This window comes from Pyrus communis, chromosome 5, assembly GCF_041283825.1.
Source record: "Pyrus communis isolate YQ-2024b chromosome 5, ASM4128382v1, whole genome shotgun sequence".
In the NCBI taxonomy this organism is placed as follows: Eukaryota; Viridiplantae; Streptophyta; class Magnoliopsida; order Rosales; family Rosaceae; genus Pyrus; species Pyrus communis.
Genome location: NC_142569.1, coordinates 20476715 through 20537662, shown reverse-complemented (window position 1 = coordinate 20537662; position 60948 = coordinate 20476715). Strand labels below are relative to the sequence as shown.

The window sequence follows — 60948 nt, the reverse complement described above, 5'->3', positions numbered from 1 at the left end:
AGCCTTCTCATTAAACAATCTGGACTGTACAAATTAAATCCAACGGTTTCTATTAATTTATTTTACTGGCCCACCACACACAACCGACGACCCTGATTTGACCTGCACACCAATCAGCGGCCCAAATTGCTTGATGAGAAAGCTCTGAACACTAATGTTTGGAACGGATCCTCTTCCATAATTATGTACTTAAAATTCTCCTTACATATATATTTGTTTTTTCTAAATAACATGTTATTCAATATTTATCTATATATTATATAGTAAATTGAATTAAATTATATGGTTTACAATAAATTTACTCAAATCCGTTTAGTTCACCTAGACTCCTGCTTAAGCTCCGTTTAGGCGCTAGGCCCCAGTTCATCGTCCGATTTGCACCTAACATCTTTTAGAACCTTGCACATGTGTTGGCAAGCTCTACCTCTATTCAAGAGATGACACAAATAACGATACTACTAAATGGTAAGTTTAGCACTATTCCATTTAAAAATATGATATTCTAGATGTAAGTTTGCAATAGGTGCGGAACTCCAGCTTCTTGTCTACCCGGTCCCCCGAAAAACTTCTCTATTTCTACACTTCGCTTCTATAATGTCAATCGGCCCTAAAAGCTAGTGGTCAGTGCATAATTCAGTCTTTTGTTAGCAGCTGGGCACGGGCATATCAAAACCTCCCTCCATTCTCTCTCTCTCTCTCTCTCTCTCTCTCTCTCTCATGGGTTCGTCGGCAGCTGACTCCTCCGAATTCAACGAGCCTCTAACCCCATTAGGTCGGTTCTTCCTCCAACCTGAAATGAACCAAATAATCCACTGCGCCATGGGCTTCACAAACCCTATAAACATAGATGCCGTCAAGTCCCACCTCAAAACCTCTCTCCTCCTCTCCCACCCACGTTTCTCAAGCCTCTTGCTTCGCCACTCCAACGGCCCCCAGCACTGGCATAAGACCACCCCCAGCGTCGACCTCGACCGCCACATTGTCGTCATCAACAATCCTGTCCTCACCACATCACCATCCATTGACCACGAGACTGCTGTCAATGCCTACTTGGCCGACCTTTCCACCACCTGTGCTGGAATACTAGGCACCGACATCGACAAACCCCTCTGGGAACTTCACCTTCTCATGGCCCATAACTGCGGCGTCTTCCGAATCCACCATGCATTGGGAGATGGGATGTCGCTCATGTCACTGTTCTTGGCGAGTTTCAGGGAAGTTGACCAAAAAGATGACGAAGAAAAGGGTTTAGGTGGTGGGTTTGAGAAGGAGGTGAAATTGGTGAATGGTGAAGAAAAGAATATTAACATACCAACTTTGCCTTCTGCTGGTGGGAAGAGATCAAAGAGACTAGTAGGTTTCACTGGTGGGAAGAGGTCGTGGGTTTGGTTTCTAGAGTTTGTGGAGATGCTGTGGTTTAACATGGTATTTGTGGTGGAGTTTCTGATGAGGTGCTTGTGGCTTTCTGACCGGAAAACTGAGATAAGTGGTGGCAGTGGAGTTGAGCTGTGGCCAAGGAAGTTGGCCACGGCTAGGTTTGGCCTTCACGACATGAAGCTCGTCAAGAAAACTGTTCCAAATGCGGTAAGTGATTTCATTCGATAAGCAAACGAAACAAGTCGAGTACATAGAGTATGGTAAAAGCTGTGGCCTTGAAAAAACCTTCTTTCCGGGTAAATCACTTGAAAAAAACTCCCGAAGTAAAAAGGGCCACTCATGCTAAAAAAACAATAGAAAATTAAATTTTAATCATTAAATAAGACGAAAGTGTAAAATATATTTTACACAAATTGGATAAAAATATTGTATATAAATTGGATAAATTGATTTTAGCTTCTAGACTCTATTGTATAGGAGTAAAACAAAATTAATGAATTAAAATGTGTGTAATAATAAAATTAAAATTTAAGTAGAGACATTAAATAAGATATCCATTAAATATTTAAACAAAAGTATAATATAAGTTTGAATTAAGTACGTAGAAAAATAACTAAAATTATTATGTAATTTAACAACAAGTTTTTATTAAATTTTAATTTTCTTTAAAGATTAAAGTTTAAAATCTCTAGAAACAATTACTTACAAAATCTTCAAACAAACAACTCATTAATCAAGGTGGACTAATATCATCTAAAAAGACACACCACGATGACGAAAAACTGGAAGCGAGTCGCCCTATGCGCCACCATGTTTGCTTACATTAAACAAACAAGAAAAAAATGAAAACAAATATAAGTTTGTGGTTTGTATATGTAAAAATACATTGCTGTAGTTAGACATTAGGCACATTCAAACATTAATTATTATTTTTTCATAACCAACCTACCTTGGTTCAGTCATGCATAGGGATGAACATTCAAACCGTTAAACTCAATAACCGTGCACAAATAATCAAACGAATGGGCGGATTTGAAGATATGTGGAAAAAATGTCGATAATATTCGGTTACGATTTCAAATATGATTATAGGGGTCCTCGATCCGTATCTATCACCAAATCTACCCCGAATAATATATATTATACATACAATATAACATAATATATTTTATTATTTATATATATATGTATATTCATAAGTATTGAAATTATTTGATAATTTGTTTCGTCTTTCTCTTGTAGTGGCTATTAAGAATATTTGCCTTCATCATCCCTTTTCTTTTTCATGGGACCAATTTACCTTAATTTATTATCATAAATACTTCCAGAAAGTATTGTTATAATTTTTATATATGGATATTTAATGATCGAAACTATATCTATTAATTTATAACGTGTAACGAATAATTTTTTGCATTGATGAAGATGGATATAACTATTAACTAATGAGGAATCCGTTACCCAATGATTATGATTATGGATAAAAAAAATTATGGATTTTTCACATATAAAATGTTGGCAACTTAACACTATAGAGAAAATTGTTATGAGCGCCATGATTTAGAAAAATAAAAAGTAAATATATCCAAAAACAAACAATTGGTCACGGTGTTTTTACTCATGTAATTACAGAAAATATGACTTTAACCCTTAAAATTTAATTTTCTCTACATAAAATCCGTCATAAGTTTTTTACTTAAATAAAACTCATTAACTAGATTCCACATCAACAAATGCATTAATTATATTTGACTTTACACATTTAAAATTTTCGATGCCCAAAACACCCCTATTTGAATGTTTGATGTACACAATTAGTTCCATACAGATTGTAAGGAAGAATTAATGGTTTTACGAAAATAAAAAAATAATAAATTTATTGCCTAATATATAATAACAACAAAACATGCCTAATATATGTAATAATACATGCTTAGTTAAGTCAACAAATTATATGTTACATATAAATGTAGGTAAATTATTTCACACACATATATAACAGAAAAAAAAAACATGGCTGATATACGTAAAAATTCATGCAAAATAATTTACCTAGAGAAAATGTTATTTGATTCAGTGCACCTACTATTCGAATTTTAAAATGTTTGATTGCTTAAAAAAAAGCAAAATAATTTACCTACATAATAAAGCAAACCCAATGTATGCAAAATAATGCACCTACATAAAAAAAAATTTGTTATTTTATTCAATACCATTTTACCCATTATTTTGTACATATAATAATAAAATGTGCCCAATATTTATGATGATGCAAACAAAATAAAATACCTACAAAATATACGTTATTTGCTCATCATAAATTTACATATAGGTAGATTAATTAGTATAATATGTTTGATCATATATGTAGTACTGTGCATGCATACATACATACATACATATATATATATATGTTTTTTTTTAAGGTATAGTAGTACTATATATATATATATATATATAGGTAAACTATATATATATTGAGCTTATAGTAGTACTATATACATTTGAACGTATATATGTGTATATATGTGTGTGTTAGGGGTAATAATATGCAATAAATTATTTGTTCATTGTAATTAAGGTGAGCAATAATATTTATTAATTTATTTTGAATATTGTGGTACAAGTTGTAAATATTTTGTATTAATAGGTCAATTACTTTCCTACATGGCAATCACTTTTAAATTTGGGTTTTATTTGGATGTTTATAATTAGGTAGGTTTTTATATAGGAAATAAAAGTTGCAAGGGTCTATATCTAAATACCCTTTTTTTTATGCCACCATGCAGACCATAAATGATGTTCTTGTTGCGGTTGTTTCATCTGGGCTATCAATATACCTAAGTCACCAAACACCAAAAGGTATAATAATTTAAAGGCAATCCATTTTTGCAGTCCTTAATTTTCTTGTACAACACCGAAAGGGATCAGAATTTAAAGGCAACCCATATTTTCGGTCCTCAATTTTCTTGAACGTCTCATTTGAATTATATCAGTTCAATGGCATTCGATCACGTATCTTAATCTAAACCCAATTGTTCTTCTCGTCAGTTTTGTCGGAGGGACTTCGAATTACTGGGCTGGCCATGGTAAATTTAAGACAGCAGCCTGGAATGGAGGTTTGGAACTTTATATATTTTATATTTATTTTTAGAGTAACATTACACATACCACCTATTTATACCATCTTTCTAAATACAAGTAAGTCACGCTAAGGTCTCAAATCTATCAGATAGATGGTACAAATAAGTGATAAGAGTAGCATTTATGTTATTTTTTTATAATTAATTACATAGGTCTAGGTCGGTTGGCAATCCGTGTTAAAGTTATTGTGCCACCAGTCGGCCATATATACACAATTTTAGAAAACCACATACTGCCAGCCAATTGTTACCATACAGTTGTCGAAAATCGGTTCAGTCAAAACCGTTGGCCGGGTTCGATTGGTAAAGGACACAACTTGCAAGTAGCAACTGATATAATATAATAGTTCACTAACTGATATAATATAATAGTTCACAAACTTGGCTTATTAATTGAAATGCCTCCTGAAACTACCATTTAACTCTCAATTTACCCTTTGAAACTAGTTTTCTCACTTTGCCTTTTGAACCAGACATTTTCAACTGTCTTGGTCTCACTTCACCCATTATGTTAAAGGGCTGTTAAACACAAGGGTATTTAGACATTTTATTTTTTACACATTTGTTTACCTCTAACTTACACACTAAACCAATCTCAATTCCATTTTCTACAACTCTAATTAAGCCTTTTTAAATAAATTATTCAATCAATAGAAAATTTTCGAGCAACAAAATCATTATAACAATCAAAATAAGGGTTACATTTTTGTTCTTAGGGTCACTTCACTTGGAAGGCATCCAAGTATTGGCTCAAAACTTTGCACTTGAAAAATACTCATTACAATAGAAAGAAAACATGATCAGCCTATTTAAAGATCTTTATAATCGAAATTGGCCTAATCATAAGTTTTACCCATTAAAAAAATGATTTCAGATTAGTTGCACAAAATATAATCTTAAAAACACCTTTAAGCTATCATGTCCAAATACTCCCCAAACCAAAAAAAAAATCATCTAAAGCAAATGTGCTCAGTTTGCAACCGAAAGTTTTACATTGTTGCTCCGAATTTTTGTATTGATTGAATAATTATTTTTAAAATGGCCCTCACTTACGAGGTTTGAATTAACGTTGTCAAAAATGGAATTGGATTGAATTTGAACAAAAATCATTTGCTGAATTTGGCTGTACAGTTATACAGTTAAAAAGCTTGAACATGTGATCAGGTATCCGATATGATGAAATCTTCTGGGTCAAGTTGGGGTAACAAATTCGGCATGTTTCACCTACCTATTCATTGCCATAAGAGCAGCGGCACTGATCCTCTTGAGTGTCTGAAGAGAAATAAGGTGATGCTTGACAGGAAGAAAAAATCTGTGGAGGCTCATTTCTCAAACAAAATTGCATGCTTTGTTATGACCTACTTTGGACAAAAGGTGAGGATAACAAAAAGAGAAATGTTAAGAAAACTTTTTCAAAATCAAGATTCTCTCTCATTTTATATTTTTTGCACAATTCTCGCGCCAACAATATAAAATATTGTGCCAAAAATATGAGGTGGCGGACAGTTCATAGCGAGTCTCACTTTGAGACCTACTCCAACCTGTGGAGTAAAACTTAAATTTTAGGTTCAAAATCTACCTCAACCTACTCCAACCCTAAGGTCAAATATGAGTTTTAACCCAAAACTCATTTATGGGGCAAATTTAACCTAGAATTCCCCTGAGTTTTTTTTTTTAGTTTTATATTTATAGATTTGTTGAATCAAACGGCTAAGATATAATATGATCAAATTCAACAATAAGAAGAAAAAAAATTTAATGGTCCAAATTTAAATACACCTGCTAAAATAATTAAAAAATATATATTTCATGTGTTTCATATTCTTTCATAGTGTTCCACGATTTTAATTGTGTCAGTTTAGTAATTTTTCAATATTTATCAGAATCTAAATATTTTTATATTAAAATGTTCATAAAATTAAATTATGATAGTTTATATAATTATTATTTTTTAAAGTTAATTTAAAGAAAAAAATTATCCTAAATTCATTTTTTTAATAATCTCAATCTTAAAATTTAATCCAAAAAAGTTGGAGCAAAAAAACTATTTATAAGTTAAAAATTTTAGATTTTAACTCAAGAGTAGGAGATGGTCTTATAATTTCTCTTAACAAATTGCACTTTTTATCCTTTTGAAACAATTAATTAAATATTCGAGAATACCAAACAAAATTGGGTGTGTTAATTTTTTTTTTAATATTATTAATATCCATTCTACTGCAGATTGCCACCTGGTTTCTTTACAGGCTTGTGTGCAATGCTAGCTTTACTATCTCAAATATAGTTGGCCCGCAAGAAGAACTTGCACTTGGAGGCAACCCTGTAACTTACCTAAGAATTAATGCATCCAGCCTGCCCCAGGTATGTGTGTGTGTGTGTGTGTAATCCCAAAGATTAACTTAAATATATGCAATGTGAATATATATGTGATAGAACATGAATGATTTTTCTGGCTGGTAATGTAGGCGCTTGTAATGCACTTGGTGAGCTATGTTGAAAGAGCAGACTTGCAAATTTTGGTGACCAAAGATATCATCCCTGACCCTGCATTTCTCGCCAGGTGCTTTGAAGAGGCCTTGCTTGATATGAAGGAAGCAGCTGCAGCCATCGGTAGAACCTAACAAGCACGACGTAACGTCTCTACGTTTAATGGAATGTTATATTGTTGTATGAGGTTGAACACAGTGATGGATAAGGGATACAGCTTTACATCCCGTTAGCATGGACAAATTTTTCTATATTAACGTTTATTTGTGAACGTTTCCACTGGAAAACGCGGATTAATTGGTCGGCTAATGCTATTGGTGGAAAGAGGTTGAGCCATGCATGACGATGTGGGTTTGAACCAGTCAGTGGCTAATCTAACATTTAATCTAACACAATCCATCGTTTGACCAAAAACAAAATATGGAATTACAGATGGGTTTACTCAGATTATAATTATAATGCATCTTTAGGATTAGATTGAATTCATAACTGAAGAATAGGGGTAGATTAGTGATAATCTTACAGGCTTTCACACTTACAAAGACATACACATCAACTATACTTACAATGTCATAGTTCTCTCTCACTCTCTCACTAACCCTACACAAGAAAAAAAACCAAATCTCTCGGGAACCCGCTAAGCGTTGTCAAACAACCGAAAAGCATACGTAAAGTCACATATTTGCCTCAGTAGGCATGATGGCTCTTGAGCAATCATACTTTCGCCAAGGATTGGGGTTTCTTGGTACTTCCTTTCTTTCTTCGCAGCAGTAGCCTCCTTAGCAAACCAAAACCTCCTTGTTTCTTACTCGGCACAATAGCCAGACTCCCAACTGCGCTGTTACCACCTTTACCCCTTGAACCTAGATTCCCTTCCGGCATATGTACCAGAGCGATAGGAGTGGACAAGGCATTGTGACTATCAGACTGAAAAAGGGATGGTTTCTGCAGATCTGCATCCGTTGTCTCATTATCTTTTGGAGACTTGGGATTGTCCTCAGCTAGCATTTGATCAAGCAGGGAAGAGCGCCTGTTCACGTTACTGTTGGTGGCGTTGGCTGCAGTGCTGGTTGTGGAGAACACCTTGTCAAAACGTTGTGCTTCCCTTGGTGTAGTCAGTGCCTTGATCTGTTTTCCTAGGTTTAGGATGGTTTCTTGACACTCTGCCAGCTTCACCGAAGCTGTTGTGATTTCCCATCCCTGCAAAATATAACATGTCACATTGCTGTGCCTAGTTAAAAGATAGTTTACAAATGTGTTCGGTTACTTATTTTCATATAATGATAGTGATGATTTCTACATTCCCGTGGACTTACGGATGGGGATTGTTTTTCGTCTTGGTTTATGCCATGCGTTAGAGTCTCCTTCTCAGCACTGAGTTCAACATTTCACAAATCAGAGTTGTCTCATCAATCAAATCAACACAAGCTTTACATAGTTTCGGCAGAAAGAAAAATCAGGAGACCGGAACTTACCTTTGTAGCTGGAGCTGAAGCTCAAGACATGTTGCTTCTAAATCTTCACAACAGTTATGTTTATCCTCCAATTCAACTTCTAAAGAAGAAAACTTCTGGAAGACTTGTTTCAACTTTGCTTTGGCAACAGTCAGTTGAGTATCAAGATCTTCATTAATCGACTTCTGATTTTCGATCTGGTCTACCATCACCCCCTCTGATTCTTTCAGACTCTCCACTTCTGTCATTAAGCTTTCAATTCTTTGTTGTGATTCCTGAAGTTGTATGACCAACGCTTTATTCTTTTCGGTTGCTGACTGCAGGTTAGCTTCCATATTCTTTAGTTCATCTTTCAATCTGCTGTTTTCTTCTTGCAGTTTATCCTGCACCATATTCAATTGAAGTGGAACATTTGTTTCATTTGAAGAAGCAACTAAAGGCAGACACAACAACTGCTCCGCAGATGCACCCTTCACTCCATTATCTCGTCGGTCTTCAGGCCAACCAAATTGCTTATTGATTTTATTCCTCATGCTTGAAGCATCTTGACAACGTTGGCTGCCACTATCTTCCACTGAAGTGTCAATACTCAAAGCTCCACCAAAAGAATCTACAGGATCAGATTCTGCATTAGGCCTTGAGACTGCACTTCTACGAGGTCCATTGTCGGTTGGTGGATTTATGTAACCCAAGGCAATTTTGATGTCCTCAAATAGCTCATCTAAACTTCGTTTCGAAACATTCTTTTGCTCCAACATTGCTTTTAAAACGACCTGAAGCCAGTCAAAAGAATTCTCTGACCTTGAATCTTTTGACGCACCGTGCTTTCTCTTGTCACTGTTGGAATTGACTTCAACCGGTACAAGCTCCCTACCGGTAAAACAATGTTGATGCCCATTGTTGGGAGCTTTACCAGCAGAAACTATTGCCAATTTCTCCATCTCAACAAAATCATCCATTAAGCTAATGTCTGAACATTCCTGTGGACTTTTAAGTCTCTCGTTTTTAAAATGTTCCAACTCTGAAATTAGAGCACTAGCCCAAGATTCGGACGAGCTATCATCGCTGCCAATGTCAAACCTTGAATATCGAGAAATGTCATTATATGGTACCAACTCCATAGATTTCTGGAATTTAGAAAGCTCTCCAAGCTGAGTCTCAGCCTGTGACAATCTGGAAGCTGTTCGAGAATATGTGGTCCTTGAAGAAAGGAGTTCGGCGTTTTTCTTTGTTAAAATTTCTCTAAGAGTTTTGTTTTCTTCTTCCAAATCTCGTAATTGCTCAATCACGAGACTCATCTTCTTATTTGAAATTTCAGGAGAACTTCCCATGTTGGCATCTTTTACAACCATATCCCTTGTGGGATTCTGCTTTCTTCTTCTCATCTCGGTCTGATCCCTTCCCAGCATTTGAACCTCACTCTTCATATTCACCAAAGCAGTAGGACCTGGCAGCCGCTTTCGCATAAGGAGATGAAGTCTCTGACATTCTTGTTCTAACTTTGCGATTATCCTCACACTCTCCAAATGTTGTTTATGCGATTCTGCAGCTGACTGACGGTTGTATTCCATCTCCTCACTTCGGATCTCAAGTTCCTTCTCAAGCATGTGAAATTCATATCTTAGAAAAGCATTTTCCTTTTCTGTGGAATCCAGTCTAACCATTAGTGCACTGAATTCTGCATCAGTTTGAGACTTGTGTCTATTCAAATCTTCGATCAATTTGTCTTTTGCTCGAAGGGCTCTGTTCAAATTAGTATTTTCAGCAACCAAGTGTGTAAGCTGTTCACTTGTCTCTCTCAACTTCTCTTCTAACTTTCTCTGTGCCTTCTCAGACTCTCTTGATGTCATCATAACTGCTTCATGTACTCTTTGCTCCTGTTCTTCCCGAACAAACTTTAGCTGCTGCATGCATTCGTTCAACGCATCATCTGAATGAGTTGATCTTTCATTTGTGGATACTCCCTGCCTCAAAGGTTCCTCTAATTCTTGCTTTAAAACCGACTCTCCTGCCTTCTCACTACCTGAAACAATAGTTATTTATACAATCAGCAAAAACTCAAAAGGAGCATTCAATGAGAAAAATAGGGGTTTTACCGATGATATAAAAAATAACGAAGCTTGTAAAGAAAGATTTGTAAGCTGTGGAAAGAGAAGAATAACTTACAATCACCTGCTATAGCTTCTTCTTCCGGTTTTGCATGTTCTGGAACGGGATCTTCTTTTACGGTGCGGTCTAGGAGAACTGAAGCTAACTTCTCATTTAGATTTTTCCTTGATCTCTCTGTTTCACTTCCTTTCTCAGCTGGATATGAAAATGTCTGTACCTAACATGATAAAACATCGGCAGTACAATAATCAGATTAAAACATCTTTGCTCCCCCAGTAAACTACTCCAACATATGCACATAGATGGATTGTATACTATAAAAGGCTCAAAACAAAAACAGCAGATGCGCAAGTCAAATGAACATATAAGCTGCATATCCGCGGACAATTGCTGTGCACAAGACAGACAAAATGGGGGAAACAAAACAGTATTATACTCGGGAAACAAATTGGTTGATCCGAAACGCAAAGTGATTGGTTACCTCTTCTTCAATTCTTCCCAAAGGAGTGGCACCTTTGTTAGCTGCAAGAATTGTCTTCTCTGAAGATTTTTTCCTCCAAAGCCAAGCCTTGTGGTCCATGATTTCGGGTCACTATTCAAGAACAGAAACGGAGAACCAATTAAGCATGTAGAAAACTATCAGTAACTTATAAAAGAAACAAAGCATTAGAGTAACAAACAATGTCCTTAAAAATGAAAGTGAAATGAATTGATTGCCTAACTAAGAAGCTGTTGGTAACACAGGGATAAAAACTCGAAATTCTGAATTTCCCTTGTTTAAACTATCCGGTATGCTAAAGTATTCTGATCTATGGGGAGGAGGATTCGAACTTGAGTGCAAGAAGAGGCACGATTCCTGACCAACTTGCCTAACCTGCGTCTGCTAGAAACAAAGCATTAGAGTAACAGTGTCCTTAAAAATGAAGGTGAAATGAATTGATTGCCTAACTAAGACGCTGTTGGTGACGCAGGGAGAAAAACTCGAAATACTGAATTGCCGTTCTTTTAACTATCCGATATTCTGAAGTATTCTGATATAGGGGGACCAAGATTCCAACTTGAGTGCAAGAAGGGGCACAAACCCTGACCATCTGGCCTAACCCACGTCTGCTAGAAACAATTAATGATCATAACCACAAAAAGGAAAGCATAAAACAAAGATTTAAGAACCGTAATTTTCTCCCAGTGAAGGCTCCAAAATTTTACATTCCGCTGAGGCTGCATGCAGCTGAAGAAAAAAAAAGTAAAATAATGGAGGCATAAAAGCTCTCAAAAGGAACAAGGGGTGATCAACCACAAGGTAACAGTGGCATTTCTCCGTCTCCGATCAACAAAATAAGGCAGAATTTTTAGCTTTCATAACCAAATTGCTATATACTCTATAGCAATCTAAACAAATAGACCACTTTACTGCTGCAAAAATATTTTTAAAAATTAAAAACAAATAAATTAGGATTAAACCATGGTGAGATTACCACCAAATTTGAGGAAACAAGAATTCTTGCAGTAAATCTAAAATTTCTTAGCATGGTAAGAGCAAGGAAGATCACGCATGAAGAAAATGAAGGTAAATAATTAGCTGAAACCAAAAGTTCTCACCTGGGCAATTAAGAGAGAGACCAAAATGCTAAAACAGTGGTGCTCCAAGAACTGTTTCCACCATGCCTTACTGTGGAAGTCAAAGGAGAAGAAAACAACGACTTATAATATCACAAATGAAGAGAGAGTTTCTTCTTCATGAATCAATAGAATCATAGGATGCTCGCACTCCACCGACAGTTTACCTCTCCCGGTAACAATAATCAATGACAGAGAGAGGGAAGAGAGTAAAAAGAAAAAGGGCAAAAAGGAAAAGCCAAAGAGAAAAAGAAGTCAAAGAACAACGGGCCACGGGTAGAACAAGAGAAAGAGAGAGAGAGAGAGATGGGTTGAATGCTGCGTGAGTTAAGTGTGCTCGTTTGAGTTGGACAAGAAGAAGACGCTTAATTAATGGCATGACCAGTGTCTTTTACCATAGTGGTAAAATGGTTTAGAGCCTTGAATGTTGACGTGAGTTCAATTTTTGTGGATGGCTAATCTAATATTTAGTTTAACAAAATTTATCATGGCACTTTACAATAGAGGTGGAAAAGTGTAGAGCTCTTCTATGACGGCATGGGTTCAAACTCCATTGATAGTATTCTTCTTCATTTGTAAGTGAAAGATCTTAAGTTCGATTCTCGTCAAAAACAAATTTGAACTATATTATTATTAATTCATTGTGAATTAAGACCATTCATTCTCTCTTTAATGTAAATAACATTGTTTAAAAAATAAAATCTATCATCGGAAAGAAAAATTAATGGCAAGTGTCACGCATGGTGGAGGTGGGAAGAAGACAAATTAAAGGAGAATAAGACACGAACAGATTACCAAGTTTTGGTGGATCCAATCCAATTGTTTGTGTGTGCGTGTGTGTGTGTGTTTGTGTGTTTGTGAATGTATGGAGTTGGTACGTGCTATAAGTTAGTGGGATGTGTGAGGCAACAAAAGTAGGTACAAAACCTTTGAACAATGATGATGTCGTTAGACGAATCATTACTTGTTTTTGTCCCTACCAAATTTAATTAATTAATAATCTTTGCATTTATTTCGGTAAACTTATGATTATTTAATATAATGCTTTGAGCTTGTCTTAGACTCTTACATTGCCACTAAGATTTTTTTGTGTTGTTAATGTGATTTTTGTTTTATAAGATAATGCTTTGAGCTTGTCTTAGACTCTTACATTGCCACTAAGATTTTTTTGTGTTGTTAATGTGATTTTTGTTTTATAAGATAATTCAAGATATAATATGTAGGTTCTTGAGTGTAGGTTATTTCTTATTGTTATTAATGGCTGAAAGGGACCTCGAACTTCAAAAATTTGAATGAATTGGTGTTATTCATACACCACTTCGTCTTTTGTTGTTGAATTATATTAATTAAAGAGAATCAAACGACATAAATTAATAGTAATTGTGTGTGAATTAAAATGAAGTATGTAGATTAGTTCAAGCCAAACTTGAATTTGACCAGTATATTGAATTGGAACTTTAAATTATAAGAAGTGAATACACTTGGGACATTACACATTTTGGTAGAATTTAAATTCATTCACCTACGACCATCTCTAATGGAAATATCAAATTATTAGTTAATATTGGATTTAATAAGATTTTATTGGACTTTGAAATCAAAGTGTAGTCAATTAGGATTTTAAAAGAAGATTTTAAAAGACATTGAAATCATGGTGTAATCAAAATAGGATTTAAGAGGATTTTAAAATTACATCCAAATTTATGGGTAACCAATTAAGATTTTTATTGATTTTTTTAGAGTGATTATAAATTTATGTGAAGTGTATATAACCACGACCAAAAATAATCACATCTCACCCTCTAGGATTTCAAATCTATATGTTCTTCTAACCCTCTCTCTTCATTCCTCACTTCTCACCCGTCACTGTCATTAATCCTATCTTCTTTGAGTCCAATTATGCCATGTCTCAACACCATGTTAACTTACAGCCCGTCTTCTCCAAACCAGTACCAGAAACACAATCAAACGTCAAATACAACCCACAAAAGAATATAAGAATGGTAGATATAGTTTTGCTAACTCCAAATGTATTTACATACAATGCTATCATTCGTGATCTTTGTATGCCAATAAAGTTTGAGGAAGCATGCTCCATGCTCAAAGTTATGGAATCCAGAGGCTGTGATCCGAATTTTATTGTGTACAACAACTTAGTAAGTTATTTGCAAAATGCTGGAAAACTTGCTTTAGCTTATGAAGTAATAATAGATATAATGGAGAAAGGGCAGTATACCCATCTACTTTCAAAGTTCAAGGAATATAGGAGATGTTAAAGTGGTAAATTCATTTATTTGCAATATTTACTTGTAATCTCATAAGAAGAACTTAACTGATTCAGTTCAGTTAACAATATGTAGCTCCAGGGTATCTGTAATACTCTGATTATTTTTAAATATGTGATACAGTCATGAAATTCAAATTAATTGACGATTATGAAATTTAAACGAGGAGAAATGTGAAATCTCATTCCTGGATTTTAGCATTAAATATTTTGTAGTCGTATTTGGGTTACAACGCATTTATATTTACGGCGTATAATTGTTTCGATAAGTTTAAAAAGATGAAAATGCCCCTAGTTTATCCTTATACGTGGACGTACTTTATCCTTATATGTTTTGCTGTATATCTTGGCATATTTGGATAGAGGTCGATCCTATGAGTGCGTAGGCGAAAACCGTTCGTCAAACAGAGTTATAACGAAAGAGATATAAACGAGAAAAGGTAAAGGCAAATGGTCATTTGACCATTTATTTAGAAGGCTCTAGCTTTGCTGAGCAGTCATATGGGGTGCCACGTGTGTGGCTGTTGTGGAGAGAGGAGAAGAGAAAGGAAGGAAATGAGAGAGTGGACAGGCGAATAGGAAGAGTAAGAAAGAAAAGAAATGAGGGAAAGGAGAAGGAGGGAAGCGGATCCACCCTCGACCCGGTTACTTGCACAACTCGACCCGACGGAAGCCATGAAATTCGAATTGCACCGAGCCACCACCTGGAAACTCATCCCCGATCTATTCTCTCCTAGTTCCATGAAAAACCCAAGCCGTTTTAGCTTTCTTTTCGCGATGAACAAATCCGGCGCACTAGCTAGTGTAGCGACGGTGATCCTCCAATTCTGGAAGCCTCGTAGTTGATCACCACCACTAAGGAACTTCATATGAACCCAGGATCAAGGCCCAAGCCTTGGTTGAGGCGTCAGAGTCCGTTGGATGTTGAATCGAAGCTCACCCTTTTTTGGGTTTTCCGTCGGATTGTGGTGTTTTCAGGCCACTTCTCGGCCAAATTGGACTTCAGCCCATGTATGAAAATTATTCCCCTTGTTGTGTACTACAATTATGTGAAATTTGACATTTTTTAGAGTTAGTCGGAAAATTGGGTATCCATTCATCGGAAACTGCCACTATGACCCATGTATGAAAATTATTCCCTTTGTTGCTTTTTTTTTTTTTAAGCTAAATTCAATATTCTGATTTCATATTTGACATTCGTTTGATGTGATTTGGTTTTTTGAATCTAATATCGTAACGTCCGCCACTTGAATATTTAAAGGATAAACGATTTAAGTATAACGGTGAACTACGAATGGTTTGATCCCCTTTAAGGGTACATATGCAATCTAACAAGGAGGTTAGATGCAGCCATAAAGTAACCAATTTAATGTTTGCATAATTGTCAAGTAAGTTGATTTAACATGAATGATAGAGTAAAGATTAACCATGATTGCATTTTTGGCCTATTACTGTGTTTTGCTTCTGAATAAATTTTGGGTCGTTACAGTATCTCAGTTATGCAATGTATCCACACCTTGTATAAGTTGTCTCCGAAGGAGAAAAGTAATGTATGCACTAATTTGGCTAGGTGCAATTCAATAAGTGTTGGTTAGAAAATGGCTATATATGATAGTCTTTCTCTAAGAAATAATAAACAAGGAATGGGCATTGGTGGTTTCCTTCTTCAATTATCTATATGCGTCAATAAATTAAGATTTGGTTGGTCTCCACTGGATGTGGGTTGACAAAACACGAAAATGAGGAGTAAGGCGATGCCAAATATACAGCGGCAGAAGATGGTTGAAGAGGAAAAAAATGGCTACGAATAATGGGGGAAGAAAAGTTGGAGGAAAGATGTTGATCACAAAAAAAAACAAAAGAAAAATCACTCAAACAACAAGTTGACCTTCTTTTGATGCAAAATCTCAGTATGTTTTGATAGTAACCAATAAAAATCAATCAAAATAATAAATCAAGTCCATAGAAATCCTTAAAAATCAAAATAATAAATCAAGTCCATAGAAATCCTTAAAAATTCATATGGAGTTTGTAGGAGTTTTCAAATCCTATCAAATCTATTACTTTTAAAATCTTTTAAAATCCTCCTATCCTATATTGACTACAGCCCCCTTCGAGTCAAATTCAATTAATGGCTGATGTGGCAATCTGAAATCTTATGTCAAATTTTGTGTTTCTCCAACCGAGTTGTCAAATATTAGTTTTTTTTTTTTATTATTAATGTAGAGCTTTAAATGGTTATATTTATTTAAAAAATTGTTGAAAGAAAATTTTATTGGTTAAAATGTTAGTGGAATAAAGGATCCACTATAAAATTATAACAAAAAAAAAAAAAAAATTGACGTTGATGCCAAATTTGGCTCCTAAACATGAAGGCTTGAAATCCAGTCAGCAAATAACATTTCGGTTGGAAGGATTTTTGATGTCATATATCCATAGTCATATATCCACCTAGGATTTGACATGCTCTATTTTATTATCGAAGGGAATCTGATATAGAGAGCTGTTGTAAAATCAGTTGCATAATATCTTTTGGGAGTTGCCACTTAGTATTACGGTTAGGCCTGACAATTCATGACATGACCCGATAACCCGACATGACACGAAATTAACAGGTGTTCAGGTCGACACGATAATGAATAGGGTCGTTATCAGGTAACTCGATAAGCACCTATTAAGATAACGAGTTGGTTTGGGTATACACATGGATACCACGATACACAATAAGCAAAATATTAATTTTATACCCCTAAAAAAAATACAATAATTATATATATATATATATATATATATATATTAAATTAAAAAAAATTGGTGACCATTGGATTGGCTGAGATTTAATCTCAGCCGTCCATTGTGCATTAGGTTGGAGGCTTTCCTTCTCTTCTCTCTCATTCACTCTAATCTCTCCAGTCTAAACTTACTCTCGTTACAAATTGTTCTTCCCTAAGGTGTTCGTAATCCAACTTCAAATTAAGGCAGCCATGGATGACTCTGAAAGTTTCATGAATAAGATTGGAACTTACATGTACACGGAGTTTGAGAAGTATTGGTCAGAGTACAGTTTGATTTTGGCAATTGCAATCATCTTAGACACTTGTTATAAATTGCATTTTGTGGATTGGGCTTACACAAAGCTTCATGGTGTGAATTCAGTCGAATTTACAAAAGTTAATGACAAATTGAGTGTTCTTTTTGGTGTGTACTTGAAAAAACTTTCGCATCTTGATAATTCAAATACTCTAATGAATTCAGTGTCTTATCATCAAACAAAATATGGAGATGTTCTCTTTGAGGTAACCTAAGTTTGTTTTTATTTACTTTATATATTTGTAATAGTAGTACTATAAAAAGTGTTGATATTATATTTGAAATTGACATGATGCATGATTCTTATTACGTTTTCGTTTTTATTTTTTATGATGTAGGATTTAGATAATAATTACGATGGTTTAAGTTCGATTGAAAAAAATGAATTGCAGAAGTATTTAGAGGATAAAAGAATAGATAAAAAAAGTAGACATAGATGTTCTTTCTTGGTGGCAAATGGAGTGTTTTTATTATTTGATACTTTCTTAGTTAGCATGAGGTGTGCTAACAATTCCCATTTCAACTATTGCATCAGAATTTGCATTTAGTATTGGGGGTAGAGTACTAGATCCATATCGTTGTTCATTGTTACTAGAAACAGTTCAAGCTTTGTTGTGCACGCGAGATTGGCTATTTGGAAAAGGAGCTAATTTATTTTTATATGGTATAGTACTATTGTTTTATTTCTTTTCATAATTATTTTGGTAAACTTCTCATAATTTGAATGGTTTTTAATGTTTGGTTTTTTTTATACTTAGTTTATGCGGAAGAGAGTTCTAACGTGGAAAACCCAATGTTCTAAAAATCGGCCTAGGCGGCCGCCTAGGTGCTAGGCGGAGGTGTGCCAATGCGATTAAGTTCGAATCATTAAGAAAAATCGGGGAGCTGTTAGGCGCCCGCCTAGGTGCTCTGAGGCGGCCTCCTAGGCGCTCTGAGGCGGCCTAGGCGGTCTAAGTAGCTATCCAAGCAGAGTGAAATGGTTTCCTGGGAAGAAATTCCAAACAGAAACCCAAAATCACAAACTCGAATTTAAACTTGAAATTAACATGCAGAGCATGGGTTAAGTTACCTGAGTTTCGAACGGGATTAATTCGAGTTCATGGGACCCCAAGTTCGACGGGTCCCTCACCGGAGCTCCACGCCAGAAGCTCAATTTTCAAAGGTTGTAGCTCGATTCCATTAGAGCAACTCTCACCGAGAACCCCTGCTTGGATTCTCCTACTTTCCATCACAGAATTTAACATGCAAAGGTACCATAGGGATCCCCAGGTTGCGCAAGTCTTGCATTTGGTGGTTTGGGGTCTCGATTTAATTGGAATTTGTGGTGATGATGCTTGGAGCTCTCTTTGGCTATGGTGGTTTAGAAAGAAGGCAGAGAGTTCGAAAGGAGAGAGAGAGAGAGAGAGAGAGAAGAGAACCGGTTTTCAAAAAAAAAAATGATGGTGATGTGTGAGTGATGATAAGAATTGGTGGTTGAATGTGTAGGTTTAGAGAGAGAGAGGGAGAGAGTGATGTGAGAGAGTGGAAAGTGCACGAGAACCTAGGGTTTGTGTGTCAGAGAGAGAGAGAAAATATGTGAGAGAGATGAGACTGATTGATATGAAATGGGGAAGGATGCATGCTCTGACTGGTTTTGGTGCTCAAAAGTTGAAAGTGTCACCAACCCAGATAAAATCATAAATAAAAGACCCATGCTCTAACCGGTTTTGGCTCCAAAGTTCAAAGTAGGACACCAATAAAATCATAAATAAAAGAGAGAGGATTTCGGGGATGATACCAATGGGCGTGGTTTCATTAAGGGATAACTGGCATGGCTTTCTAGTAGTTTCATTATTAACCACCCAACCCATTACTTCAGATTTTTACTTTTATTTTTAAAAAATTTGATATAATCATTCAAAATGTCTTAAGTTATATGACATATGTGCTTAATGTGTTTTTAAATTTTAGACTTGTTGGATACTCTTTTTGTACTTTATCATTCTTTTATTATCTTATCCATGAATTTCATATAAGTATAATTTTTTATGTGTAATATACATTTATTTACAACATATACAAGAAATTAACTTAAATCCGCCTAGATCCGTCCTAGGCGCTAGGTGCTAGCTCGTCACCCGACTAGCGCCCAGATTTTTTTAGAACCTTGGGAAAACCTTACTGAAAACCTCATCAACATAACTCTTGAAGGCAATAGATCAAACCAAAGTTCCAAAACAATTTTCTCATGATGATCGATGAAAATTAAGAATTTTGTAAATATGCAAGTTTTGAGTTCCATTGACAAGGTTTAAACTTTTGAGAAAGACTTCACAACCTTAAAAACAAAAACATTTTCATTTTGCATATCCTTGCACATTTAATATTTTGTAATAGACTAGTAGTGTATGAATGTTTTTTTATTATGCTGTTATTTTCGAGTGTAGATATAGTACTTAAACGATAAATGTGTTTTAATGTTTTGAAGTAATATTTATGTGGCAATGTGTGGTATGTGCAAATTTAAGAAAAAAAAATATATTTTTCTTAACGGGTCAAGTCACTTTACCCGTTAAGATAACAGGTGTTACACAAAAATGACACGAACACGATCCATTTGCCAGACCTAATTATGGTCTAGTGGTATTCCTCTTCATTTGTAAGTGAGAGGCTTAGGTTTGATTATCTCTAAATGCGAATTTGAACTACATTATTGTTAGTTCATTGTGAGACTAGCCCCACCCCCTCCCCTTAGAAAAAAAAATCTTTTGTGAGTTTATTGGGGGTGAGCTCAGAAGGATTTCTAGAATAAATGAAATAACACGATCTGTTTGCCAGGCCTAATTATGGTCTAGTGATATTCCTCTTCACTTGTAAGTGAGAAGCTTAGGTTTGATTATCTCTAAAGGCAAATTTGAACTACAGTATTGCTAGTTCATTATGAGACTAATCTCACCCCCTCCCCTTAGAAAAAAAATCTTTTGTGAGTTTATTGGGGGTGAGCTCAGAATGATTTCTAGAATAAATGAAATATAATTTGCTAAAAAAAATAAATTAAAAAAAAAAAGTTGAAATGGGGTGAGAGAGGCTCGAACTCTCGACCTCAGGATAACTCAGAAGCTATGAGACCTACGCGCTAGCCAACTGCGCCACCACCCCGTGTTGTCAATCTTCTACCCATATCCAATTTCAACCCTGTTGTAAGTTAACCTTAACCTTCAAAGTTAATCACGTCACTCCTGACGTGATGTGTTTCGGGGACCGTCGAAACTTCCCGGTACCAAACGACCTCTACCTCCACACGCGTCCACGTCACCCCCACGAACACCTCCAACGTAAAATCACCGACATACCCCCAAATCAAATAAAGGCCCGCAGGGGCAAAGCCGGAACGTAAAATACACTCCCCGCTAAGATTACCCATCGCCATCTTTTCCCACCACGACCCTAAAACCCACCCATCTTTCGTCATCATTTCAAACGCCCCCACCGAGGACCGATCGACAATACCCAACGCGGACTCCGACCCACCCCTGACCGACCCATGGAGATCGCCCCGGCCCTGCCGCCGTCCGCTGACCGGGACATCCCAATCGATACCGGCAAGGCGTCGTCGTCTCAGGAGAACGAAGCGAGCGCCGCGGCGGCGGCGACGACGACGACCTCGTCTTCGTCGGTGGCGGTCAAGTACGACGATGAGGAAGAGGAGGAGGACGTGTGCCGGATCTGTAGAAACCCGGGCGACGCCGATAACCCGCTCCGGTACCCGTGCGCTTGTAGCGGAAGCATCAAATTTGTCCACCAGGATTGCCTCCTGCAGTGGCTCAATCACAGCAATGCTCGCCAATGCGAGGTTCAATTCTCTCTCTCTCTCTCTCTGTGATTGGATTTTGTTGAATTTTGTCCATTTCGGTCTCTGTGGGTGATTGAATTGGTGTCTGCAATCCCTAAAATTTTCAGATAAGAGTTTGGAATTGATTAGATTAGGGTTCTAGGGTTTATTTTACCCCTTTTGTTTATGATATTGGTAAGGGAGTCAAGCGGTGTCGTTTTGAGTAATCAAAACGAAGTTGAGCTTTTTATTCAACTCTGAAATCATTTTCCTGTTAGTTCATCATTGTATTATGGGGGTCTTAACTCAACCATATGATATGAGAACCACAAGATTATTGTATGCTAGTGTGCATGGGAGTGCTTCCGTTTACTAGATAGAAAACGAAAACGAAAGAGCAAGATATATTTGAAATTTGTTTAGGATTGTGTGGTGGGAGGCAATGGTTTAGAGAAGAAAAAATATCATTGTGTTAGTAAGAAGCTAAACTCCAGCATTACGCCCAAGTTCGAAGGGCAGAAGTTGCTACGTGTTAATATCCTAGCGGAGGTTTGTGAACTGTTTTGAGCTTATACCATTTATCTTGGACCTTGAATAATTTTTAATGACGCATCTAATCAAGATACAAGTTGCGTTGGATTTCATTGGGAGCTCCAACATTGTTTCTTATCTTTTTCAAATTGTCATTCTATCTGTGCTTAAGCTTATTGGTGATTTAATTTTTATGTTCTCGGGAGCTCATGATTACTTTACATGCATTGCAGGTTTGCAAGCATGCATTTTCGTTCTCTCCGGTTTATGCTGAGAATGCCCCTGCAAGGCTTCCTTTTCAAGAGTTTGTAGTTGGGATGGCAATGAAAACTTGCCATGTTCTGCAATTCTTTCTGCGCCTTGGTTTTGTGCTTTCTGTTTGGCTCCTCATTATACCTTTTATTACATTTTGGATATGGCGGTTGGCTTTTGTGAGGAGTTTTGGTGAAGCTCAGAGATTATTCCTTAGTCATTTATCCACTACAGTAATCCTTACCGATTGTCTGCATGGGTTCCTACTTTCTGCTAGCATTGTGTTTATTTTTCTCGGGGCCACTTCTCTGAGGGATTACTTCAGGCATTTACGTGAGCTAGGAGGACAGGATGCTGACAGAGAAGATGAAGGGGAAAGAAATGGTGCCCGTCCTGCAAGGAGAGCTCCTGGACAAGCTAACAGGAACTTTGTTGGTGATGTGAATGGGGAAGATGCTGCTGGAGCACAAGGGATTGCTGGAGCAGGTCAAATGATTAGAAGGAATGCAGAAAATGTTGCTGCTCGGTGGGAGATGCAGGCAGCTCGTCTTGAGGCTCATGTGGAACAGATGTTTGATGGTCTGGATGATGCTGATGGCGCTGAGGATGTACCGTTTGATGAGCTCGTTGGCATGCAGGGACCTGTATTTCATTTAGTTGAAAATGCATTCACTGTAAGTTTTCGTTTTGCTCTTTTTCTCCTTCTTCTGTAGATTATGTTTTCTGATAATTAGTTAATGCTCTTATATTTCTATTTTTAGGTTGTTCTCTCTTTTTTATTGTCTTTCTCGTTTTGTTTCTGATTGCTCTGGCAACTATAGCTTGTTTATGCATCTGTATTGTGTGTGCTAATTGGTTGAGGTCAATTTTCAGTGGTAGTGGCTCATTTAGGAGTCTATGTTGTTTAAGGATTTTTTATGTAATTTGTATTAATGCATTGAATGGTTCCAATTCTTTCTTCAGGTTCTGGCCAGCAATATGATATTCCTTGGCGTAGTAATCTTTGTGCCTTTCTCAATTGGTCGGATAATACTCTATCATTTGTCTTGGCTTTTCTCCACTGCTACTCGTCCAGTATTGTCAACGGTCATGCCACTCACAGAGTCAGCCCTTTCCTTGGCAAATGTGACATTGAAGAATGCATTAACGGCCGTAACAAATTTATCATCTGAAAGCCAACAAAGCGGTATGGTCGGCCAGGTTGAAGAGACCCTGAAAGCAAACATGAGTGGACTAAATGAGGTAGCAAACAATATAAGTTCACCACTTTCAGCAGACTTCCTGAAAGGGGCAACGCTTGGGACATCAAGGCTGTCTGATGTTACAACTCTTGCTATTGGATACATGTTTATATTCTCCCTAGTTTTCTTCTACCTTGGCATTGTTGCTTTGATTCGGTACACTAGGGGTGAGCCATTGACTTTGGGAAGGTTCTATGGTATTGCTTCTATGGCAGAGACAATTCCATCTCTCTTCAGGCAGTTCTTGGCAGCAATGAGGCATTTGATGACTATGATTAAGGTTGCATTTCTTCTAGTCATTGAACTGGGGGTATTTCCATTGATGTGTGGATGGTGGCTAGATGTTTGCACAATAAGGATGTTTGGGAAGTCCATGTCTCACAGGGTTCAGTTCTTCTCAGCATCTCCCTTAGCCAGTTCACTGGTCCATTGGGTTGTTGGAATTGTATACATGCTACAAATAAGCATATTCGTCAGTCTTCTTCGAGGGGTATTGTTCTTTGCCATTTTAGTTGTATGGCTAATTTGCTTTTCCAAACACCAGTTTTACATGTATTTTTTTGTCCTATGTTCTTCCTGCAGGTTCTGCGTAATGGAGTTCTTTATTTCCTTAGAGATCCAGCTGATCCAAACTACAATCCCTTCCGCGATCTTATTGATGATCCGGTGCACAAACATGCTCGCAGGGTCCTGTTATCTGTTGCGGTGTATGGGAGTTTAATTGTGATGCTGGTGTTTTTACCAGTTAAACTAGCTATGCGGATGGCACCTTCCATTTTTCCTCTTGACATCTCGTAAGATGACCCTCTATTCTTCCTTGTCACTTATTATTCTCTAACTGCTGTGATATTTTTGATATTTTATATTGTTCTCTAACTTGTGCCTTACTTTTTTCCCATTGGCAGGGTGTCGGACCCATTTACTGAAATTCCTGCGGACATGCTTCTTTTTCAAATATGTATTCCATTCGCCATTGAGCATTTCAAATTAAGGACAACGATTAAATCCCTCCTCCGTTATTGGTTTACGGCAGTTGGTTGGGCACTTGGTTTAACGGATTTCTTACTGCCCAGACCTGAGGACAATGGTGCTCAGGAAAATGGAAATGCAGAGCCAGGTAGACAGGATAGAGTACAGGTTCAACTAGGGGTACATGATCAGGCTTTGGTGGCACTTCCAGGTGCTGATGATCCTAATGCGGGCATTCTTGCATCAGGGGACTCAATTGTCGCAGAAGAGGATGACACAGATGAACAATCTGATTCTGAGTAAGTTTAGAGAATCCTTACAAATTGATTTCATTCGGATCCTATCTTTTATTATTGCAGGCTGATTTTCAAGAATTGTCCTTATTGTGCCTACCTGAATCTAATTTTCTTGGTTTGCTTTCCTGCTTTGAGATAGAAAACTTGTAAAAAAATTGCAGCTGTTCTTACTAAACAATTTTACGTCTTGACATCCTTTTTTTTCATATTCCTGCCTGCATCTTTGAACTGTGTTGTTTTAATTGATTTTGTTAACCAGTTTTACGTCTTCTAGTTACTAATATCTTTTTCTTTTTGTCTTTCAGAAGGTACAGTTTTGTGCTTCGCATTGTACTCTTGTTGGTTGTGGCTTGGATGACGTTACTTGTCTTCAACTCTGCCTTAATAGTCGTACCAACCTCACTTGGAAGGGCAATTTTCAATGTCATTCCTTTTCTCCCTATAACACATGGAATCAAGTGCAATGGTAATTTCTCTTCTAAACATTACGTTTCATACATCTGAGATACAACTGCTGAATTTTCATACCCTTTGTTTTTTTTAGATTTGTATGCTTTCATCATTGGAAGCTACATAATATGGACTGCTGTGGCCGGAGTAAGATACTCAATTGAGCATATTCGAACAAAGAGGGTTGCAGTTCTGTTAGGCCAGATCTGGAAGTGGTGTGCCATTGTTATCAAGAGTTCCGCACTTTTGTCAATATGGGTAAGAATCATTTGGTTTTTTACTCCTATAAATCCGTGTTTTATATCAGGTTCGTATGTGTTTTCATTCTGACATACATTTATTGTTTCAGATTTTTGTCATTCCGGTATTGATTGGGCTGCTCTTTGAGCTTCTGGTGATCGTGCCAATGCGTGTGCCTGTTGATGAAAGCCCAGTGTTCTTGCTTTACCAGGACTGGGCATTGGGCCTTATTTTTCTCAAGATATGGACTAGACTGGTACGTGGTCTTATAAAATAACCTGTTGCATAATCTGTGCAACTTCTTTACGTTGAGGATTTTCTATCGCAAAGTAGTTTGGTTTTTATTTTTATCGCTGGTGCTTGTTATGCACTTCTGCAGGTTATGTTGGATCACATGATGCCACTGGTGGATGAAACGTGGCGGGTAAAGTTCGAAAGGGTGAGGGAAGACGGTTTCTCTAGGCTGCAAGGGCTTTGGGTGCTTCGCGAGATTGTATTCCCAATCATAATGAAGTTGTTGACTGCCCTGTGTGTGCCTTACGTACTTGCCAGAGGGCTATTTCCTGTTCTCGGTTACCCATTAGTGGTGAATTCAGCAGTTTATCGGTTTGCCTGGCTGGGATGCCTTTGCTTTAGCCTGTTGTGCTTTTGCGCCAAGAGATTCCATGTCTGGTTCACCAACCTTCACAACTCAATACGTGACGACCGGTATCTGGTTGGTCGTAGGCTTCATAACTTTGGAGAAGCCGTCGAAGAGAAGCAAAACGAAGCAGGGACATCCTCGGAAGTGCAGGGCTCTAACTTCGAGACCAACGGGCTAATCCGGTACGACCGAGAAGTTGATATAGGACTCCGGCTAAGGCACGTTAACCGAGTTGATGCCTGATTTCTTAGACAAATCAGTAGGAGGCCTTGGTCTTAATCGATGCCGGTTTATGAAGCTTTAGATATAAACGTCCCGATTTAGTACTGGCTGGTTTTGAACGTCGCCTCCGTGGGATGTGGACGGTAACAAACGGTATTCAGGTATCCTGTTGTTAGAGTTGTCTTCGAGTTTGTGCATATAATGCTTTCTTAAAATAGTAAATTAGAGTACATGAATGCAAAATTGTCTTATAAACTCACATGTTTTTACCTCGCGTTTAGTTATCGTCCATTGTTGGGTGTTAACACCCATCAATTATTCGCCTGTCATGCTCTAATTGATTTTTAGTTATGAAATTGCTTTGTTGCCCCTCGCATTACAAACATCGACAATGCGTTTCTAAAATACTGGGATTGAAATTATTTTTCATAAAATATAGAAATTTATCTGAGGTTTAATTGTAATAATTTGGTATTGTACTCTTCGTTTATTGTGTCGCACTTTCTTCACTGGAATACAAGCGTACAGTAATGATAACAGTCGTTGTATGGGCACGTCTCGGTTCGGTCCGGTTTCATCCTCACATCTGAACTGAAATCGAGAAATATCAATAGTTCAGCTTGGTGCGGTTCACTTAAATTTATTTCTGAAACTGTATTGTTCGATTCAGGACGGTTACAGTTCGGTTCACGCCAGTTCATGGTTCTGAATAATAAATTGTTTGAATCTTGCAAACATATATTTAGAGCACAAAAAAAAGTCAACGGATTTTTATACTAAAAGATGGTAATTGAATCACACATCGAAATACATGCATGACCCTTCATAAGTGATGAACTACAACAGAAGAATATTTATGCCCACCCCTAAATATACCAAAAACTGAACGAGAAAATGAAGACAACAATCAATAGATCAAAAATGGATCGAGAAAATGAAGACAGCTGAATTTATGACTCCTCGCATAATAAATGATTTATGACACGAGTACAATATTAACACATCTCGTGCCAATAACACAAAGACATGCGTTAGTCTCCCCATGTTCTTATATCACTAACACGTAAGCCACCGTGATGGTGTTCGCGTGTCATAAAAATTGCTCTCCCTTGCACAGTTATTTTAAATTTACATCAAGAATCAATACCTAGCATCCCAACAGCCATACAAGTCTCTTGTTGTTTCAGTCGTGTTATCAGATCCAAATTTTTTCCTTTCGTATCGTCCCCCATCAATTCTACTAATTTTTAAGTTTTTAAAGTCCAGTTTAGATGTGTAAAAACCACAACCCAACTGCTCGGCTGAGCAGACTCCACATCCTGAAGACGTATGGGGAAAAGGAAGCCAGAATCTTTCCCGACTCGCCGCCGTAATCCCATGATCTTCTCTTGACAATACTTGGAACAATTTTACGTTCAAACCCACATCAAATTCAATCACAGGAAATGTAATTTGCAGAGTTGAAATTGTTACAGCCAGAGCAAGTCAAGTCTTGCATATGAAAAAAAATATACTCGGATCATTTGGTGCTGCTGTAAATTGCTCTGGCCATGTAACAATTTCACTCTGGAGACAACACTTCTCAGCGCCATTCATTGGCACAAAATAATAAGGAAAGCAATATGTGCATAGAAGTATTTATGCATAAACGTCACAATCTCAAAATAAACTCCGAAAGCTCACGGAAATAGACCAAAACCAGCTTCTAACTGCGCAAGAAACTTCTCAAACTAATCCAAACCACACCCTACAAGTATCTCAATCCATGATTCCGAAGAGAAAAACTCTCAAGAAACAAGGTTTTCATTGAGTGACAATGAGCCAAGTTGATCAGCTGCATTGCCAGCTTGCTGTTGCTGAGCAACGTTCCTCAGAACATCCATAGCCTCAGCTACCTTTGCCTTCAAAGCTTCAGGCGACTCGAGCAAATGAAGAACTTCAGTCTGATCCATCTCCAGAAGCATGCCGGTAACCTTTGCTGCATTGTCAGGTTCCAGCTGTTCCACGAGCGGGTAAAGATTCTCACCCAGCATCTGCAAATTTCGCCCAACAGACGATTTAATAATAGGCATACAGCATAGTTGAAGAGGATGTATGAAAAGCACTAGGAACTAAATTTACAGAAACTATATTTCCATCTCAGGACAATGAATGGACAAAGAAACACAAAAGCATACCGTTCTTTGCTGCTCTGGTGTGGCATTTGCAAGAGCAGTAGCCAAGGCCCCTATTGGAATTGTTGGCTGCGACAGTGCTGCATCACGGATAGGCATGCCACCACCGCCGCTGATGTCATATGGAACAGAAAACATGCCTCCAGGAACACCAGGCATGGGACCATCAGGTATACCGCGACCTGATGGGTAGCGGTAGATACGCCCCCTTGGTAGCATCTGTCAGTAAAAGGTCATCAGAATGTATGTTAACAAATAAAAATACTAAAGACTACATCAGGACAACATGCATCCAACCTGCTGTTGCATCATGGGAACTGGTTGCTGGTTTTGCTGGACAGAACCTCCACGTCTGCCACCAGGACGCTGCCCTTGCTGCCCCTGCTGAACCATTGGCACAAAGAAATTTGGCATTGGAGCCCCACCAGGCCTCATACCAGGAACAAGCTGCTGCTGATACCCAAATCCAGGCTACAAAAGAAAAATAAATAAAAATACAAAAAGTAAGGTAATTGGGGTAACACTTTAAATCTGTGTCCAATCATGCAAGTACATAATCAAAACCTGAAACATAATCATGCAAGAATCTGAAATTCTTTACCTGGGAGGGAATGATGGCAGGTGGGCCTTGACCATAGAATATTTGTTGTCCAAGACCTGGACCACCAGGAGGGTACATTGGCATACGAGAAGCAACTGGAGGTGCCATTGCAACTGGCCGCATTTGAGAAAACTGAGCCTGTGCAAGCAGCAAATGTCCATAACACAACAATACTAAAACGACAGTGCCACATGTTAAATAGTACAAGTATCTTCGAGATATTTTAGTCTGCACCCCACATTAAGGATCTTGTCGGAACATAACTTGTTGCATATGGAAGAACTATTTATCAATTGATGTTAGGCCAAACTTAAAGTATGATGTGCTGGAAGACAAATATAAGGCATACCTGTAGCCTTGCTCTTCTATCTTCTTTTCGTTGTGCAAGTGCAACATACAGAGGTTTGCTTACAATCATCTTTCCATTCATCTCCAATAGCTATAAAACAATAACAAAAATAAAATTTTATTTCTTTAACAGTAACAAGAATTTATGTGCTGGTCTTTCTGTTTATCTCCCATTCTGCGCATCCCACCCAAATTTATTTTCACTAAACACTATTATTGAGGAATAAAAGGTGCGCATACGCGCTCACAGACACACATTACCCATAAGAGCCCCCATATTCTACAATATTCATAAATCCTAACCCCTAATTTTTTTTGTGGGTTAAAAGATGAGGGCAACCATGAATCTCACTACCCATGGTTGGTCATGGCAGCAAGATTAAAATGTTGTCCTTCTACAAAACCAAAATGAGGGAAGTTGGAATAAGACTATAGAAGCACTATGTTAACCCACGCAGGAAATCAACTTACAGCTCTATTTGCCTCTTCAGGAGTTGAGAATGCAACAAAACCTGATCCCCTACTAACTCCACTAGGGTCTCGCATGACCTGATCACATGTCAACAAAAAAAAAATCATGTTAGGCCATACCAATACAAAACGATGATGGTTATCACACAAGTGCATTGCACTTTGCAATTCAAAACAGGGTCTACACAATACACACCTTGCATGAGGTAATAGTCCCAAATGGAGAGAATAACTCCAGAAGTTTATCATCAGCTATAGTATCATCCAAATTTTTAACATACAAGTTCGCGCCTTGATACTTGTCTGCAGCCTCTTTCATACTCTGTTCAAATCGTTGTTTCAATTCATTTTCCCTTTCAGATTTCTTCTGGGCCTTCCCAACATACCACTCCTTATCATCAAATTTCTTTCCATTCAGAGCCTCAACAGCTCTAGCAGCATCTTCAGCCTTTTCAAAATTGACGAACCCAAAGCACTTTGATTTTCCATCTCCATCCCTCATCACAACTTCACTAGTGGTTATCCCAAATTCAGAAAAAACTTTTTTCAAATCTTCCTCAGTAGTTGACTCTGATAGATTCTTTACATAAACATTGTTGAATCTTGACTTGTCAGCAGTACTGTCCCTTTCCTGCTTCCGGAGGAAAGGACCAACAAAAACTTGCTTATCATTCAAAAGCATACCATTCAACTTCTCTATAGCCTTTTGGGCAGCTTCTTCATTGTCAAATTGTACAAAGCCATAGCCTTTTGACTGGCCAACGGAGTCTGTAGCCACCTTGCAAGAAAGGATGTTTCCAAATGCAGAAAATGTATCATGCAAGGCTTTGTGATCAATAGCTTTGTCCAAATTCTGGAAAAAATTAATGCAAGTAGAGGTGTCAGGAAGGATATAAGACAAGTAAAACTAAAGACAACCATGACATGAAAGTATAATGGTGCTGCATAAAAAGTTAAAAAAGGAATACCTTAATAAATATGTTGCCAGACCCACTTTTGCGAATACTAGGATCACGATGAGAGTACATAATCCTAATGGGCCTTCCATTCACAGGAGTAAAGTTCAACACATCCAAAGCCCTAGCAGCTGCCATCAATTCCAACTAAAGATGTAAGTAAGATCAAAAGAAAAAAGAGTACTGACTAATCTAACACAACAAAGGAAGGGAAAAAAATACTAGGTATCTCTAATCTCTATTTCAAGAACAAAACATAAGATTGCATGTATGTATGAAGCTACTTATGAGGCACATGTTACTGTAAAAGGTTTCTGTCAAACCTTTTCAACTCAATCCTCATGTTAATAAAAATCATAAGACAAAACAAAAATAACTCATGGTCCTAAGAAAATTGACACATAGCTGAATGAATAAGAGCAAGCATCCCAACTGATCCATGTTTTCAAGCTGTAATTTCAACTTTTTTCTTCTTGAAAAAGATACTGTACAAAAATCTTTCCAGCAAGTGCTGCTTAAATATAATTGTTCATTGGCACAATTGTTTACAGGAAACCAAAGTATCCCCCTTTTTTGGTTTCTAATCACGACGGCCTCCACATGATATAGAAAAATTCAAAGTAAAATTTTAAGAGAGGCCTTAGAATATCCATCTAAACTGATCTTTGCGTGCAACAAAACTATAAAACCATGAAATAAAGCCAAAGAATTAAAACCTTTATTATCTCAGCCATAAAAGATAGGTAAGGGGACAAATTATCACCTAATAACAAAAGGTAACAATGAATCTTCCAAATTTATTCCATGTAACACCAATCAGATTATTCAAAGAGTAGCATGAGCATGGAAAATAAGGACACACTCTTAAAATATAAGCCGTTTTTGGGTCCGAGAATAAGCCTAAATATAGACCTAAACTACCTATTCCTAGTTCATACAGTGAGCTCATTGGGTAAATGAAAGGTCCTTTGCTAGAACGAACCATTATACAACAGTAGCTTAATGCAACTAGGTGCACGTCATATTCTTTCTTGTCCAAACCAAAATTGGAGCCTTTACTGAAGACCCAACTGAAAGTCGTAAAGCATAACCAGAAAACTTGTACAAGAGTCATCATCACAGCCAGAATCTCAACATTACAAACCTCGCCAACAGGCACCAATTCATAATCACTTAAACGCATCGGCAGGAAGGAAAACTTAATGACAAAAATAAGCACATTGCCAAATTTGAAACGTCGGTTCATAGGCAATCACAATTATACCAAACAATAAACACATGCTTGTATTCACTTTCCCCACCTAACAACAATCCCTGTTTGCAAACACTAAAGCTCTTAACAAGCAACACGTGGGCACATATCCATCACTTAGTTTCGTTTTAATTTGACACTTAATCGAATAAGCACAGTTAAACACAATCGGATCCACTCACCACACCTAAAAATTGTAACTTTCAGATAATAAACACGATATTGAGCTGAGTTTACTTAGCCTCCGCAGCTGCCAATCCCGCATGCACAAACAAATCTTAATTAAGCATCCCTAATCAGCTATTAATAAGAAAAACCCATGATTTAAATCACATAATTGAGCTTAAAAATCCATAATAAAGTGAATCAAAACCACTAACCATCTTGTGGGTTGGCGAAATTCACATAGCCATAGCCAAGCGACCTCCGGGTGGACAAGTCCCTGCAAACCCTAACCGAAACCACCTGACCCAGCTGGTTGAACAGGTCGTAGAGCTGCGAATCGGTGACGTTGGGGTCAAGATCGCCAACGTAAAGCGACGTCGTCACGAACTGGTTGGCTCCTCCGCCACCGTTCGCCGCAGCCGCCGCTGCCGCCGCGTTCGCATTCTGAGCCGGGACCTGCTGAACTTGCGCCATCTTCAACAGACAAAAAAACTAATTTTTTTTCCTTTTTTCAAATATTTCAATTTTTTTTTCTTTCGTTTTTTAGATAATCCTCCCTCTCCTCTTTCTACTGAACGCTCTCCAACTGCTCGATAAAATTCCGCTGAGAAAAAAATAAAATAAAAGACTCGATTTTTTTTTTTTTTTTTTTTTGGGTTTATTGGGTAGGGAGGAGAGGGAAGGGAGTGGAGGGATAAATAGTCGGAGATCCGCCGGTGGGCGGCGGCGCGTGAGTGGGAGAGGAGAGAGATGTGGAGCGAGAAAGAGGAGGAGAGAAAATAGGAGAGATGGTTTTCATTCCTGCTGCGGGCAGCTGGAACTGCACTAAAGGACTAGGACTCGCGGCTGTGAGAGTTGATGTAGTGGGTGAGCTTGCGTGAGCCCTTGGATGATACGAGGGATGCGATCTGGACTGTTGTTTTGGAGGAAGTGAGCCCGCGAAGACGAGTTCGCTTGTGGGAGATCAACGGCTGGGATGCGCGAAAAGTGAGTTGTGAGGTACAACTACCGGTAACGATAGATTTTTTAGATGAGGTAGGTTTTGTCTCTGTGGGGTTGGCGTGGGGGCCGTCGGGTGGCGTGTGAGCGCGTCAGACGTAGGTTTATTGTGGAGTCAAAACACAACGCATTGATTAATGTTTAGACTTCATCGGACGGACGAAATGAGTAGTATAATTTAGTAGTATTTATTTTCATTTGTAAAAAAGAGGTTTAAAGTTTGATTCTGATCAAAATCGAATTTGAACCATATTATTGCTATTCATTATGTGACTAAGCTCACCTCCTCTCCCTAATAATATCGTGAAGGGTGATGTTATCTACACATCTGTTTTTATCTCTCACACATTTATCAATTTCAAGTCATCGGATCAAATTAACTTAAGAATATTAATGGACAAAAATTACAAGAGTGTGTGGGAGATAAAAAATGATGTGTGAATAGCACTATCCATTTGTCAAGGATGGGTTTGGTTTATTCGATTCAATTTTTGCAAACTGAAAATCAAATCGAAATTACTATTTGGTTTGGTTGGTTCAATTTGTATAATTTGTATCTCAATTCGATTTGGTTTCGGATTTAAAAAAAAAAAAAAAAAATCTTTTTAACCTAGTAATTGGAGAGAAATGAAGAAAAAAAATCTAGAAATTGGATGAGGAAGATCTCCTATTTGTGCTTGCTCGCATATCATGGTGCATCAGAGGGCAGATTTTTGCTCTTCAACAACGAACCCCAACTTTTAAGGCTGCTCGAGCCGCTATTTCCCACTTGCAAGTGTGGCTTCGCTTACCTTTTCTGCCTTTTCAGATGTGGAAAGAAGTTCAACTTGCGGAGTTTGCTGGTTTAGTTGTCGAAAGAACGTATTAACATAGAGAGAGAGAAAAAAGGAAAAATAATGATAGGGTTTCAAAATTTTGAATTTTAACAAAAAAAAAAATCATGTAATAATTTTATTTAATGTTTAGGATAAAATCCAACTTAAATTAGTTCAATCAACATGGCCCAACCAAAATAAGCTAAGGAGTTTCCAGTTTTACCTTGATAATTTTTAATTGTTCCGTTTGTTAGTCATCCATTTTTACCGCTGCAGCAGAAGCTTCATAAAAAAAAGAAATAAATTTCTCTTATTCTATTAGAAGGCTCAAAATCGTTGTACTAGGACTTGGAAGGAATCTTCTAGGTTGCCTAAGAGGGGCATCTTCACCCCCCACGTCACTTGGATCCTAGGTTTCTTACTTTTGGCTTATAATTTCGTGGTGTTTCATATAACTCTCAACCTCTTGGGAAGGATAGCTCGTCAGCTGGTTGAATTTAGGAATTAATTTGTTCAAACAAAGAATCTCAGATCAAATTTGTTTCTCACAATTAATACTAGCATAACTGAATTTTAGCAAACAAAATAATTTTGTGCAGATTTTCAAATTTACAGAGATGAGGGGGAGAGAGTTTAACTTCATAGTTGGACAGAGTAAAAGTTCTTGGCTTATTATTTTAATCACAAAATAGAAAGCCACATGGCTGGTTTTAATTTTTCAGGAACACCACCTGTAATAGTGAGGTGTGTGTTCCTGTCACTTCGAAATTTTTTCACTATTATGCTATAAAATTAATTAATGATTAATAGGGTTAAAAGAGGAATAGGATTTTGACACACCCCGATCAAAAATTCGGAGCGTGCTAGCCGTCACGTGAGGGTGACGGCCAGCACGCTCCGAATTTTTGATCGAGAGCACACCCCAAATTTTGGATCGGGGTGTGTCAGATTCTCTCCTCTTAATCTCTCCTCTTATTTTCTCTCTTATTTAAACGGTTACGATTAAGTTACGTTAACATAAATTATTTTATATAATATTTCTAAAACTAAACCAAAATAATCTACACTATTTCTAGAAGAGAACAAAATAAACACTATTTTTGAAACTATAGCAAAATAATGAACACTCTTGCTCAAACTGAACCAAAATAACTCACACTATTTTTTGAACTACAACAAAATTACGCACTATTTCTAAAAACTAAACCAAAATAACCCACACTATTTTTAGAAATGAACAAAATAAACACAATTTCTGGAGCTATAGCAAAATAACCATACTATTTCTGAAACTAAACCAAAATAAACCCACAATAATTTTGGAATTACAGCAAAATAACTCATACTATTTCTGAAACTGAACCAAATAGCTCACACTATTTCTAAAGCTACAACAAAATAATCAACACTATTTCTAAAACTGAATCAAAATAATCGATACCATTTTTAGAACTACAATAGTGGTAATACTAGTATTCAGTTTAAAAAAATAATCATTGTTCAGTTTACGAAATAATCATTGTTTAGTTCTACAAATAGTCAATGTTTAATTTTAGAAATAATGGTGCTAGTGCTCAGTTGTAAAAATAGTGGTAATGTTCAGTTTGAAGATTTTACATTTTGAAGACTTTTCATTTGTTTTATAATTGATAACTTTGTTTACTTAAGAAAATATTTTAGCTATTTGATCTTCTTTTTTTCCTTGAAGAATCTTAAAGTGTCAAATTTATAAGTTAACCCAAGAAAAGTAAACATGACAAAAGTTGAAGAGGTTACTTGTAATTTAGAAAAAAATGTACTAGGTATAAAAACAAAGAGAAGACAATAAAATAAAATAAAAATAAAAAAATTCAAACAAAAAGTCAAAACACATAAGAGAAATAGAAAAGGAGGTGAGGCATTGTCCACCACCATGTCTGAACAAGCGGGTTCACTTCCAAGCTTCCATTATAAGTAATAGTTTTAGTTTTTGGGAATTGTGTAGAGGAAAAATGATAGTGGGAAGGATCCTCTCCTAAGCAAATGGTGAGGATCCTCCTGACCTGGCCCATCGGGCCGTTCAAATTTTATCCAACAGCTACAATTATTATAACTTTTAAAGAGGCTCCCTGTTTGTAGCAGTTGGATAAAATTTGAACGGCCCGAACGGCCTGGTCAGGAGGATCCTCACCATTTGCTTAGGAGAGGATCTTGATCCCAGTGGGAATGGTGGATGTCAGAGAAAATGGAAGTGAGGATGGTGGACACCAGCTCATCACTTACATGTTTAATAAGAGCAAGTCCACTCCTAAAAAAATACATCAACACCCAGCCTATTTAATCCACTCAGTGAACAATGATAGACCCCAATGAACAGTAATAAACCAAATATATTTCCACCCCTAACAAAAAATAGCCTAGTCAATTTTATTAAAATATTATTATTTATTATAAAATAATAAAAATAATAATTTTATTTATTAAAAAAAAAAAAAAAAAAAGGGTAAGTCTGGAACCTCCACGGTTCCTATAGAACCCTCTATACTCTCCCTCTACATCCTCCTCAATTTGTTTCTTCAATCATCCCCAAACGCCAACTCTTACCATTCCCAACGCGTCAACCTCCCTTTGCATCTCTCTCTCTCTCTCTCTCTCTCCCCATTCGGATTTGGAACTGCGTCTGTTGGGTAGAATTTTTGGGCTGGGTTGGTGATGGGTATTGGCAGTCTGGGAGGTGCTGCAGTGGTATGCTTTGGTTCAGGGGTGGGGATGGGTGCGCTTTAGGTGGTTGAATCGCGGGAGGCAGTCAAAAATTCTAATGGGTTGCTCGTCGGCGCCTTCAAGCCCTAACTCCACCATAGCGCCGCCGCTGCTTTCATCCCTACCACCACTTATCTCCACACCTCTTCATCGTCCACTTCGTCCTCCCGTCCTTCTCCCTCCATGGCTTCTTCCATCCCGACACCCTCTCTGTCTTCGACTAGCTCCGCTCCTCAGCCTCCACACCAACTCCCTCTCTGGCGCAAAAAAAAAGAAAAAAGAAAAAAAAGGGTGGTCGACATCACGCTGGCGTCAGCAGGACGTCAGATGGGCCGGTCCATGGCTCTATCGATTCTAGGCTGGCCTGGAGGCCAGCTTGGGTTGGGTGCCAGGCCAATAATTTGGTTGGGTGCCAGCCTAAAGAGTCCCCGGTGGAACTGCTCTAAGGTAACAGGCTTGGCTAGTTTCCGTTAGGGGCAAGTTTGAAAAAAAATATTTATTGTGTACGGCTTTTAATTCAGCCCGTGAATATTTATGTTTGTAGGGTATGTGTTTATGAATAGTTTTATCATTATGATTAATTTTTAAGTTTTTTTGGTTAAATAATAGTTTTTGATAGTTTTTGGTTTAGTTCAAGCCATTTTCATTAAAGTTTCAAAAAAAAACTATTAAACAAATTAATAGTAAATTATATTTGATCCCTTCAAGTTTGACTGCAAATACAACCTCATACATTATCTTTAAAACATTTTAATTGCATGCATTTATTATTATTTTTTGTGATGTGGAGTCAATTATACTATACTACGTAGAAAAAAAGGAGAACTTATAAAATGAAGAGTTAAATATTTAAATAAAGCCAAAATAAATTAAATATAAAATAAAAACAAAAACCTAAAAAATGAAAAATCCAAAAACCAATCTTCCCCGTCCAAACCATCTTATCTCCCTACCTCCGTTACCGTCTGGTTTTCCAGCGACCCGGCATCTCCCCTGCCCTTTGTTAGAGTGGAAGTAGTATTGAAGGAAGATGAAGCAAGGCAGAGCATATTAACAAAGTAGTACATGGCAAAGGCAGCAGCCAGCCCAGATTCATTTGTAATGCTTCTGCTTAAACCGAATGGTGCTTTTACTTGTTCTACGTGACTGCGCGCTGCCCCTCAATTCTATTTTCTTTCCTTCTCTCTCTACTGTGATATTAATATCGACTTTCTCTACTGTTCTTGTTGACGTCGTTCGATTGGAACGACATCGAGCCTCGTCAAATTGGTACTTCCAGCATCGACACCACCTGCCCAATTTGGGACATCGAAAAAGGGGGTCGTCGAGTCGCCGAGCTGGATCTGCGCCACCAAGCCGCCTCCTGCCTGTCATTGCTGCCTGAAATCGGACCCGCATCCTGCTGCAATTCCTTCTGCACCAACCCGCTCCAATACCCACATGCTGCACCAGATCACGGAAACTTGCCGTTCGCTGTTCTTGTTCGCATATTGTCGGAGTTCGATGAAATTCTTGGTACCAAGAACTCGGTTGTCACGGCTTGTAAAATGATCATGAGAGTTGAAGTTGAACATTTTGAACATTTTCTCTGGGTTTTGTACTAACATATGTGGGTTGAAGTTGAACTAATTAATTTTTGCAAAATTGCTGAAATTTGAATGAATTTGTCGATCTAAACAAGCGAGAGAGAGAGTTGCGGTGGTGATGGGGAAGGGGGTGACTGCGGCCTGGGGTGGGAAAGATGTGGGCGTTTTTTTTTTTTTTTTTTTAAATTAAATGAATTGTAATAATTTTTAATAATTAAATATGTTTTATTAATTGTTTGACTACGTGGCATAAGTTAGAAGCCATATCATTATAATATGAAATTTATTTTTGTCATGTTATCATTTAATAGTTAATTTAACAGAATTTCTAATGGGTATATGAAATTGTAAGTTACCCTAAAATTAAAGGACAAAACTTTTGACAAATTTTTTTACACCCATTTCTAGCCTATAGATTTTAGACATCAGATGTTCCTTATCGGTACTTAACACATAAAATACCCTGTCTTAGAAATTCCCCCGTAAACTTTCGTATCCACGCACGTGTTTGAGTACTCCCAGTATTAGGAGTAGAACTAGGGACTTCTTTTGATGAACTGACCTTATATATACATACATGACCGTTCCATTCCATTATTTCTTTGAACCAACGAAACCATTTTTCTTTTACATACTATAACATTAGTATGTTAAATATCAAAAAGGAAGGAGACTGGTATGGATCTAATCTGCACCAGAGTTCAAAGACACTTTTCGCCGCTGTGGTAAGGTGCACCTGCAAACCCAACACAACGTTGGCTGTTTGTGTCTCGTTTGTTTTGTTTCTTGTATATGAATCAGCCCGACACTATGGCGATGACTGAGAGATGTCTTAATTAAAATCAGAGAGCTTGTCGAATCATATTGAGAATCGCTGGTGAAGCATCGAAATCCTAACCTAGGTTTGGCAATGCTTTGGATTTGGCAATCAAACTAAGCAAGGCATTTACAATTCGTCTCTTGATCAGGTGCTCTCCGTTGCTCTCTTCCTGAAGACGGTAATCCTAGCGATGTTCGGTTGCATATGTTACGTTAAGCTTAGAGCTTAAACAATAAGGCTTTCTGAATTAATTGTCAAACGTTTCTTCTGTTCATTTGGTTTATCTTAATTTCTTTCTAATCTGTAAGGAGCTATACACATTTGATTCGATTCCAGTTCTTTTGGGTTTGGTATTACTCAAGCCAATTTGGCAGATGGCAACTACCCAACCAACTATTCAAATCATGCTTTGCTAGTACGCAATGACATTATACATATACTACGTGTTGTATTCGATTTGCATGAAAAAAGGAAATTATATACGGCGTGCTGTATTTGATTTGCATGAAATTTCATACTCCAAGTGATGTTAAGATGCTAAATCGCCAAAAGAAATTTCTTTAAACGGTGCTTTTGTTGAATCCCACATTGGCCAGAGGGAAAGGGGAAAAGAAATTTAAATAAGATTATCTCACTCTAGCTAACACTGAGGCCTTTTGTAATAAAACCTCACACTTAACGGATTGGGCAGGTGGTAATTACCAAGTTGGGGGACAGTATCGGTGTTGTTGGAGTAGGGCCATCAGCCTGTCGACTTGAAAAATTCAGCATGGCATCAGAGGTAGGGGAGCTGGCGTGTAATGTACACCCACGTGATGGGTGGGTCCGCTTGGCCCCTCACGATGATGGTGGGTTTCCATGACCCCGCGTGTAGGGTGAGTCCTTTTGGCTCCACATGGTTGTTATGTGACCCAATCCACATGGTTGTTAATGTGTGGATCTCTCATGTGTGACCCAAGCGAGCGTGTATTGTACATCCATGTGATGGGTGGGTCCTCTTGCCTCACGCGATGATGGTGGGTTCCGTGGCCCCACATGTAGGGTGAGTCCCCTTGGCTCAACATGGTTGTCGATGTGTAGATCTCCCACGTGTGACCCACCAATTGGGTGCCATGTGAGGGGCGTGTTGTATCCCACATCGGCCGTAGAAAAAGAACAGTAATAGTTTAAATATCATAACCTCATTCTAACTAACATCGAGACATTTTGTGATAAAACCTCACACATGACGAATTGTGCATGAGGTAATTACCAAGTTGGAGACAATATCGGTGATGTTGAAAATGGGCCTATGACCCGTCTTTCTGATAAGTCTACATGGTATCAGAGCCAAGGGATGGGCTTGTAGCACCACATGATTGGGTGTGTCCCTTTTGGCCCCGGGCAATGGGTGAGTCCCGACTTGGCTCCATGTAAGCCAGTAGTGCCACATGATTGGGTGGGTCCCCGTTGGCCTCACGTGTTAGGTGAGTCTTGACTTGGCCCCACGTGGTTGCCGATGTATGGATCTCCATGTGTGACCCACTAATTGGGGTTTCACATGTGCGTGTTGAATCCCACATCGCCCAGTGGGAAAGGAGATAAGCAATTTAAATAAGATTACCCCACTCTAATACTGAGGTCTTTTGTGATAAAACTTCACACCTGATGGATTTGGCATGTGGTAATTTTCAAGTTGGAGACAATATCAGTAATGTTGGAGTGGGGCCCCCGGCCCGTCGACCTAAAAAATTCAACAGTTTTGAGCACAATAGTAACAATCCAAGTGGTGTTTCTTTCACGGAAATGATTTTCCAACACTTATTTTCTCTTTATGTAATCATATTTTTTATTTGTTTTAGATGTTGAATTGAGTGAATGAAATAGAATAAAAAAGAAATAAAGAAAGATGGAAATGACATCAGAAAATCACTTTATTTTTCTAAGGCTTTACATATCAACTCAATTAAGAATTTCATACTCACCATGTCATCAAAATTTTAATAGAAATTTAGATAATTTATTAAATAAATAGTATAAGTTAATACAATTTCAAAATTAAACAAAAAAACAATGTTAGAAAATTAAATCATAGCTCAATTTTTTTGAGTATCAATAATACTCTGCGTCCAACCATTTGTATTATGACACACACGTATTCCCAGTACACTTGCTAGAATAGCTCTTTGCTCTTCTGTTATTTCTATTTCTTCCAATGGCGGAGCTAGGAAATTTTCACCGGATGTGACACACCCCGACCAAGATCAGGGCGTGCTGGCCATCACACGAAGGTGACGTAACCATGTGCACGTGCGGAAGCTAATAGAGTAGTAATATAAAAGTACAAATAATTAAAAACTAGCACGCAAAGTACTAAGACAAGTTCTAGCATAAGTGAGATACAAATTCAGAGCAAGACTATAGCAGTCCAAAAGAAAAGTTGCGACATAAGTACACCCGAAGGTGACCCTACGCTGGTGAGTATCTGTCAGAAAAGCCGGAAGAACCCTCTGGGAGACCACCGAAACTGCTAATCAACTAGAACCTGGAGGGGCGCAAAACAAAAGCGTGAGTGGGCAAAAACAAAGCTCTTTGAAAACCATTTAGCAAAATACATTCTAACCCCTCGCCGTAAAACCTGTATACTTCCCAGAAAATAAACATATACGTATGTATAGATATGCCCAACATGCTCAAGGGTATGCCAATCATGCTCAAGATATGCCATGTCAAAACCTCATAATGAAATGTATGTGCTCAGGTATGAATCATATCAATAGCATAACATCTGGCAGCCGGAGTCACCTAACGTGACCTGTACGGCTGCATATAGAGCTCAAATCTCAAACTCAATAACTGAACCTGCCCACGAGTCGGAACCACCTAAAGTGGTCAGTACGACAGGCCTGGGTGTAATACATATATGTACGCTCTAGTGCTACAATCACGTGAAGGCTGTGCGAATAATCGCGGGTCACCTACGAGTCGGAACCACCTAAAGTGGTCTGTACGACATGACTGTGCACCTAACTTGGATCCAAGCTGAGCGTGTGGTGCGGGAGGTGAACATCACGTGAAGGACTGTGCCCTACTCTGGGTGGGAGCACTAACACCGGGGGTGCAGGTTATGAGCTCTCTAAGCATCTCAAACTACTACTGAATGTAAATATGAATAACATTTACCTGGCACTTACCTGTGCGTCCACAGCACCCAATATGCATATATAAATGTATGCCACTACTAATGCATGCAATGATGCATAAATAATAATATAGTGCATGGCATAACATAAATAACCCTTTTTAAACAATTTCTGGGAATATAAATGTATATAGGTATATACGGAAAACAAAAGCCCACTCACTGGTATGTGGAAGGGTCGTAGCCCTACTGCCTCGAGTGCGAACGCTCGTCCTTGGGGTACGTGTCACCTATATGCGAATTAACTACAAAAACGTTAATTTAAAGGCACATAACCAACTTCTCGTAATAACTTCTCATACATTGCTCAAAATGGACAAATGAATATACCAACGTGCTCTACACAACCTCAGGATCACAACCATATTTTTAGAAAAATTTTCCTCCGCCGTACGCGCCCCCACGCGCCGGCCAAGGCACGGCCACACGCGCCGGCCACGCGCAGGCACGTGCGGCGCACACTGACGGCGTCAACTGACGCCGTAAGGAATATTCCGTCAGTTTTGACAGATTCCGTTAACGGCGTCAGGAATATTCCGTCAGATTTGACGGAATATTCCGTCACCTTCTCCGGCGAGCCTCCGGCGCCGGAAAACTGGAAAAACTTCAAACTTAGTTTTCTCACTCGTTTCTCAACCATTTTTCATGATTCTTGGACCAAATTAAAGCCCTAGACTAGTAGAATCACGTTATACAACTTTTAAAAGCTAAAAACCACGCGATCATACCTGTCTCAAGACTCAAAACTCGGCCAACTTCGAACCAAGCTTCTCCGACGTCAAAACACTTCCAACGAAACACTCCTAGGTTCCTCGTGACACCACCAAGCTACCTACGAGCTTAGAAATCCCAGAAACGTGATGAATAATTTTTGCATGAACAGTACACAAATCGGACCACTTCGAAACGACGCGAAAACGTTAGAGTTCTCACCTGAAAATGGTATGGTTGCACTCGCACGAGCTTCACGAGTTCAAAAATGCACTTGGTTCCTTCGATCCGTGAACGTTTGAGCGAGTTGTGTGTTTGACCGTGCGTTTACAGAAGGAAGAAGAAGAAAGAAGGGAGAGGGAGACACGGGACAGAGACAGAGAAAGGGCAGAGAGATAGGGAAAATGACAGTGCATGTGTGTGTGGCCCAACACATGCCACACCACACAAAACCACCAAACGACATAACGAACGAACTAGGGGTAGAAAGTGAAGGAAAATTTGTGAAAAACAAGTTCATTTGAGCAACATCAACAACATGCAATTAACAATTAAAAGGCGGAATCATGTTTATATGCACTCAAAAAAAAAACTTAACCCATGAACTTCAAAGCCTAGTAGATAGGTGAACCAAGACTCAACTCAAAACAAAGTGAGTTGAGAAATTAATACCTTTGTAGATTCCTCTTTGCATAAGCAAAGGCTAATCACCCAAAGAGAGGGCCTTCATTCCTTACATATTAGATCCATGGATTTGGATGGATGAAAAGGTTTCTCCAAGTTCCCAAAATTGAGAACCTCTAAGTCTCCACACCAAGGTAAGATTGGAGAAGAAATGAGTGACCTTGAGGAAGTAAGATTGCTAGATGTTTTCCTCAAGAGTGGCCGGCCATTTTAGAGAGAAAGGAGAGTTTGTTCTCATCTTTACTCCTTAGAAAAACCCTAAGGATGAAATGGCTATAAAGATGTCTTTATACCACCTCACAATGGAGTGGCAAACTTGCAATTAAGCCAAGTTCACTACCCTCCTCTAAATGGCCGAATTTAAGGGGATTTATTGGGCTATTTGGGCATTTGTGAATCATTATTCATTAAGTTGTCATACAACTTAAGTCAATGGACTTGACGTTCGAAGCCCATTGGGCCTTAAGGTCCAAAACTATCCCGAGGTCTTTAACGAACTTATTCGTTTGATTAATTAACATATTAATTAATCCTTGCCATAAATAATTAAACCATTTAATTACTCTTACTCATCTCCGTTGAATCTTCAATCTCTACCTTACACGGTGTACGATCCATTAGGTTCCTTTTAGCGAGGCAGTGGGCGATTCAAACTCTTTCAAATCGATTGTGAATTGAAACTTACTTTCAATTCTCCCGTTAGTGATAATACACTTTTAGGGCTTCCACAAACCATGGTTGACGCCTAGCAGCATGTCATGGTTACCCAAGCTAATCAGAAGAGGTGGAGAACCTATTCAGTTTTAGGATTACAAATGCAATACGGTCTTTCTCTAATACAATACTCTTGACCACATTGTTTGGTTTGATAGTTTATTCATGTCTACTATCCAATGTGAGTCTTGTGCTTATATGATTACCTTGAATGTGATCTGGAACGCATTCCAACATCTCATTCTTACTCTGGCCAGAGATTCTAAATCATATCATAGAGTATTCTCCCTCAAACAGTTTGAAGGTTAGAGATCCCTTGTTGCGCATTCACTTGCCTCCATGGCTAAGTGGCTTAACCCCAACGATGCCGTGGACACCCACCTGATGGAGTGACTTTGACATAATCAAAGATTAAGGACCTAACCACAAGACAACTGTGATGCCTCAGGTCAAAAGACTAATTTGCATTATCCCAACCATGAGTTCTCATGTGACATGAATATGAGAACTCTTCGTTGATCGTGTTCAGTGAACTCATTCTCTATTGAGCACCTACGTACTTGTCTTGATGTCACACACACCAATGACTCGAGACTAGTCACTCTCACTGAGAGAAGACATAGCACGTACTGATCTTAACGGACTGTTAATGCCCAATTGACAATCCTATGATCAGGAACGTTTAGGATGTGTCAACGAAAGAATGGTCTCATGAATCTAACTTCTTTAAATCGCATTCTTCCAATCACATATTCCTTGGACTTATCGTTTAAGCATATAACATTTATATGAGACGGCTCAAACAATAATCTTTGCCCTTAATATTAAACTAGATTAGTTTAACATGTGAAATGTCCATAAAGTATCATCATATGATTGGTTTTAGGGCACATTTCCAACAATCTCCCACTTGCACTAGAGCCAATCAGCTTAGTCATCAGTGATGATACCTCTTCTGTAGTCATTTCATAAATCGCTGAGTAATAGGCCTAGACAATGGATATCTATATGTTATCCATAGAAGCAACCTTGAGAATAACGACGTCACCATTATACATGATTCTCAATCATGTGGTTCAGTCTCTCATTTGAGTTCGGACCTTGATGAGACCTTGATTCCCTGGCTTGAGCTATCGCCCCATTAGTGTCATACACTTTCTGGTTGGAACCGAATGGAGAGTTCATAAATGAACTTTCCCATCCAAACATCAATGTTGTAAGCTTCTATATGGCAATATATTTTGCATACATGATGGAACACATTAAAGTCATTACTTTTAACGTTTCCACCCAAATATCTCTTTTAGTCATAATAAAGAGATATCTCATTATCACTTCATTCATAATGAAGAGATATTCTATGATGGATTAGATTCGTAATCTAATACATTTACGCTTCCATTACGTTACTCTAATTCTTCCTCATTCTTGAGGAATCCATCCTTAGTATTTCTTAAATACCTAAGGATTCACTTGACAGTTGCCATGGTTCTGATCCTGGGCTTGCACTGATATCATCTTGTACCGTTCTAGGTACAACTTATATCAATGTTTTCATACAATATGAAATACATAAATCACCTTTCTGCGTATGCATAAAGGATTCTATTTACGCATTATTTCTTTGGGAGTCAAAGGGTACATTCCCTTTGAGAAGAACAACTTCCTAGTCTCACTAGAATTGTCATTCTAATTGAAGTTTATCATCATATGAGAAACTTCCTAGCATTTCTTGTCTATTTTAGGGATTGATATAATCCAATTATATCTTGAAATATATCATTATAGATTTCCATCCCATAGACTATATCTCCCATATACATTCTATCATTATAGAATGTTTAAAGTCATAACTTTAACGATGAAGAATTCCTTTCATTTTCAAAATTAATATATATCATGTATATATATTCAAATTTAGGAATATGATTAACTCCCACTAATCTTTTGTAAACCTAGTAAACAAAAGATTCATTTACATCTTTATGAGAAATCAAACGATTTGATCCTTTTTCTCATAAGATGCTTATAGCTCCCACTAAGTGTAGTCATAAGGATTTTCATTCTTATTTCTTTCGAATTAAGAGGTGTAACTCTATGACATAGTCATAAAGTTCAAACCATTCAATTGAGACGATTTATAAATCCTTCTCGACTACCTTGGAGCTTGTGGTGTAGGAACTAGGTTGTTATATTTGTTGATCATATCAAACAAATATTGCTTATTAGCACACAACCCCAAATCTTAACATGTTTAAGATTTGTCTTTCTTTCCAACTACATCTTATGGAGTTATGAAAATTTTGGAAGATCTTCTAATTGACAATCATATTGTTTTAGAAGTATATATATCCTATATATGGGCAATAGATAACATCCAACGAACTAAATTTTATTCAAGTTCGTTCTTCTCCTAATGGAGAAATTCATTATCTTATGATGCTATTTTCCTTGATATCTTTCAAGGAAACTCATCTAAAGTGTTATCTTTCCTTGGATCAAATCTAAGGAGGTAAATACTTTAGACGTCTTACTCATCTACTTACATTTCTTGAATTCTTTGAAACCTTTTGCAAAGTATTCGGACTTGTGTTTATTCAAAATAAACTATAGTCCAACCGAGAGTGATCTTCGGTGAATGTCATACAGCATGAGTAGTATTATGTTGTGGACAAGTGCCACTATTATCTAAGTGAATTAACCTCAACAACTTTGTGATTCTTTCTTCTTTCCAAAAGAATAAAGATTCGAACATTTCGCCTCTATACAATTTTAACAAGAAGGTATTGGATCCGGATCTAACGATCCAAAGCATCCATCTATGACCAACTCGTAACTTATGTTTTAGAGGTATCACAACTCAGTTGGGATTAGTCACTACCTTGCAACCTTTTGGGTTTTAAGCATCATCGTATTCTAAACAGTTAAACTACCACATCATCTCTACTATAGAGACAACCAATTAAATTACAATAATCTAATTATTGATTAATAAAGAACAATGTTTTGTCAAACAAAACATTTATCCATCTCTACTATAGTGACGGATTTAAGTTCCTTAAAATTGGAATGTAAATACAATCTTTAGTATTTTCCAATTTCTTTGGTAGTTCATATGAGGAAGTAAGTACAATCCGCTTTCGCAGAGATCTATATTTTATTCACTTTCCGAATGTGAAGTACTTTCTCTTCTCTCATTAATCTTCTACTTTTTATTAGCACACCTTTACAACAATTGTAAAACATAGTTGCTAATATAGAATCATGTATTCAAGTAGAAGAACCAACTGTTTTGAATTATTCAAGAACATTTTACAACACCTTCGAAAGGTGTGTTCTTGACACTTGCAAGACATTTCTTGCAAATACCCCTTCCAATGTCCATCCTTTCATAAAGAAAGTTTGTTCCCTTGGAGTTATTTTGCCTTCTTCATTTGACTTCCCTTTTGACTACAATAGTCATGGTCCCTAAACTCCCACTATCTCTCTTGAAACTTATTTCAAATGTGTTATACACATCAAACGATTTGGAGAGCGTGCGGTTATTGTTCACTATATAGTTTACAATAAACTTAGTGAACCATTAGGATAGGGACACAAAGGTGAAGTACTTGCCTAGTTTCCGTCTCGTTAAGTGTTTTGACACTTCAACATTCAATGATTCAAAATCATCATAAGTCCATGTTGATGGACTATTTTTGTCAACCAACCATTATGTTCTCAACATAATTACAAACTTTCAAGAGTTGTTCAAGGCAACTCTCATTTCTTCATACAACAATTTGTAAGTGAAGAATCATGGCACATAAAGTGTCCATGCCCTTGTGCTTACTTCTCAAGTTCCTTGTTCGTGTAACAAAGAGACAAGCACTAGAGTTTGCATTGTCCTCTTCATGATAGACTTATCTAACATGTTCTTCCATTGATACATTATCAATAGGAAGATTGTGAGGATGAGACTACTTAGGCACTTTTACAATCCATTCAAGACAATCTATGGGATTGTGGTACCAAGTTCGGAAACTTAAGCGTTCGGTTTTTCTTTGTCAATTTTTTGGATAGCGTTTGCAAATATATTGGTAAACAAATACATAACGAATATAAATTGATTGATTTTAAGCTATTTGATCCGGGTCTTTAAATCAAAATAGCACCACCCACTATTTTTGGCAAATTCCATATCCCTCATCGGAATTCAAGAGTTTTGTTGAACTCTTAGCGGGGTATGGGAGACTCACCATTACCAAGCCCACCTCAGAATTATATCATGTTGGTTAGCAAAAATAATGATGAGAGAATAACACTTTAGTCATTTACAACTCTTGTAATTACCCATCTAGTTTGGCCTCTAGAGAATGAATGCCTCAGAATTATATCATGTTGGCACCATTGCACTTAGTTAAGTTATTCCCACCATGCTTAGTTTATGTAGAGGTTCAAGCACAACCTCAGAATTATATCATGTTGGTCATACTCGTTGTCTACACTCACCTCATCATATGTTTATGGACTCCTCCTGGATGTAAGCACATACTTTGTACTTCCCCATTATAGGGTGAAGCCGGTGCATGAGTCACAAACGATTGGAGCCCACCACGGTGGAAGGCCTACGAAGAGATATTCAAAGCATCTCTCGCTTATCAACTTAATAATCATTTGGTTGAGGGTTTTTAGGTCTCATCACATATAAACATACATTTTAATCCAATTAAAACATTTTGGTCCTATTACAACTATTGGTCCATATGATTGATTTAGTAGTATATAATACTCCCACTAAGCTTTTAAAACGGTTTTTAAAGCAAGAGTATATGATACTACTAACATAAGGTTTGCATTCATTGATGGACTATATAGTTGCCTTAGGGCCTTAGGATGACTATGAACCTTTGATTCGATTCAACACGAGCCTAGTGTTGAATCTCGGTCTAGGGATGGTGATTGATTTTAGTTACGCGTTTAATCACATTAAGGCGTGTTGTCTTATTGGGCGTTGGACTCAACTACTCCAATTTCATGCATATCGAATAAAACAAGAAAGGAGTACTTCAAAGTAAATAAGAGCTTATGCTCTTTTACAACAATAACAATTGATCAAATCAAATTACTTTAAAGTAAAGAAGAGCTTATGCTCTTTTACAACAATTGATCATATCAAATTACAACCAAAATTTAATCTACACATTCCCATGGTTCAAACAAATTTGAAACGGCCTTTCACATAGCTCAATTATCGTAGGCTAAGGTTCATAATCACCTTTTCTTTAATTAATTAACGCTTTAACTAATTAAACATGAATGCAACATTTTCATTTGGTTTTTGTATCCATAGAATTGATTTAAATGGAGCTAAATGAAATGAAAATCCAATTCTCATTTAAAGAGACAAAACAATTTTTGTTCTCATTTTGTTTTGGGCCAAAAACAATGACCACAACAATTTGGGTCACTATGTTAAAACAAAAACTTTTGGGGTCACTTTGTAAAAACACAAAAGTCCACTACTTCATGTAATTACAACTAGAACCCAAAAATTTCCACAAAAGCTAAAACTTCATTAAAGGAGCAAAACAATTTGTCCTTTTAGTGATTTTGGACCTTTACGTAAAAACGTAAATTTTTGGGTCAAACTACAAATACACAAAAGTATCAAAACTTTATGTAATTGCATAAAAGCCCCACAAGGACCCTAATTGAGTAGGGTGGCCGGCCATTGAAGCAAAGTACAAAAAAAAATTTCAAAGTTTTTGTAAGTGGGGTGGGTGAAATGGAATAAATCATTACACACCTACCCACTAAAATTTCTTTAATTTTTCAAAACAAATATCTAAGATATTTAAACATAAGAAATATTTCAAAACAAAAACTTTATGAAATAAATCAAAACTTTAAATCAAAACACCAAACCTTTTGTTCTTGGCAAGAACATATCAAGAACAATGAAGAACATCCATGAAAACCCATAAGAGCTCCATGAACATTCTTCACCCAAAAACATACCAAAACCACTCAAACTTAAGGGAAATAACATACAACCATACTAGGGTACATAGGGGTTCCAAAAGTCACTTTAAAACACTTTTAACAAGTCAAACAAGAACCCAAAAATCCACCCTTTGGATTGGGCCGAATTTCCCCAAAAACATGGCACCAAAATTTAGCTCCAAAATTCATGCTCATATGAACTACATCTACAACATTTGAGATGGCAAATTTTCTAACAAAATTTACATTCAAAGAAGCAAGAATAAAGCTTGTAACAATTACAACATTCAAATCACAAACTATGAACTACAAAACCCAAAAGGATTCACCAACTACTAGACCTAGGCTCTTGATACCACTTGAAGGAAAATTTGTGAAAAACAAGTTCATTTGAGCAACATCAACAACATGCAATTAACAATTAAAAGGAGGAATCATGTTTATATGCACTCAAAAACAAAACTTAACCCATGAACTTCAAAGCCTAGTAGATAGGTGAACCAAGACTCAACTCAAAACAAAGTGAGTTGAGAAATCAATACCTTTGTAGATTCCTCTTTGCATAAGCAAAGGCTAATCACCCAAAGAGAGGGCCTTCATTCCTTGCATCTTAGATCCATGGATTTGGATGGATGAAAAGGTTTCTCCAAGTTCCCAAAATTGAGAACCTCTAAGTCTCCACACCAAGGTAAGATTGGAGAAGAAATGAGTGACCTTGAGGAAGTAAGATTGCTAGATGTTTTCCTCAAGAGTGGCCGGCCATTTTAGAGAGAAAGGAGAGTTTGTTCTCATCTTTACTCCTTAGAAAAACCCTAAGGATGAAATGGCTATAAAGATGTCTTTATACCACCTCACAATGGAGTGGCAAACTTGCAATTAAGCCAAGTTCACTACCCTCCTCTAAATGGCCGAATTTAAGGGGATTTATTGGGCTATTTGGGCATTTGTGAATCATTATTCATTAAGTTGTCATACAACTTAAGTCAATGGACTTGACGTTCGAAACCCATTGGGCCTTAAGGTCCAAAACTATCCCGAGGTCTTTAACGAACTTATTCGTTTGATTAATTAACATATTAATTAATCCTTGCCATAAATAATTAAACCATTTAATTATTCTTACTCATCTCCGTTGAATCTTCAATCTCTACCTTACACGGTGTACGATCCATTAGGTTCCTTTTAGCGAGGCAGTGGGCGATTCAAACTCTTTCAAATCGATTGTGAATTGAAACTTACTTTCAATTCTCCCGTTAGTGATAATACACTTTTAGGGCTTCCACAAACCATGGTTGACGCCTAGCAGCATGTCATGGTTACCCAAGCTAATCAGAAGAGGTGGAGAACCTATTCAGTTTTAGGATTACAAATGCAATACGGTCTTTCTCTAATACAATACTCTTGACCACATTGTTTGGTTTGATAGTTTATTCATGTCTACTATCCAATGTGAGTCTTGTGCTTATATGATTACCTTGAATGTGATCTGGAACGCATTCCAACATCTCATTCTTACTCTGGCCAGAGATTCTAAATCATATCATAGAGTATTCTCCCTCAAATAGTTTGAAGGTTAGAGATCCCTTGTTGCGCATTCACTTGCCTCCATGGCTAAGTGGCTTAACCCCAACGATGCCGTGGACACCCACCTGATGGAGTGACTTTGACATAATCAAAGATTAAGGACCTAACCACAAGACAACTGTGATGCCTCAGGTCAAAAGACTAATTTGCATTATCCCAACCATGAGTTCTCATGTGACATGAATATGAGAACTCTTCGTTGATCGTGTTCAGTGAACTCATTCTCTATTGAGCACCTACGTACTTGTCTTGATGTCACACACACCAATGACTCGAGACTAGTCACTCTCCCTGAGAGAAGACATAGCACGTACTGATCTTAACGGACTGTTAATGCCCAATTGACAATCCTATGATCAGGAACGTTTAGGATGTGTCAACGAAAGAATGGTCTCATGAATCTAACTTCTTTAAATCGCATTCTTCCAATCACATATTCCTTGGACTTATCGTTTAAGCATATAACATTTATATGAGACGGCTCAAACAATAATCTTTGCCCTTAATATTAAACTAGATCAGTTTAACATATGAAATGTCCATAAAGTATCATCATATGATTGGTTTTAGGGCACATTTCCAACAGAAAGGTCATTTCACTAGTACGTTTTAATAATCCCGGGACGGGATGTCACAGGATGGGCTAGCTTAAAGATTTAAATCTTTATAAACAAAGAAACTTAACTGTATTTTTCAGAGTATGCTCTAGCTTAAGAGAATTTCACAAGGTGAGCTGAGAATTTTCGTTATTAAACAAATACGTGTTAAAATTCAAACAAATCCAAACTTGTACATGTACAAGAAGCGATGTAACAAAAAGAGATGGTTTGTAAACTATATTATATAATTTTATATGGTTAAACTAAGAGAATTAAAGATTAGTGACTAAATATATAATGGGCTACATTTGAAAATCAAAAAAAATTACTGTAAAATATTAATTTTTTACTGAAAGCTACCTGGGCTATAGCCCAGGGTAGCCCTTAACATGGCTACGCCATTGATTTTGTCGATTCCATTTCCTTGCGATTTTGTTCTCCACCTAATATGTAAATTTAAACTATTATTCACTTTTCATAATTGTGGTAAGTGTTTGTAAAACAAAAAATAATGATACAAATTTGAAAAGTAATTATTAATCACTAAAGATAAGTTTTCTTTTTATGTCAATCCACATCATGCGATATAGGAATTGAAATTTCTGATAGAAAACACAAATGCTATCTTTTTTATTGTTATTGATAATATGAATTTTTTGACTCGTCAACTGGAGAAGCTCTAAAATATTAGCCATTTATGATTTTATTTTAGTTTAATCAATATGGGGAAGCTTTGGAAAGATATGCATGCAGAACAGCAGGAGTGATGGTTTTCCTACTTTACATTTACATTAACTACGGAAAGCTCTCCAATGGCGGGAGGGTGAGGCTGCCGCTGGGTGGCGGTGCGGATAAGAGTGGGTAATAGGAGAGTGATTCTTTTCGGATTTGGACCCCTCCGGATCCTCATTGTGAGGATCCTAGGGATTAGCTAGGATGAGCCGTTCACCACACATCCTGTAGTTACAAATCATTTTGCCACGTAGATAGGATTGAAAATTCAAATGATTTATGACCGCAAGATGTGTGGTGAGCAGCTACAATGAGTTGATTCCTAAGATCCTCACGGTAAGAATCCGAAGAGCAACCAAATCCGTTCTTTCCCTGCTGACAGCATGCTTTTTTAGTGTCTAAAAGAAGGGCTAAAAGTCTTCAAAAGATCGCAAAACTTGCTTATTTTTCCAACTTTGCTAAACATTTTCTCAAAGATTGCCAAAAACTCCGCAAACTATGTTGGGATGCAGACATTTTCAATGGTTTGTGTGTGAGTGGAAGCGACAGCAGCATCTCGCTTGTGGGCAGCGAAAAACATGTGTTTTTACAAGCTATAGCCATCAAGTTGTCAACATGGATTGTTACTTGTACCATTTTGTCACGAAAATTCAACATCGTCTACCATTTGTACATCCACTTTGTTCTAATCTAATAAGAAATTTTGGAAAGAATTGCCATTATGAATTTAAGAATGGTAACAAAAATAGTTGAACTCAATTTTAATTTGATTATCGTATGGTGAAATTCTTCTTGCTTAAATTGATGTATCTTTCTAGGTCTACTACTTTTTTGGAATAAAAGAGTTGAACGTTTATAGGGGAGTCTTTTTCTGCACTTGCTGTTCATTTGATTTTGCAAGATGGGAGTGACAACCTCTCTCTTGGTAAATTGATGCAGACTTGCAAGGATCAAGCAATTAAAAGTAGGAGTATGATTCTCTCTTCTTCTATTCTCATCTCATTCTTTCTCCTCCTCTCACATATTGTTTTTTGTCTCATTGTCTCTATAAAAAAAATCAATATAAAATGTTAACGTGATTTAATCGTGACTATTCAAATAACAGGGGAAGGAAGGGGAGTGAGAATAAGAGGGGAGAGAACCCTTCTCCTTAAAAGTATCACATGGAAAATTGAAGATCCCTTTGAATTCATAAAAAAGTTGAGTAGTTATTAGAGTTCTTGTTTTGCCCTCTTATCCTTCTATTTTATCGATTGATTTTCGAATTTGGCTACAATACTTGAATGTATTTATTACAGTTAATTCTTAATTATCAGATATTAATTGTATTAAACACATATACTCACTTTTGACGAAAAAAAAAAAATATAAATATCTAACCATAAAAAATTATTTTTCCATAAATTATATTCACACTTTTCTTATATTCGAAAATACGAGCAGTCATAAGCGACCGAACGGCGGCGTGCTGCTCTCTCTCTCTCTCTCATTTCCCTTCCACGCGGAAAGCCAAAAGAGAGAGAGAAAAACAAACAACGACATGCTGTCTAGTCCCTCTCCCATAAATCTGCAAATTGAATTTTATAACCAAAATCATTAAAAAAAAATTATTAAAAAAAATCCCCAACAATTAAAAAATACCTCTTTTCTTTGCTAAACCTGAGATTTGAGCTCCATCTCATCGAAAGCTGCTGCTCTGCTCGGAAATGGTGGGCTCAATCTCAATCCCTACCCCAATCGCTTTCCCCAATTCCACTTCGCTCTCTTCTCCTTCAATCCTTCCACTCCGTCGATTCCCTCTCCTCTCCCTCTGCAACCGACGCCGCCGCCTCCAATTCCGGCCCCTGGTTCTCGTTTCCTCTGCCGCGGGTGTCGCCGCCAGTTCCGTCCCCAGAAATGGGTCCTACACCGTCGGCGACTTCATGACCACCAGGGAGTATCTGCACGTCGTCAAGCCCACCACCACCGTCGACCAAGGTATAATCTTGCCGCGACCTCGAACCCTCAGACCCACGAAGCTCGGGCTTTTTGCTTACTGATTGATTGGTTTTTGTATTTTTGGCAGCATTGGATGCTCTTGTGGAGAAGAGAATCACCGGTTTTCCTGTGATTGACGATGACTGGAAACTCGTAAGTCAATAAAAAATCTTATCTTTTTTGTTTCCCTTTTGTTATTTATTTATAATTATATAAAATATGTAATTTGTTAAAATTTATGTAATTTTGTTTTTAACAAATGATATTCTCACCTGTTTGGGTTAACAACTTGGTATTGTCTGCATATGATTTTGTGTTGCTTGCTTACACCTTGATTTGTGGGTTTGTTTAATGTTCTGCAGGTTGGTGTTGTTTCAGATTACGACTTGTTAGCGTTGGATTCCATATCCGGAAATATAAAAGGTGTGCGTGTTTTTACATCTGAAGATTTAAAACTTTTATTTTCTTGCTTCCTGTTTTTGGGTTTGTTTTGACTCTTGAGGACAAAAAATTAAATTTTTTCATATCAAAATACATAACATCCTTGTTTGATATAACGAGTTAGTATATCTATTGAGTTTGGTCGGCTGTTAGGAAATCTTAATGTTGGTTAGTGACTTCTGTGAGAATGTTTAATTTTTTAGATCTTAAATATTAGGTTGATAGACGTGTCATGCTATCTGAATGCGTAAAGTTGAATCTTAAGAAAACCTGGGCTTATGAGCATATACTAAAGATAATGCAAATGTTAACGGAATCTCAAAAATAATTTAAGAGTTCCTTTGGATGCAAGGTATCTGAATATGTAAAGTTCGATTCTAGTTTTCTCTTGGTATTAGTGTCAATAATTTTATCTTTTGAATGTCCAATGATTTACGGATTTGATAAAGAGGTAGACATTCACAAAGAAAAGGATTGAGGGGAGAATTGCATTATGCGAGTGAATATTTGTTATACTAGTTTTTGACATCAAGTAAATATATCTCCATATTCGTTTCTTCTTACCTTGAAAAAGGGTGAGAGAAGAACAGAATAATCAAGTAATCAACTTATCATCTGTTCTACTTGAATCTTTGGTCAACTCTTGATTTTCAGTACATTGCATCAACAATTGTAGTTTCATTAAAGATATCACTTAATTATTTAACTTTGCCAATGTAGTGGCGTTTATGCATTGTGGATTGCCACTTATGCCTGGGATTTTTAGTTAGGGGGCCTTGAGGTTTTTGCCTTTAGGGGCATTCAGTAAACTCCTAAAAGGGGGCCATGATACTTATATTAATATGAGAGGAATTTGAATTGGTAATTACACTCCCCCCTCTCTCCAAAAAGAAAAAATGTACCAGCACAAAGTTTGAGCAGTGTTCTAAAAAATGCCCTAGGCGGCGCCTTGGAACCGAGGCGATTTTGTGCAAAATGGCTGGAAAAATTGGGGTGGCTCTAGACGCCTAGGCGGCTGGGTGGTTTTTTTTTTTTTTTTTTTTTGTGAAATTTGTTTAAAGTCTAAGTTCTAATTATACCTTGAAATTTTGTTAATTTTATAGAATAGGTGTGTTGTGTATCAACTTAAATTCCAGGATGCTAACGATAAGTATCTTACATTACTAAATTTCCTTATTTTCCTCTTATTTTCCATTTTATGTTGTTTTAAATTGTGAACTTGTTGTACATGTGTCATCCTACAATACTCCTCACTATGGTTATATGGCATATATGCTTAATGTGCTTTTAAATTTTGGACTTGTAGGATACTCTTTTTGCATTTTATCATTCTTTTATTATCTTATCCATGGATTTCATACAAGTATAATTTTTTTTAAGTGTCAATATGCACTTATTTACAAGATATACAAGAAATTTAACTAAATCCTCCTGGGCCGCCTAGGCTCACTCCTAGGCGCTAGCCCGCCGCCCAACTAGCGCCTAGCGTTTTTTAGAACCTTGAGTTTGAGTATATGAATAATTACCAAGATTAGCTACAAAAAAGTTCTTAAATAGAGTAAGGTCATAATTAACTTCACAAAAACATAAAAGATAAATATGGTCTTGTTGCTTTGTAGCTTGGAAAAACCCAGTTTTCAACAAGTGGAAACAAAAACAAAATAATATCAAAAGTTATACCACAAAGAGATGCAGCAATTGCAGCATAGAATTACTTGAAATATTGATTTTCTCACATATTTTAGCTGCAACGTTTAGTCCTGAGTTTAATGAAGGTTGGACTTGGGTAGAGAGCCTAAAGTAATAAATTGGGGACCTAAGGCAAGTGTCTCACCAGGGGCCTGCCTTGGGGGTTTTTTGTTAGCTCTAACTTAGTTGTTCTTTTTGTTTTCTTTTTTGGGAGAAATGAAAGGAGACTTATATAATTATTATTTTTCTCTCAGGTGGTTGTCAAAGTGACACAAACTTGTTTCCAGATGTTGATAGTTCTTGGAAAGTATGTAATTTTACTACATTAGTTTTTAATTTCGTTCACAACTAATCTCTCCTGCACTGTCTATTTTGTTTCAAATATGTGATGGATGATATTTTTCTCGCTTAACGTGGATTATAATGTTGATTTGCAACTCTTGATAAATTTCATGAAATGCTAATATATATGTCAGTTGTACACATGTACGTCACGTGCGGTTTATGGACCCACAGTTGCACACTACCTCATACTGGCTTGCCTTGCAAGACTGTTGGAGTTGAGAATTCTTTAGAGATATGGATTTTATGGTTATAAATGGTAATGTTAGTTTGTGGTGCTGTGGTGGGAAAGAAATAGAAGAGTTTTGATGATCGAGAAAAAGCTGCGTCTTCATTATAGGAGAGAATTAGATATTTCCTTTCCCTTGGGATTCACTTTCTAGACATTTTTCCTTTCAGTTAAATCTTTAAGTCTCATTTTGTGGGTTAAGGGTTGTGTTAGTTCTTGGTCTAGTTTTAGTTTTGTGGGGCTTCGTTAGTATTAGTTTTGTAGTCTGTTTTTCTTGTATTATTTACTTTCCTGTCTGTTGTTATAAAAATATTCTGTCATTTGTAAGCTTGTTAGTATGACGCTGATTAGAATTAGCCTGTACCTGACATAGTGATAATCTTTTCCTGTGCTCACCACGATGATAGATGTTTTTTACTTCTTTTTCACCCGTACTATCCTTTCGTGTGACTGACTAGTGTAACTCATAACTCAGCATTCAGCAAGATGCCCAAATGTGGGATACAGTATGTAGCCTAAAATTATAACTGTGCTTATGCATGTTACTTTAAGTAATGCGTAGATGAGTATATGTATGGTTAATTGCTTCATGAATTTCTTTCTAAATTTGGATGAGTGTGGCAGACTTTCAATGAGATACAGAAACTGCTTAGCAAGACCAATGGAAAAGTTGTTGGTGACTTGATGACACCTGCTCCGCTTGTTGTTCGTGAAACCACCAACCTGGGAGATGCTGCTAGGTAAAGGATTTAACTAATTTTCCTAGTATCTTATTTGTGGTCAGAAAAATTTCTTGAAGCATAAATGTTAAATTTTCTATGACTACGTTTATTTGAGATTGAGAATATTGATGACAGGCTGAGATTTAGTTGGAGTAGAACTAAATATCTAGTACAAGTGGTCTAACTTGTTAATGTTATGATTCTGTCTTTTCATGCTAAGATGTGCTAAAATGTTATGCAACGTGCAGTTAGATGCAGTATAAGTTGTTAAACTCAACTTTAAACGATCTCTATGTTTTGGTAGGTTGTTGCTTGAAACAAAATATCGCCGACTGCCAGTTGTAGATAGTGAAGGCAAGCTGGTAATTATCCTTTTCTCTGTCTCTCCTAAATTCGAACAAAAATATAAAATATCTTCTCCGTTGGATGCCAAACTGCTGTTAGTTGTTTTTGATTGCTTTCTTCTCCGTGTCAAAAGGTTGGGATCATTACGAGGGGGAATGTTGTTAAAGCTGCCCTGCAGATAAAACGTGCTAGTGAAAATAAGCTTAGTTGAGGGGATCATCGGTGGAGCTCACAAAAAGTCGCTTCAATATCACATTTATTTCTGCAATGCACACTATTAAGAGGCCGGCCGCTTATACTATTTGAAGGAAAGTTTATCATTTATGTCCTTCAGAAGGGATGTATTTTAGTTTGCTAGGAACCATGCCTTAATATGTAGTATAGATTGCCTTAAGGCAGGGTACTTCCACTTGTATTTAGGGTTGTAAAATTATCAAACATAGTTTTGTGCAGGAGAAGAACCGACTTGCATTTGTCCCAGGCCAAATTTTGTATTGTTAGTCTTAAAGACGATGATTATTGATGTTTATAGTTTATAAGGAGCTTTCCCAACATAGCTCTTACTTTGGTGTTTGAGATTGCTCATTGTTCATGGTCATCATGCTCCCGACCACCCATTCAATTGGGTGGTTGAAAGAACACTGAATAATTTCAAGGGGACCCTTCAATCATGTAGATCCTCTGGGGATTTCGCTTATCAAAAGTGGCTTATGGCTTGTGGCTTGTGGCTTGTGACGCTCCTTGTATTCTGTTTTGACATCATTGTATTCTAGCTGTGGTGAGGGATTTTCAAAGCTAATCTTGCTCCGACACTCTCAATTGGGAATTGTTTTTAGGGGATTCTGAAATATTCATTCTCTATTCAGCCCTCTCTTGTCGTTTTACTAGAGCCAATAACAGGGGTCTGGCTTTTAATACCATGTTCTACTCGGTGATACCGGAGGTCTAGTTGTGATGTATTAAATTGTATTTCAACTTGTCTAGATTCTCAATTACTCTAGTGGAAAATTGGAAATAGTGGTTGTAAAAGAGTTTGCCTGGAAGTGCTTTTCAAAGTATTACTTCTTAAAAAAAAACACTTCAACTAGCTTGTTTGTGATTCCTTGCTAAAATCATTTTTCTAAAAGTGCTTCTAGCTCATATAAAAGCACTTTTCTGGAGAATATGCTTCTTTAGTAAGTACTTTCTAGAAAAGCGATTCCAAACGGAACATTCTTTTTGCTTCTCGAGAAAGCATTGAACAAAGATACTTTTAACTCAAAACGGTACTGGTTTTTGTGTCAAACAATTGCTTTTACAATCAATTTCAGTCAAATATTTAACTAATTTCTCTGAATTTGTATCTCATTGCTGACTTGCCCCTTAAATTAATATTTTTACCAATTTACCTTACGAATAATGTTAAGAAAATCAAATTTACAAACTAAATGATGTGTCATCGATAAGAAATAAGTACGTTAATTAACACAAGTAATAATCAAATTATCAACATCTACATTATTTGATTTCCTCATGAATAATACTACGGAGATCAAATATATAATTAGATTTACAAATCAAATAATGTGTCACTAATAAAAGATAAATACATTAATCAACACTTAAGTAATAATCCAATTATCAACTTTCACATTATTTGATTTGCAAAATTTTGTTTAAATATTTGATTTTCCTAGCATTATTCTTTATTGAATACTAAGAAGGGTAGCAATATTAGATGGCGTATTTAGGTTACAAAAGATGACATACGTGTGTACTCATAATTTTATACTTAACCCGAGGATTGAAATAAAACCTAAGGGTGTGCTATCCACACACCTCTTGTTAATTTCTGTCATTTGAACTTCTTCAATTTATCCAATTCGACGAGT

General features: G+C 37.2%; 5 protein-coding genes and 1 non-coding gene across 14 annotated transcripts; 3 read left to right on the top strand and 3 right to left on the bottom strand.

The window, feature by feature from the left end:
• The first annotated feature begins 595 nt into the window (after positions 1-595).
• LOC137726728 (wax ester synthase/diacylglycerol acyltransferase 11-like) lies at positions 596-7343 on the top strand. 2 transcript variants are annotated; one of them, XM_068465683.2, is made up of 6 exons: positions 596-1584; positions 4167-4239; positions 4429-4496; positions 5685-5894; positions 6744-6881; positions 6986-7343. In XM_068465683.2, exons 1-6 carry the CDS (start codon positions 718-720, stop codon positions 7139-7141), a joined length of 1512 nt encoding a protein of 503 aa, XP_068321784.2. In that variant the 5' UTR covers positions 596-717; the 3' UTR covers positions 7142-7343. The 2 variants fall into 2 exon arrangements, with proteins under 2 accessions (XP_068321784.2, XP_088550861.1); XM_088694735.1 differs by lacking the exons at positions 4167-4239; positions 4429-4496.
• Positions 7344-7454: 111 nt separating this feature from the next.
• Positions 7455-12530, bottom strand: LOC137725347 (filament-like plant protein 7). 8 transcript variants are annotated; one of them, XM_088694730.1, is made up of 7 exons: positions 12170-12364; positions 11741-11798; positions 11052-11162; positions 10628-10787; positions 8483-10484; positions 8324-8381; positions 7455-8207 (listed from the first exon to the last, which is right to left on the bottom strand). In XM_088694730.1, the coding sequence occupies exons 3-7, from the start codon at positions 11148-11150 to the stop codon at positions 7722-7724; spliced, it is 2805 nt and encodes a 934-aa protein (XP_088550856.1). In that variant the 5' UTR covers positions 11151-11162; positions 11741-11798; positions 12170-12364; the 3' UTR covers positions 7455-7721. The 8 variants fall into 8 exon arrangements, with proteins under 8 accessions (XP_088550856.1, XP_088550857.1, XP_088550860.1 ...); XM_088694731.1 differs by having other exon boundaries at positions 10628-10781; XM_088694734.1 differs by having other exon boundaries at positions 10634-10781; positions 12170-12298.
• An 8084-nt stretch (positions 12531-20614) lies between these two features.
• On the bottom strand, positions 20615-20699 carry TRNAM-CAU (transfer RNA methionine (anticodon CAU)). Its single transcript is given in 2 exon segments — positions 20615-20650; positions 20662-20699. It is a non-coding gene; the product is annotated as a tRNA-Met (tRNA).
• A 209-nt stretch (positions 20700-20908) lies between these two features.
• Positions 20909-26540, top strand: LOC137725526 (putative E3 ubiquitin ligase SUD1). The gene is made up of 9 exons (XM_068464245.2): positions 20909-21393; positions 22137-22829; positions 23119-23886; positions 23979-24190; positions 24302-24664; positions 24967-25127; positions 25206-25369; positions 25461-25607; positions 25731-26540. Exons 1-9 carry the CDS (start codon positions 21085-21087, stop codon positions 26235-26237), a joined length of 3324 nt encoding a protein of 1107 aa, XP_068320346.2. The 5' UTR covers positions 20909-21084; the 3' UTR covers positions 26238-26540.
• Positions 26541-27825: 1285 nt separating this feature from the next.
• On the bottom strand, positions 27826-33199 carry LOC137725527 (polyadenylate-binding protein 2). Its single transcript, XM_068464246.2, has 9 exons — positions 32399-33199; positions 30779-30897; positions 30007-30663; positions 29811-29888; positions 29341-29430; positions 28992-29129; positions 28688-28861; positions 28394-28609; positions 27826-28249 (listed from the first exon to the last, which is right to left on the bottom strand). Exons 1-9 carry the CDS (start codon positions 32655-32657, stop codon positions 28004-28006), a joined length of 1977 nt encoding a protein of 658 aa, XP_068320347.1. The 5' UTR covers positions 32658-33199; the 3' UTR covers positions 27826-28003.
• Positions 33200-54763: 21564 nt separating this feature from the next.
• LOC137725209 (CBS domain-containing protein CBSX2, chloroplastic) lies at positions 54764-59629 on the top strand. The gene is made up of 7 exons (XM_068463809.2): positions 54764-55309; positions 55398-55462; positions 55672-55732; positions 57694-57746; positions 58635-58750; positions 59037-59094; positions 59211-59629. The coding sequence occupies exons 1-7, from the start codon at positions 55039-55041 to the stop codon at positions 59286-59288; spliced, it is 702 nt and encodes a 233-aa protein (XP_068319910.1). The 5' UTR covers positions 54764-55038; the 3' UTR covers positions 59289-59629.
• Positions 59630-60948: the final 1319 nt, after the last annotated feature.

Bases quoted from the DNA above. Each gene is read 5' to 3' on its own strand.
- LOC137726728 (XM_068465683.2), top strand. From the start codon at position 718: ATGGGTTCGTCGGCAGCTGACTCCTCCGAATTCAACGAGCCTCTAACC. The intron at 4,240-4,428 runs GTATAATAATTT...TCTTCTCGTCAG, and splicing joins AAGTCACCAAACACCAAAAG to TTTTGTCGGAGGGACTTCGA. The intron at 4,497-5,684 runs GTTTGGAACTTT...ACATGTGATCAG, and splicing joins GACAGCAGCCTGGAATGGAG to GTATCCGATATGATGAAATC.
- LOC137725347 (XM_068464001.2), bottom strand. From the start codon at position 11,150: ATGGACCACAAGGCTTGGCTTTGGAGGAAAAAATCTTCAGAGAAGACA. The intron at 10,788-11,051 runs GTAACCAATCAC...TTATCATGTTAG, and splicing joins TGGGAAGAATTGAAGAAGAG to GTACAGACATTTTCATATCC. The intron at 10,485-10,627 runs GTAAGTTATTCT...CTATTGTTTCAG, and splicing joins AGAAGCTATAGCAGGTGATT to GTAGTGAGAAGGCAGGAGAG.
- LOC137725526 (XM_068464245.2), top strand. From the start codon at position 21,085: ATGGAGATCGCCCCGGCCCTGCCGCCGTCCGCTGACCGGGACATCCCA. The intron at 23,887-23,978 runs GTATTGTTCTTT...TTCTTCCTGCAG, and splicing joins TCGTCAGTCTTCTTCGAGGG to GTTCTGCGTAATGGAGTTCT. The intron at 25,370-25,460 runs GTAAGAATCATT...TTATTGTTTCAG, and splicing joins CCGCACTTTTGTCAATATGG to ATTTTTGTCATTCCGGTATT.
- LOC137725527 (XM_068464246.2), bottom strand. From the start codon at position 32,657: ATGGCGCAAGTTCAGCAGGTCCCGGCTCAGAATGCGAACGCGGCGGCA. The intron at 29,889-30,006 runs GTGTGTATTGTG...ACATGTGATCAG, and splicing joins GGACTATTACCTCATGCAAG to GTCATGCGAGACCCTAGTGG. The intron at 29,431-29,810 runs GTAAGTTGATTT...ATTGTTTTATAG, and splicing joins CTGAAGAGGCAAATAGAGCT to CTATTGGAGATGAATGGAAA.
- LOC137725209 (XM_068463809.2), top strand. From the start codon at position 55,039: ATGGTGGGCTCAATCTCAATCCCTACCCCAATCGCTTTCCCCAATTCC. The intron at 58,751-59,036 runs GTAAAGGATTTA...ATGTTTTGGTAG, and splicing joins AACCTGGGAGATGCTGCTAG to GTTGTTGCTTGAAACAAAAT. The intron at 59,095-59,210 runs GTAATTATCCTT...CCGTGTCAAAAG, and splicing joins TAGATAGTGAAGGCAAGCTG to GTTGGGATCATTACGAGGGG.